General features: G+C 36.0%; 3 protein-coding genes across 5 annotated transcripts; 2 read left to right on the forward strand and 1 right to left on the reverse strand.

The window, feature by feature from the left end:
- Nucleotides 1–80: 80 nt before the first annotated feature.
- On the forward strand, nucleotides 81–2,658 carry LOC129884234 (uncharacterized). The gene is made up of 3 exons (XM_055958564.1): nucleotides 81–139; nucleotides 1,597–1,707; nucleotides 2,373–2,658. The coding sequence occupies exons 1-3, from the start codon at nucleotides 81–83 to the stop codon at nucleotides 2,656–2,658; spliced, it is 456 nt and encodes a 151-aa protein (XP_055814539.1).
- A 1,074-nt stretch (nucleotides 2,659–3,732) lies between these two features.
- On the forward strand, nucleotides 3,733–5,564 carry LOC129887390 (peroxidase 40). The gene is made up of 3 exons (XM_055962470.1): nucleotides 3,733–4,529; nucleotides 4,611–4,802; nucleotides 4,890–5,564. Exons 1-3 carry the CDS (start codon nucleotides 4,266–4,268, stop codon nucleotides 5,472–5,474), a joined length of 1,041 nt encoding a protein of 346 aa, XP_055818445.1. The 5' UTR covers nucleotides 3,733–4,265; the 3' UTR covers nucleotides 5,475–5,564.
- Nucleotides 5,565–20,497: 14,933 nt separating this feature from the next.
- On the reverse strand, nucleotides 20,498–46,328 carry LOC129887391 (flowering time control protein FCA). 3 transcript variants are annotated; one of them, XM_055962472.1, is made up of 18 exons: nucleotides 45,792–46,328; nucleotides 41,711–41,781; nucleotides 41,034–41,112; nucleotides 37,437–37,519; nucleotides 37,308–37,359; nucleotides 37,108–37,175; nucleotides 36,621–36,687; nucleotides 35,440–35,519; nucleotides 35,283–35,350; nucleotides 35,085–35,147; nucleotides 34,814–34,976; nucleotides 32,257–32,340; nucleotides 31,604–32,071; nucleotides 31,112–31,297; nucleotides 30,817–31,023; nucleotides 30,706–30,741; nucleotides 21,347–21,392; nucleotides 20,498–21,014 (listed from the first exon to the last, which is right to left on the reverse strand). In XM_055962472.1, the coding sequence occupies exons 1-18, from the start codon at nucleotides 46,108–46,110 to the stop codon at nucleotides 21,007–21,009; spliced, it is 2,148 nt and encodes a 715-aa protein (XP_055818447.1). In that variant the 5' UTR covers nucleotides 46,111–46,328; the 3' UTR covers nucleotides 20,498–21,006. The 3 variants fall into 3 exon arrangements, with proteins under 3 accessions (XP_055818447.1, XP_055818446.1, XP_055818448.1); XM_055962471.1 differs by having other exon boundaries at nucleotides 31,604–32,161; XM_055962473.1 differs by having other exon boundaries at nucleotides 31,604–32,161; nucleotides 41,711–41,810; nucleotides 45,792–45,874.
- Between the last annotated feature and the right edge of the window lie 25,761 nt (nucleotides 46,329–72,089).

Below are 72,089 nucleotides of genomic sequence, written 5' to 3' on the forward strand. Positions count from 1 at the left end.
AGGAAAGGGACGAGCGAGATAGTCGGGAGGCGAGCGAGATAGTCTAAGTATCCCAGATACATGTGGATCACACTAGATTTATGTATCTGGGATACCAGATACAGGAAGAGAGGAGAGTGGCGAGTGAGATAGGAGGGAGGTGAGCCAGAGAGTCAGATACTTGAATATAGTGTATTTAGAATAAATTATACCTAATTTTAACTCCATGTATCTAAAGTCTAAATTCTGATATATTTTGTAATAATGAAAAGCGATGGAAAAGAAGGTAATTAGATACTAAATTAGTGAGATTTTTTTTGTAAGTTATACAAAGAATAAATGTTTTGGACGATAAAATATCAAATGCCTTTTCACAGCCTATTTGGGTTATAGCCCAGTTGAGAAACCTAATTGGGCTATAGTAGACACCTTTTTTGGGTCCAAAACAATATATCAGGATTTGGTCTAATGTTTCAAGACTCTCGTGTTAGAAATACATCCTTCCCGGAGGTCAGTCTTCACCACCCCTTTGGGCATCGTCGGTGGCGCGTCTGCTGGTTGTGCACTTGGTAAATTGAAGTTCGGCACCAGTGCCTCGCATTGTTGCGCGCTGAATGAAGGTGACGAACGTGGAGTCATAATTGTGATTCCACAGACAACTCATAGAGTCATAGTGCAATTCTTTAAGCTGCTTGCTTCATTCATTTCAATTTGCACGAAATATTTTCTTCTTCCAATCATTAGATAATAAGTATTCCATTCATTAGGCCACTTTGAGTCAGATTATTTTGTCTTTCATCGTGAGTCTTCTTTGATCTTTTTGTAATTTTAACATTTTCACCCAATTTTGCTGCAAATTTCATCTCCAATGTGCCAGTAAAAATATAATTAAGTACAAATCACTATAATTAATACTCAAACAACGATTAAAAGTACTAAAATATGAAGCAAATAATCACTAAATATATGCATTTTAGGCCGAGCATCAACGTGAAGTAACAAATGAAGTTTTAAAGGTCCAGTAACTTTAACTCCACTTTTTTTTGTGTGTCTAGAATTCTAGATCATATTAGAAATGGGTTTAGTTTATCGTCTAACAGTCTGTTCTGTTTATGATTTTGTGTAGTGTGATTATTCTTTTAATTACAATATTTTACAATTCAAATACAAGTTTCAATGGCAAAAATGGAGAGATATTTTCATCAAGTACCAAAAACAGCTTCCACATCTCAAAATTAACCTAATGAGTCTATTATAAAAAATACTTGAGTTATGCTTTTACTAGTAGAATTTCTTTTGTTAACTTCTTTATATTAATTTTTACAATATATAGTTGTTAGTTCTATTACAAAGTATTTTTATGCTTTAGCGAAATATTATGTAGTTTGATTTTAAATTTACGGTGAACCCATTTATCGATTTTCTTTTATTTACTTCTTCAAAGTTTGAAAACCCTTGGAGAAATTCCACCTTCACCACTGCTTGGAATTATTTGTTACATAAAAACTTGAATAAATCAATCAACTCTGTTTCAAGCTGGAGTCTGCTAATTGCTAGATTGAATGGTTTATCAAAATAATGAATTCTGTAAGGTTAAGGATTATTACATTATTGTAGGCAAAATGAAGCTCATACAGGATGCCTTATGGATTGCCAATGCTTGCCTATCTCGTTCTTCTCATCATCATCCTCAAGTTTTCAGGACCTTTCCTGCACTTCCAAATATTGGTAGGTACTATTTATTCAATTCTCTATCAAATTCCATAGTTTGTCATGCCAAGTTGCAATTTTTATAACTAAAAATGTGCAAGTTTAGTTTTCTTGAGTTTATATTGAATTCTATCATTGTTCAGCGATTTTCTATTGAACCAATTTGCTTTTCATGCTTGTGAAGCAAAAAGCTTTTGTCTTCAGCTACCCTGAATTTCTTACATACTTTTGGTTTGCATACTAGTTCTTTTTTTAAATACAAAAAGATAGAAACTTTTAATTGATTTTCAAAATGAAGTATGTGCTTGTAGTCTACAGAGTTATAGGACAAAGAATTTTGTCTGATTGAATATAATGTGAAGGGTGAAGCTTCTCCAATGTGACCTTTTTCCAATCACTGATAATTTGAGGAGTGGAGATAACTAGGTTTTAGATAAACTATTCATACTTTCCAGTTCACTAAGAATATAGTAATTTGCCTTAGCTTGAGGAGGATCCAAAAAGCATAATGATACGAACTTTAAATACTGATGTAATAAGATAACAAGAAATCAACATCAAGATAGACTGGCCACACTGTTCCTTTGTAAATTGTCTGCCTTTCATATTGGGCAATCCAAACTGACATTACGAATGTTATCTTTCGAACACTCTGACTTTGAAAGACGACTTTTTGGTGATAGTACGGGGAACAGGCCAAGTTCAAACTCTTTTTTCAGAAAGCTTGATAGGGATGAAAAGGCTTATGGTAGATCTGGGCCAGGCTCCATGTTTAGTTCTGGGAACAGATCTAGTTTACTGGATGGTCTGGATGAGAGTTTTGATACATTATCAGATGGGATAGATGGTAAGTTGAAGGAAGAAGCCAGATATTTTGAGTTTGATCCTGATGAAGTAGAAAAAGATGATTATGCTTACAGAGCAGATATGACCTTTCGGCCAGGAAACATTTATGGAATCATGGTATGAGAGACGAGGTAGCATTTCTGGCATGCTTTTAGCATCTTGAGTGTCATTTCCATTTGAGGATAGGTCTCATTGTGGTTTTTGTATATCTTGCACCCATTGTCTTTCAACAGCTTCCGTCAAATGTTTTGGCTGTGCTAAAATTGTATGGTCGAAGTGTTTATTTCTTAGTACACCTTGTTTCAAGCTTCATTCTCTGTGGCAAGAGCAAATTATGGATGGCATTAATTTGTTGCCATAACTTAATTTGTCCTCTCTTGCACTATATTCTCTATGGTGCTTCCATGTCCACCTCCAAGATTTTCATGATTATCTGCAGGATCTTGATCTTAGAAAACCAGGAGTTCGCAAGCCCTTTAAAAGGGATGAATTTGAAACTACAACAGAGGAAGCTTTGTGCAAAGCTTATTTCAGGGTTGGTATTCTTGGTTCTTCATCACTTTGACCATGTATGTCTTCAAAATTTATCCATACATGCACCCCAATAGCTGCATGTGGAAACACCCTTGATCACATATATTGCTTATTTGATATACATAACCTCAAGTTTCTCTGTTGGTCAGTTTATTGTTACTAAATATCACATTCCCAAGTACTGGGTTGCTTCTTTCAAACATACAAGTCGTGTCTTCCTCCCAAGTATTGCCTTGTAATTTTGGCCTAACGAAGTCATCTGATTTATACGTTTTAACAAGTTTGCAATACAGAATGTGAGGTTCCTAGCTAACTTCATCATGGAGGATGGAATTCTCATCAAAAGGAGCAAGGTTTGTAATCAAATCTATCGACTAATATAGGTGACGGAATACATGAAATGTACCTTATTCGTTGTTTTTGGTCATGTATAGACTGAAATTAGTGCCGAGGCTCAAAGAAAGAGTACCAGCGAGATCAAAACTTCTAGAGCTTTTGGTCTGATGCCATTCACCACCATGGGAACAAAGCATTTTGTGTTTGGCAGAACAACGGAGGACCTTGATGCAGATTATGAATATGAGATGTACGATCCCAATTTTGTCGATCGGGAACCTCTTTAAGCCTGAAAAGATACTATTTTCTTAGTTGACCATGGTTTGTCCTTGAGAACTGTATGTATTCTCAGCTAGTTATGGTTATGAAAAGATGTTCTGTTAGCTGAGATTTTGTTTCAAATTACATACTGTTTCAAAGAACTGCCTTACATAACACATAGGTTTCATTGTACATCAATGATTTAGCTGTTGGACTCCTTCTTTGGTGTTCATTTTTGTAAACCTATTAGCTCCAAAGTGTAATTTTTTGTAAACCTATTAGCTCGAAAGTGTAACTCCGATAAGTTGCATAAACAAATAAACAATGAATAGCAAATCATTTTGTTCAGTAATCACATGTTGCAAGTGAGATAGGATACTCTAATTTCATCCTTTCTCACAAGATGTAGAGCAGTTGGTATTAGGTAGATTGCTATACACCATGGGACCTGACTCATTAGCCTTGGACTGTGTCTTCTTCTCAACTGCTCTTCCTTTTTTTTTTTCTGTTTGAAGTGAGCAATTTCTCTATTTAAGGCCTCAACTTTCAGTATTAACTTCAAATACACAACTTTCTCATCAAGTTACGGTAGATATTGAATGGCTTCCTTCTACTTAGCTTCTTTCTGCATGATGCTACTGATCAAGTTTTCAGTAACATTTGCAAGTGGAAATGTTGTTTCAAACAAGTTGGAGGAAACATGCATTGATGGTGTAACCATCGCGTTAAGTTTTGGTTTGTACCTAAACAGCTGCCCAGAAGCTGAAGCTATCATCTTTTCATGGGTGGAAAGTGCAGTATCACAAGACCCCAGAATGGCTGCTTCCTTGCTTCGTCTTCATTTCCACGACTGTTTCGTTAATGCAAGTCCCACATTTTTTCTTCTGTCTGTTTTTGTGTGTGAATATTTTCTCTGTTTAATATTTATGCTAAAAGTATTTCAGGGATGTGATGCATCAGTACTACTGGACGATACCCCTAATTTTAGCGGAGAGAAAACAGCTGCACCAAACTTGAACTCATTAAGGGGTTTTGAAGTAATTGATTCCATCAAAGCTGATCTAGAATATGCTTGTCCCCAGACTGTAACTTGTGCTGATATTCTTGCTATTGCTGCTAGAGATTCTGTTGTCCTGGTATATATCTATCCTTTTGCTTTTAAAATGACTTAAGCGTTAAAAATAATGTTTGGAATTTTCCAGTAATGCATGCATGTATTGCAGTCAGGAGGCTTGGGGTGGGAAGTGCAAATGGGAAGAAAGGATAGTTTAACAGCAAGCAAAACAGCAGCAAATAACAATATCCCAGGACCAAACTCAAATGTAGCCACTCTTGTTTCCAACTTTCAAAATCTTGGGCTTTCTCTTCAAGACATGGTCACTCTGTCAGGTGCACATACTATTGGGAAGGCCAGATGTGCTACATTTAGCTCCAGGCTAAATAACAATAATGTGGGTATTAGCAATTCAGACATGAACTTGGATTTCTTGCAGTCACTGCAACAACTGTGCTCAGCTAACAATAACACCACACTAGCAAATCTTGATGACATGACCCCATCAACGTTCGACAATCACTACTACGTTAATCTTCTCTCAGGAAAAGGCTTGCTTGTTTCTGATCAAGTCCTAGCAACTGGAGATGATGACAACACTAGAGAAATTGTGCAGAATTATGTGGACGATCCATCTGCATTTTTTGAGGATTTTAAGAACTCCATGATCAAAATGGGAAGCTTACCACCACCAACTGGAACAAATGGCGAAATCCGTGTTAACTGTAGGGTGGTTAATCAATTTAATTATTAATTAAAGTTGGACGTACCCACAGTGGCCTAATTTGTAACGTCACCATTACTATTGATATCATTCTATATATGCTATGCCTATGCGTGTTAATTTCTTCTTTTTAACACTATATATGTTGATTTAAATTTTGAGATGCGTTAACAAATAGTTGGATGATTATTTATTAGTTCCATGGAACACGTACAACTTATATAGTTCCACGGAACATGTACAATTTATGTCAAAGTTGTAGATCGAGGACCATTGCCTCGACCCAAACTAGAGTCGCGTGACTAAACTATTCCCGTCAATCTAATTACCGAAGTAAGAGTCTGTTTGGATTGTCTTATAAAAGTAACTTTTAAGGCAAAAAGAAAAAAGTAGGGGGACAATCTTTTAACTTTTGACTTCTTTTTGTAAATTTTAACTTATTTTAAATATTTTTTTATTTGACAAACACTTTCAAAAATTAAAAAATAACTTAAAACATGATTTGACTAACTTTTAAGTCAATCCAAACAGACTTTATAGACGTGTATTCTGAAATACGAAAAAAGAAACTGAAATAAAGGATTGTTGGAAATAGCAATTGGGCCAGTTCCATTCACAAGGAGTGCTAATTAATTTGTTTGTTCATTAGTTGTCCTCCTAATAAATCCTAGTCTATAATGTATAAATACATCATTATGGTTGTTGGAAAAAAGATGGTTTTCCCACCATAATATATATGAAGGCTAGGGTTTAGCTATTTAAGAGAGAATATACTCTGGATCACTTAGGATATTTAGGTCCTAGACAAAGAGAAATTATTTATTACGTGAGTATTTTCGACGATCGGTGATATATATTGTAGTTGTGATAGAGCTTTCGCTACAGAGAAACTCATAGGTCTCCTAAACTAGTAGTTATGATTCAATAGTGCATTGGTATCAGAGACGTAGACTCGTGTTTCGATCGTAGACATGTTTTGTATGCAATCCATGAAAAATAGAGTTTTTTGAGTAATCATCAATCTTAATTGCAATATTTCAAATTTGAATCTACCTAGTTTTGCATGAAACCTTAGGAATTTTGTAGATCTCGTTGAGAGCTTTCCAACAAAATATATATCATAAAAATTGGCCTTCTAGTTTTTTGAATAATTGAATTTTCAAGATCTAGGATTTTATTATCACAAATTTAACCCCAAAAATTCAACGATCCGTGTTTCATGCATATTTTTTTGTGGGATTTGAGTTGGATAATCTATCACTCGTATATCTTTTTAAACAAAATCATATAATTAATTGTGATTATCAAAAAAAATGGGGTCAAATTTCAAGGAAAATATGTTAGGCTTTGTTAGAAAAAGAATCAATTTATGATCATATAAATCGTTTTTGAATGATTTTCTCGAAATTGGTGATCCTAAGTCCCAAAATGAGTTTAGGACTTTAATAAGTGCTTTTAATAAATCAATTATGCCAGAAAATATGTTTTCTTTTATTGAAAATTTATCTGACTCTTCGAGACAGAAAGGAATCAAGTTTTTTTTTTATAAAAAAATGCATGATAATTTGAAGATGTTATCTAGAAATAAATTCTAAAATATGTTTGGGACAAAATTCTATTTATATTGGATCAAAATATTTCAAAACTGAAAATATATGAATTGGGTCACTACAAAACTCATTTTTCTATTATTTGTATAGAGTAAACCAATCTTGTTGTTACGACCCAAGTTAGACCCTAGATGTGGTATGACGAATAGGATCCCCATAAACCCTAAACAAGCCTCTTAGCATAACATAGCAAGACTTAAGATAACATGATAGTTAAGAGTAAACTTAAATGCGAAAAATCAGTCTCAAAAGTAGTAATCTCGATAAAAGAGAATCCAAACATAACATCCAAAACAAAAAGAAATCATACTAGTCTAGTCTGACAAGCCTCTAACATAGACGGAACATAAGACAAGCCCTAGCTCATCCAAAACATCTGAAAGTAAAATAAGTCTGAAATAAAAAACGACATAAGTGGTTGCGCCCTCGAATCATGAGGACTCACCAAAGCAAGCAACGTCAAATGGAACATGTACTAACCCCGAGAATGGGAAGGAACGTCGTAACCTATATTATGAAATAATATAAGGAAAAGTGTATGCGTCAGTACTATCGAATGTACTGAGTACAGAGAATATGCAATGCATGACGTAAATCATAATAATGCAATGATCAAATTAAATATAGTAAAAACCTTTAAAAGTATCTTTTGAATCATAAGACATGGTAAATGCAAACTCATAAGAAATTCATCAAGTAAACATAACATAGAGGAGTCATAAAACTTTATGAGAGATATTGTTAACCGACATAAATTATGAGAGTTATATCATGGAGTCTGGTGTCTTCCTCATACTGAAAAGAGGTTGTCCCACTACTTGCCAAGGTAAGGATCAATAAATAAAAAAAAGGACAGTCCGGTGCACTAAACCTCCCGCTATGCATAATAATCATTGCGATTGAACAAAAGCATAATTTAAAGAATTCAATACAAGATCATCAAAATACCTAAGATTTTGGGAGAAATCATAAAGTGAAAGTGGATATTCTTTGGGACTCCATGGATGGAAGAAGATCCATGGATGAAATTCCAACATACCTCATTGAAATCTAGCTTGAAACTTGAGAGGAGACTTGAGTTCTTTGAAACCCTAGCTTGGAGAGTAAGATTGTCTTTGGATAGAAAACCCTGAGACTCTTAGAGAAATTTAGGAAAATGGGAGAGAATGGAGGAAATTTGAAGGGTTTGGGTAGATATAGGTCGTTCAAAGTATCCCAAAATGGCATAGTTTAGGAGTTAAAAGAATGAAAAAATTTTAAAATATCTCTGAATTAAATCTGTCGGAATGACTCTAGGATGGGACCTACGGTCCGTAAGGTCTTCCACGAGTCGTCCAAAATGTCTGTGAAAATTGTGCACCAAAATTGAAGCTACTCGAATTGCTACTCCAACCCTACAACCTTGGTCTATGGGTCATAGAAAAATTTACGGGTCATCTACGCTCTCGTCCTGCACAACTCTAAAAATATTGTCTTTGATCCTCACTCTACAGGCCATCCTACGACCCGTAGAACTTCCTACGGTCCGTAGAACCATTCGTGGAATCATACTTTGGCTACTACAATTGTCATTTCTACAGGGCTTTTCCTATGACCTCCTTCTACGGACTGTAGGACCTTATACGATCCATAAAAGCCACTCGTAGCCTAACCTAATACTTAGCCAATTTTTCCTAACTTAGAACCTTACCTACAAGACCCTCCTACATTCTGTAAGACTTTCTACGGTCCATAGGTCGGCTCACAGAACTTGCACCAGAACACTTTTCTATAGCTTTTTCCTTCATTACGACTTTCCAACTTCAGGGTCTTACAATATATCTCCTCCTTGGGAACATTCGTCCTTGAATGGGTCTCAAACTAGCATGAATAGAATAGGGAAAGAGATCTAACAACCTAACATGAATGCAAAACACATCAAAATGCATAAACGCCAAGGAATAATTAACCCCAAGCTAAAACGTGACTTAAAAATTGATTTTATGAACATGCATGCATATGGAAATATGGAAATAACTGAAATGCATAAATCTGAAAGAGTGAACATGAGGAAACTTAATACCTCAAGCTAAACTGAAGCAGAGGAAAAGAGATGAGGATAATTGAACATCATATCAGCTTCGACCTCCTATATAGCACCCTCAACTAGCTGATTCCTCCGAAGAACTTTAACGAAAGCAACTTCTTTATTTCTCATCTTTCGAACTTGATGATCTAAAATCTCAAGTGGAATATCTTCATACGATATACTCTCTTTCACACCAATGCTTTCCAATGGCACAATAGAAAATAGGATCACCAATATATTTCTTTAATAAGGAGACATGAAACACCGGATGCACTAAAAAAGTAGACTGAGTCTGTGGATGACCATTTCTACACTTATTAGAAACTAAAGGTCAATCTCTCATCTTATAACATATCTTACCACAACCAAAACATGCATCTAGATCGGATAGGTAATCTCCTTGATGGTTCTTCTCACACTTCCTACATGCAGGGACAGTCTAGCCACTAGAAGCTCCTCCTTGAGACTTTGGGTTAGACACTCTATCTTTGTTGAACTTCTAACATGGAACACTAGATGAAGTCGGGATGGACTACTTCTATCGAAACTAAGAATGACCATCATTTCCAGGCCTCGAAAAGAAAAGTCACCAATATCGGTCATTTCCCTCTTAGTATCTCTAGCCCTCTCTTTAAGATTCTCTTCCTCAATTTATTCGGCATGATTCATCAATCTTGAGATATCCATCTTCTTGATCAATATTGTATTTCTACACTCATTGACCACCATATCCATAATACCAAAAACAAACTTGCTTATACGAGCTCTAGAATCGGCTATCATTGTTAGAGCATATTTGGACAATTGAGTGAACTTCAAAGCATATTTTCTTGCACTCATATTACCTTGTTTCAAATTAATGAACTCTTGTACTTTAGCGTCCCTCATATCAAGGGGAAAGAAATGGTCTAGAAAAGCACCCTTGAACTTGTCCCAATCCAGACCTGCATCGATAGCCCTCTCTTGCTTTCATTGGTTGAACCAAACATGAACAACTCCCTTCAATTGATAAGCGGGTAATTCTGCCTTCTTCACCGAAGTCATACCTATGATGTCCATGATCTTTTAGATTTTTTCAACAAACTCTTGTGAATATTCGCCCACCTTAGAACCATGGAATTTCGAAGAATTCATCCGAGTGAAGTCTCGAACCCTTATTGTCGTCATACCAATATTTAGGTTCATGAGAGATACCAACTCTCGGTTGGCTTGTGTCGCTGTGACTTGGTCAAGCACTTGGAAAGAAGTCCTAAACTCGACATGATGACTTGCTCGGATCAATCGAAGCTTAAGGTGCTTGATGTTCCACATCTTGATTCACATTCCTTCTCAATGGAGCTCTTCTTGAAGGCATAATTCTGAAACACATAGAACATGAGTTAGCAGGAAACCTTATAGATTTCAACTTATTGCATGACTTAAGAGTGATGAAAAAGGTGAAGTTTCTTAAAGGTCTCGTAGCCACCTATTCATAGATGTGGTGCGCTTCACACCGATGAACAAGACTCTATTTAACATGGCTTGTCAGACACTCTAGGATACTTGAACCTGATTCTTTGATACCCAGTTTGTCACGACTCAAGCTAAACCATAGATATGATATGACGAATAGGATCCTGAAAGTCCCTAAACTAGCCTCTTAGCATAAGCATAACTTAAGATAACAAGATAAATCAAAGAAAACTGAAAGAAAAAGATGAGTCTCAACAACAATCTCATCATAGCAATCTCAAAGGAGAGAAATTTGAGTATAAGGACTGATAAATTAGAAATCACATAGCCTCTACTATCATATGTGTGGCATAGGACAAGCCCTAGCTCACAAAATAAATTAAAATTGAATGAAGTCTGAAAATAAAAAGTTATAAGGAACTAATAAAGTGGCATGTCCCCGAACCATGAGGATTCACCAAGCAGTAACGTAGGTAGGATCCAATACTAACCGTGAGCCAAATTGAGAGCATCGTGACCTATATTATAAAATAATATAAACAAAAAAAGTATGTGGACAGTACTATGGAATGTACTGAGTATGGAGAATGTGCAATTCTTGATATAAAATATGATAATGCAATGACCAATCTAAACATGACATAATACCTTAAACCATCGTTTGAAAGATAAAACATGGTCAATGTAATATTTGTAAGAAAATTATAAGCTTAACATAATATAAGTGAGATATACCATTAACCGACATAAATTATATGAGTTATAATATGGAGTCCAGTGTCATTCCTCCCACATCGAAAAGAGATTATCCTACTTGCCAAGGTAAGGACCATTAACATGAGATATTTGTAGATCACTAGCTAGGACCAATTAAGGTAAATCCTATGGGGGCACGTAGTTTTGGGACCTAGATAATCATCGCTAGTCGAACTCAGTGCTAGGTAATACTCTCAATAAGAATAGTCATAATCATAGCATAATGTTTGAAAATGGTAATAATCTTGTAAGAACAAATTCATCATAACATACTTGAAAATAATAAAAATAGCTCCTTCAATAAATCATGATTTCATAATATATTCATAAAGACACTTATCTAAGCATCTAAATCGTGATAGGATTTTTCATAGAAAATCATTAAAATATTTCATGATATGAATACTTCACCTTTTGAAGCAACCTTATTTTCATAAAATTCACATTGATATTTTATCTAAAATCATCCTTAAAATATGGTTCATAAATCATGATGCATGCATAATTCTCAAACATAGTCATTATCATAAAATAGGCACAATGCATGGGTTCATGAGAAACTCATCAAAAACATGTAATTAAAATCAAATCATGTATAATAAGATCAATAGAAGTGAAATAAACCATAATTGATTGAACCTAATGCAAGATAATCAAAAACTTAGGATATATAAAGAAATAATAAAGTGGAATTGAAAATACTTTAGGACTCCATGGATGAAATTCCCACATACTTCAATAGAATTCTAGCTTGAAATTTAAAGAGGAGACTTGAATCCTTGAACCCTAGCTTGGTTGAAGAAGAAGATTTGAGAGAGAAATTCTTGAGAGAACTTTTGGGATTTTAAGTGAATGAGAGAGAACGGGAGAAATTGAAGGGTTTGGATAGTTATAGGCCTTAGGAAATAGTCCAAAACGACATAACTTAGGTATTAAAATAATAGAAATTGACAAAAATATCCCTGAAATAAATATGCAAAGTTGAACTATAGATCTCACCTACGTATCATAGGTCCTTCTACGGATCATCGAGTAGGCTCGTGTAAATCAGGTCAAAATTCAAAGTTTCTGAACTTTGGTCACGACCACGCCCTATGGTCCGTAGACTCTTCTACAAGCTGTAGGTATCATTCGTCCTGTACAAGCTTGAAAACAGACTCTCTGAATCTCACCTACGACCTCACCCATGGTTCGTAGGTCCTGTTGGTCCTTAGAAAATGTTCTGAGACTTTGATTTTCTTCCAAGTTCAAGGACCCATCTACGACTATCTTTTATGGACCGTAGGACCTGGTACAGTCCGTAGGCAGGCCTTGTGCACCATCCTCTGAAATTCAAATTTTTCTTAAGTGTCAGGACTACCTACGACTACCCTCCTACGGATCGTAGGACTTTGTATAATCTGTAGATCATCTCATAGGAGCCTGCACCAGTAATTTTTCTGCATTATTTCCATCCAAATGCACTTTTTGACTTTTGGGGCATTACATTCGTGCATCGCAAATTCATCGCATGAAATTTTGATTTTAGAATCTCACATTATGATTGGTGCGGTGCGGAGTCCATCGCATGGATAGCTCCCTCGTGTCGTGGACTACACTTCTATAGTCTTTTTGGCTGCATTTTAGTTTGGGACACTTTGCTTTGTATTTTAATCTATCTTTTGGGTCTTTCCTTGTTGTTTATGGCCAAAATTAACCTAGTCATATCTATTAGTTCACAATAAATATATAACAAACACATGGATAGTCATGAAATTTTATTTAGAATTTAGTTAAATCATAAATAAAATGTGGTGATTGGATGTATATATACACCCCAAGTCAACATGCTTAATCACGACTTATAATATAAATTAGTAGCTACTTCAGACAAGCATAAGATTGGGGCAGCAATTAAAATAGAGTATTTAGATGACCTGTCTATCACCATCATAATCGATGCTTTTCAGTCCACCTTCGAAAGCCTAAAAAGGAAGTTGATCGAAACAGACATTCGTGACCTTTCAAGAATGGAAAGAGGTTGAACAAACTTGCTTTCTTCTTGCATTTTTTTGTCCATTTGTCATACATGACAAGTCTCCTTACAAGCTTCGATATCTTCTTTCATCTATGGCCAGAAATAAACACAGCATAATAGTGCTATCATTCTTTCTACACATGGATGATCAGCCCAAGTAGTATCCTGTGCATCTTTCATCATGTCTTTATATAGTCCACACCTTAAGGTACCACACTACTCTCCTCTTTAAAATAGAGAATATCATCTTCGATCTAATGCCTTCTAAGAGTCCTATCCTTAACTTGAATCATCATTTCACATACAATGAGTCGTTTATAGAACACAATATAATTTTATCTAAGAAATTAGTTTCAAGTACAGAAATAGAATGGATGAAAGAAAATACCTCTTTTTTGCTTAAGGTATCAACAACATGGTTGTGCTTTCCCTGTGTATGTTTCCACACAATCGCATTTTGCCAAGAACTCCTGCTATTGTGCATGTTTTGGATTTAATTTTTTTGTGTCTTGAAAAAAATATTGTATTTGCAACAATATCAATACGCACAACAAAGCATGTACCCAAAAGATACACTCTTCAAATTTGCAAGCAATGCACCTCTCCTACCATTTTCTTCTCATGAGTAGAATATCTATGTTCGCGTCATTCAATTTTTGACGTTCAAAGGCCACCAAATAATCTTCTTGCACCAATATGCCTTAGTATCGTTGTTAGAAGCATCAATATGTACTTTAAATGAAAAATCAAAATCAAGCAACTTCCATATCAATTTTGAGAAAATGGCTTTCCACAAAAATTAAAACATCGTATCACACTTTTCCGACCAAAGCCACAATATTTTTTTTCAATAAATTTATAGATTTTGTCCTTTTCGAATATCCTGCAATAAATTTGTGATATTAGTTATCCTAATCTAGAAATGATCTCAATTTTTTGATATTGTTTGGGGCCTGGCAATCAACAATGGCATGCACCTTTATTGAGTTCATGCGCACTTGGTTTTGACATACCAAATGCCCAAGGAGCTTTATTTTTTTTTAGCAAATTCATACTTTTCCATCTTAATATAGAGTTTGTACTCCTTAAACAAGATAATAATACACTCAAATGTCTAATATATTCATCTCGAGATCGATTTTAAATAAAATATCGTCTAAGTAGACTACAACAAAATTATCAAAATACTCAAACACCACATTATTCATTAAATTACAGAAAGCTATTGGGGCATTTATCAAATCAAATGGCATTAAAAGTTTTTTATATAAGTCATACCTAGTTACACATGTAGTTTTAGGTTCATCATCCTCCACTATCCTAGCCTGCCAATAGTCTAACCTAAGGTCTAACTTAGTAAACTAGCATGTCTTGCTCAACTTGCTCAGATTATCTATAGGAATGAACAACCTTTTTAAAATTAAAATTTGCATTATCCATGATCATCACTCAGTTCAAATGTGAAAAAAGAAAAAAGTGATATTTCTTCAAAAAAATCAATTTCAAGTATCACCTCAAAATCTCCTAGTACCATAACCATAAAATTATGTTTTTCAGTCCAACTTTCAGCGACCATCAACACATTAGAAGTCATTTCATAATTGCTTATGAGTTGGCTTTAACAATTGGCCGTACCATGGACTTTTCTTCAACTTTAGTACATAGTTGGAAACAACTTTGACATCAACAAATGTGTAAGTAGCTCCGTTATCCACCATTTTCGCAACATGCTTTCCATAAACTTTCATTTCAATGTAAATTAGGGAAGCATGAGGATTAGTAGAGTTTGACGACTCACCAACATTCACCAAACATAGTTGATTAAATGACAAACCCAATGAATTTGCAAATGAAGCCATGATTGCTTTCTCTCATTCAGTTTTATTCACGTTACCAACAAGTATAACGTTAATCCTTTCATAATTGGGACAACTATTTGCCAAATGCGATCAACCACAAGTCCAACAATTCTTAGAATTATCATCTTTTTCTTTGTTCTTCTTGTTTCCAGTATTCATCGAAGACTTTTTCTTGTCCACATAATATTTTCGTCCCTCTTTCCTTCATTCCTTTTTGTTTTCTACCTTTTTATTAGTCTTAGAAGAAGTAGAAATTTTAGAATCTGAGGAGTTGAGCGAAAATTCAAATAAGTCGGCAGTAACAATTGTACTAGACAAATCACTAACATTCTACTTTCTCAATTTATTTTGTGCCCAAGCTTGCATTCCAAAAATGAAATTATGCATTTTATCTTCATCTGAAAATATTTTGTATCTCCAACATTAAGGAAGTAAATTTTGTGATATATTTACGAACAAATATATTTTTCACCGGTCTCTTAAAAAGGTCTCTAGAAATCCATGAAGCATTCCTAGGAAGGAATTAGTCCATCATTTCCTTCTTTGATTTAATCCAAGTATCGATCCTCGCACTCTCAATGTCTATATTTATGATTCTCCGCCATATTTTTTCATGCTGTCACAATCCAAAATAAGCCATGAGTGGCACCCACATTTAACTTTTTGGGTGGGCAGACCAACAATTACCAATTTCAACTTATATTAGCTTTTCAACATATGAAATACGACAATAATGCGAAAGGTCAAACCGTATATGATTTATCCATCATTAGTTAATGATGGTCATCCACAACAAATCCCAAAACAACCTCTAGGTTGCACGCTACAGCAACAAAATTTCCAATTGTGAATTGTACCGGGTGTCATCGGCTGACTCAAAATAAAAATTAATATGCATAAAGTAATATTGAAAATCAACTATAGCACTTATCAAGTGGCAAACAACAAGATCAAGATCAAATGACAACACAATAAAATGATTACGTAATCAATCAACAATATCAAGAGTATAAATGAGGACTCAGGCCTCCACACCATGGTCTTTTGGAAAACAGGTTATTTGAGATTGGGTAGTATTCAGTCATTTAATTTATTTTTCTTTAATATTACCGTGTCGGAATGTGACACCCGATCCAATAATATCGTGTCAGCTCGTGACACTCAATCTAAATATATCATGCCAACTCGTGATACCCTATCCAAATATATCGTGCTGGCTCGTGGCACCCGATCCCATTATATAATTAATTTATCATTCTTTATTATCACATTCCACTTCATTAATAATATTTCATCAAGCCTTCTGTATTTAAGGCAACTCTTTTGATAGGGCAAGTTCAAATTTATGGATTTCACGGTTTTGGGATTGCAAATCAATCACAACAACATATCAATCATCTAAACCACAATAATTAAATGCATAGAAAACTTCAATACATTACTCAACGACTATCAATCACTATTAAGAGTCTCTCTATGATATAGAATAAACCATAACGTACCTCAACCGAAGAACTGAAATTAAGCAAGCTAATTCATCAATGCTTTTCCTTTCTTCAATGCATCAGAATATTTCTAATCTATCAAATATACAATGTTCGTAAGAAAACGAGTCCGTGGACACCCATATTTCTATATATCTAGCCTAGACCCAAAAACTCACCAAATTCTATAATCAAATTGATAAATCTCAAGCCTAGGGTTAATTCTTAATTTCTTGAAATAACATAAATCTAATGGTATTCATATAATACAATACACCTAATATTTAATTATCTATACTAATTTATCAAAACTTGAATCGAAAGATGATAATTATAAGAATAAATTAAAACAAAAATAACTGAAAACTAATGGCGCTTGTGAGAACAAATTGCAGAAAGAAAGTCATAACCCTATATTATTATTATTATTATTATTATTATTATTATTATTATTATTATTATTATTATTATTATTATTATTAATAATAATAATATTAATATTAATAGCCTATATGATTTAGCCATCATTAGTCAACGATGGCCATCAACAACAAATCCCAAAACAACCTCTAGGTTGAATGTTACAGCAATAAAATTTCCAATTGTGAATTGTTTCTCTTTTCTCCTTATTCTTCCTAATGATTACTTGATCACTACCTCATCATTAACCCCCCCCCCCCCCAAATATATATTCATGTATCGAAACTAAAGTTGTCAATTTCAATTTTATCTGAAGAAGTTGTGTTCGACGCCGCAGTAACCCTAATAGTCTCTTCGACTATCATCAACCAGAAGCCACTCTCCGGGGAACCCACTTCGGATTCCTTATTCCATTTTCGGATCCTTTTGAGGCGTTGCCTAAGATCAAGCTCTTCTATCTCATTTTCGAGGATGAGATTTATGTTGCTCTTTTGTTCTTGGGGCGAGCCCGGCAACCCCATGCCGAAGAAAGTACCCCTTTCAACAGCCTTTTCGGCTAGGGCATTCGATCAAAAATGAAAACTTTGGATATTTTTCTTAGAAGGAGATGAACTACCTATAGATTTGTATGTAAGTGCACGATAGGAATTAAGAGAAAGCTGGCATCCAATCAAGAAAGAATCACTTCGGACAATTAGACTAAGCTTCCCCCTTGTCTCTCTTCTTTAGCTAGCAACTTCACGATCCAATGAATTCCCTAAAATCGCTTCTGCCCTTGTTTTTTCTTTTCTTTTCTAAATAAAATAATTATGTACTAAAAGTGATAAATTCTACTAACTTATTTTAATAAATATGGGACAAGTGGTATAAGATATTAACTAAATTATCAATTTAGTCGATTAATTAAAAATTATCCGTCAAATAAATAATGATAGTTATCGAATAGTCCAATATTTCATTTAAAATTTACAGGATAAGTCTTTTATGGAATATAAAGCTCTAGTATTCAAAACGAATTAATGGGTGGTTACACTAGCCTTGTACATAGTAGTGATGCTCAACTTTGTCATTTTCAAAAAATTGAGCAACTGAGAAATACTGGTTCCATATCCATAGAGAATTCTCCAGTTCTTTGGCACTTCTAGCACCACCAAAGACTTGGGTTCTGAAATTTTATCTTAGAACGATCATCATGATTCTTTCTAGAAACAGCCACAGCACGACGCAACACCACCAATTCTGAATATAAATTATTATTATTTTGCCTTAGACCATTAATTTTTGTTCCTGTAGCGTCACAAAAATTCACCAAATTTATTAATTAGTTGATCGTCAATATTAACACAAGTCTGGCCCAATTTTATGCGTATGTCATGAATCTGGGTGATTAAGTCCACCAGATTTGGATCTCTTGACAGTTCATCAGTCAGGCCAATCAATGCCTTAATTCATATCACTTGTTCTCGAAGTTCAACATTCATCATCATCTTCGTATAGCAATGGTCTGATACCAGTTGCAATTATAGACAATGTTTTTTCATCACCACTGCTTGGCAGTCAAGTAAATTCTGCAGGATTCAGCCATACACACAAAAACGCATAAAGACTTAGAATATTTCATGCTAACATAAGAACACAAGTGTTTATAGGAAACTAATCCCAACAACATATCCAGTGAAATTCCACAAGTGGGGTCTGGGAAGGATAGAGTATACGTAGACCTTACCACTACCTCATGGAGATAGAAAGGTTGTTTCCGATAACATCCAATACTTAAGACTAATTTTCAACTTCCTTTCAACGCTTGATATATTTTTCAACTTGTGCCAAAACTTAGGATATAGTTCACATATCCTTTCTGTCAATGCCATGCCTTCAACGTACAATCTACCTTGCCCTTGTATAGCCGATATCACTGCTTGCCCATGAGAGACCATGAACCTGTCCTTTGCCCACCTTCGTCTAAGTTTGCCTTGCCAACACTCAGTCGCCTTAGACTTAGTTTCACATCTTGCCTTAGTCATACAACCACATACATTGCTTCCACAAGTCTTTTCAAAGTCGGTTCAGTTAGCTTGAGGGTCTAACACAATCTTATTACTTACCCCTCATCATTTCTGGATTATTTCGAAACTATAATTGAATAATCATGTTCGGCGTATATATTTCATACTATCTCTTTCTTTTTTTTTCTTTTTTCTCATCTTATTACATTTTCCTGCTTTCTCTTCTTTTTTATTCTCTTTCTTCATATTTTGTTTTCATAGTATATCTATCCTTTAAACTTAATAAATTTTATGTAGAATCCCACCTAATGGGGGTGAAGCATGCACGTAATGTTACATAGTTTTTTTGTTCATGTAATATTTTTTAAAATAAAATATGTTAAATACCTTTTTTTAATTTTTGTCTCCCTTTTCATGCCAAATTTAATAATAAAACTTGGCTGGCACTCCATTATTTTGGTTAAATTTTATTTATTAAGTAAAAATGATGGAGTCCCAAATTCTTTACAAAGTTGGCCTCAACAAAAACACACAGTTAAAATAGTGTATTGCTTTTAAAGAAGAAATAAATAATTAGAATCTCATTATCTTAGATAGTTATAAAAAAAAATTAAAAAAAGACACTGTTGAAATTACATTATTCCGACTAAAACAATTTTTATTTGGCTAAAAATAATAGAATTTTAGGGATAGTTTTACAGATTAGGCCCGAGGAAAAAAGAGATGTGCAAACATCTAAAGAAGAACAAGGAGAATATACTTTTTGGCCAAAACCATCCTTAAACTATACTTCTAACTTAGATTACATCCTTAAAATATTATTTTTAGCAGAAAATATCCTCCAAGTGTTTTAAAGTTAAAAACGTTCATCCTTCTACTAGAATTTTTCATGAAACAAACATATAACACAAAAATTAAAAATGTCCCCATAGAAGCTGACTTTTTAAATTCCAGACAGGTCTTTATCACGAGTGTCTATAGGTTGTCAAAATGAGGAAGATAATTATAGTCAAAATTAGTTCAGATGTGTCATGAATTAAATATTTCAGAGTTAGAAATATCCCGAATATTCTACCATGATTTTCGTTGTAATTACTTACTAGTTTGTCTGAGATTAAATGGAGGTTGTTTGTACTTGTGTTGCCCCGAAATCCAGAAAAATTCTTGTCTTATAAAGTTTTTGAGCTCATTTCTTAACAATTTTATATTCAGGATCAGTAGTAGTAAGAGATGGAGTTGCAAAATTACATGATTCGAAACAAAAATAGGATGGAGTTGCCTAATTGCATGAAACAAAAGATCATATGAAGTCCTCAAGTAGCAAAACCGTAGAGAATGAAAATGAACTCAAAGAAATATAGACGTCAAGCAGAACGGAAAATAAGAGTTAAGAATATAGCTCGTTATACATGTAAATATACCAAAGACGGGCCATAGGACAAAGCACGAAACAAAAGGTAATGAATGGTGCCCCAAGCAGATATAATACAAGGCAACGCAACAATGTCATACACAAAAAACTATGATGGATCGAATGACTAATTTTCTTTTGCCAAGATTGCTGGGGAGGGGGTTATTTCTAGACTACAGACATCTTTGAACCCGACTGTGGGGTCTGATGTAAATACAATGCGATACAGTAGGGACCAGTATCAAGGAAATGCTGGAAACCTTAAGGAGGAATACAATGCAATATCTAAGCATTCAGAGCAACCGCATGGACTGGTATTGGAGCATTGACGACTCCTTGGGGAAGTGTACTTAATACTGTAAATTCCTCTACCAAAAGATATTCACAGAGTAATGCTACATCTCCTTTGAAATCAGGCCTGCACAATACAAAATTGTGGCATCTGCTTCCAGCTAAGTGCACCATTTTAGCCGCAAAACTCAAGCTCCTGTGAACATAGATATTCATAATAATAAAGCCGTTAGTATTAAGATTATCAATTGTAGAATAAAGACAGGCACAAGCATGCCGCTCAGCAAAAGATGCAAAGGACTAGCCATTGCATAGCCACATCCATTGTGTAAAGCCCCTCTCAAGTAAACTGTAACTTTAAATAACTTTAAATCTCCAACTCACAGCTGATGCCCATGCCCAACTTCTAGAATGTTATATGCTCGACCATCAACCAGCCAAAACAAAAGGGTTGACAGATTATCATTGATACTTAAGTTATTTCTAGACCAACTTAATAAATTCTGCAATTCAAAGAAAAAAAGAGACCTGCAGGCTTGTTTTTCCACATCCATTCCTGAGCAGCTTGAATACCCTGTGAAGAGTGAGAAGATGAGGGGATATGGCAGTCAAATGCACCACAAGTTCATCACCCATTATACTTACTGATAGTCCTCAATCTATTCATTAGAGAACTACACCGTAATCAGCACATCACAAAATAATTGAGGATCCTTTGATCAATCAACTCATTCCTTACTGTTACTACAGATATGCATTACTCACACTACATAGTTTTACCATAAATGTTGGCGATAAAACAAACACCAGATAAAAATCTAATATCATTACAGATTTTTTCGCAAAGTTTAAGAGCTAGCAGGAAGTTGGACGACAGAGAATGAAAAGCAGGATACTGCAAATGGCCCTTCTGGCTCAATTGGAGCTTACAGGTTTCTTTGACAACTAATAGAGCGAAGGTTGCACCAAACTGCCTTCACACAAAAGAAGAAATCCCCATGAGAAAGAAGATTAGGGGTTGAGGAAACAGACATCGGTGATAGCCAGCCACTATTTTGCTTATTCAACTTAAAGCCAAATTTTAAGTTGACTGTTATTAGACTAAAGAAAAAACAAAAGGAGCACTTGGACCCGGAGAAAACACATACCAATAGAACGGACAATTTTCATCTTTTCCCTTGTCAGCAATTGGTTGTGCTGAGGGGAGAAATATGGACACAGGTATTTTGTCAAGTACTGTGGCAAGGGACTGTAGAAGCCATGCCAGGGAAAATCTCTCATCTTCAGCACAAAGGGTAATGCAGAAAACAGGTATCAGCAGAATACAAGCACACCGATGATTTCATTACTAGACACTAAGTTTAAAATATTTCTATATATTTTTTAAATACTCATGAGGAGTCAAGTTGAAGAGACAAGATGGTAAGAGATATGACTTAGTAGTTGAACCAGAAGAAAAATGCTCTTGGGCAAGTCTATCGGGAATAGGAACTAAACTATTTTCAATCACTAATGACTTCTTTTCCGGGCACTTACACGTCAGGATCCTTTGGAGGAAACTAGTTTTTCTTCAATCACTCGTTAGTGATTGTTTAAAAACTATATTTTTTTCAGAATTAGTACTCTGTTCGAATACTTGTTTAAAAACTATATTTCAGGATTCAAATGGATAATAGAATTTATTTATTGGGTGGTGACAAGTCATTCGAAATTATTAGGAGTAATTCAAAATCAGGAACTTGGTACGAATGGTTGGAGTGCAGAAGGAATTTAATCAGGAAGAGTCATGTTGTGGTTTTGTCATTCAATGTGTTTGACCTCGGAGGGGTGTGGTGATTTTCCCAGAAAATGGAAATTCAAAGGTCATCCGGCAAACTTCTACTGTTCTCATAATTTTAAATAATTTTGGCAGATCCATTAGTCTAGTGGCAGTACAAGGGTAACACAGATCTATGATCATTCTAGCAGAAATCTCATTCAATGCTGGTTGGAGGGATTTTGCAGTTGGGATGAAAAGATTTGCTGACAGTGAAGTGTCGTGTACTAGGCTTCCTACACCAAAGGCAATTAACACCAACTCCTCATGCTTTGATACAGAGAGACTCGGTAAATGGCTAACCAAGGAAACTCAGATCTTGGGCACAAGTTCATCCAGCAATAGGGTGATAATCAAAGGGGGCTCCACTCTGTCCAATGGCGATTTTCTGGATAGGGGTGTGGTTGGGAGTTTTGGCAAAGATTTACACGATGTTCCGACAGCTTCTTAAGTTTGAAGATGGGGGAGTAATAGGTTAAAAGCACCAGGAGTGGGGGTGTATGACATGAGTGGGCTTTCATTTCCTGTTTGAGTTTCCTTCAGGGAAGATGGCAGAACACATCATGCAAGGGGAATGGAGATAGAGACAGTAAACTACAAATTTAAAACTGGTGGTCGCCGAAATCTGCATGTGCTCCGGCGAATTTCTGCACAGAGTGGGCATGGATCCTTTTAAACATCTGGTCACAACAGGTTTCCAGGGAGAAAGGGGATTTTTTATGGAGGTTGGTGGAAGATAGAGGAGACAACCTAGAAGAACCACTTATGGAGGGAGAGGATAAGGGTGCAGGGGCCATAACCAACTCCATTGAAGTAGAAAATGTGGGCTTACTATACAATGTTCCTATCTGGATCGAATCGCCGGTGACGTTGAGGAGATGTAGAGAAGGATCAGTAACTGAAGAACCCCTATTCTTAGATCATATAAAGACAGGAGATGGGACGGGGTATAGCTAATATGACAAGGGGCATGTTCGCTCATCAGGAGCTGTAGCTAATTCAAAAGAATTTGAAATTAGCATCGAGGGACCATGGAAGAGACTTAGCTGGTGGGTCTTCTCTTAAGGCTCAGCTTAGAAGGATGGAATTTAGAGGGACCATGTGGGAAGGACTTAACTGGTGGGTCTTCTCTTAAGGCTCAACTTAGAAGGATGGAATTTAAACTGTCCAGCATCACGGCCCAAGGGAAGGAATTTTCACAACCCAAGAACAGAACAGTTAAAACGGGCCCAGCTTTACTTCCAACTGAGACCTAAAATGATAAAGAGAGTGAATCATAACTTGGACAAACCCGATCCACTTCTAGTGATAAAAGAACTATTACTTTGGCTAACTTTTGTCAATACTCTATTGAAACCTCTCACAATTTTCTTTCACCTGCCAACGAAGGACCATCTCACTTCAATTGGTCTGGATGGTACAATCACAAGAGGGAGAATCCACAATGTTCACTCAAGATTGCTATGAAGTAATATTCCAGATTCCCTATGGTCCAGAGTAGCGGATAATGAATGACGACATGCCTGAGATCTGGCAATGCGAAGATGTAGAGTCCGGTACCAAGACTCCTAAGTGGAAAGGTGTGAAGGACTTTTAAGAATTTGTGTGTGAATTTGGAATGGGGAAACATCATAAATGATTGTTTAGATACAAATAGCAACAAGAGAGGTATTTGGGTATTGTGAAAGAGCAAAATTTGGAATGGAGTAGTAGTTAATAGTGGTGCTTATATGTTCACATGCAGATTCATTTCACAATCACAAAATTTTGTTTGGTTTCTTACAGGGGTGTATGGCCCAAACTGCAGGGTTAAGAGACAAGAATTATGGTGGGAAATTGCAGCACCCAGATGATAATTTTCAGGCCTTAGGTGGTGTGTGGGAACTTCAACACAACAAAATACATAACTGAAAGGAGGAAAAGTAACACACTTACAAGAGCTATGGCAGATTTCTCTGAATCTATCGAAGATATGGAATTGGTGGATCCTCCTCTTTATTTTTATTTTTTATTTTTTATTTTTGGGGGTGGGGGGGCTTTATACTTGGACCAAAAGGGAAGAAGCAAGAAGTTTCATCAAGAATAGAGAGATTTCTCTTCTCTGTTGATTGGGATGTATATTTCAGAAACATCAGGCAGTCAATCTTACCATGTGCCTCGTCAGATCATTCTTCTATCCAGTTGAAATAAAGCAGTTGGGAAAACACAAAGACGTACTTCAAGTTTGAGAGTTGGAGATTCAGGGCTTTCCTAATAAAGCTAAGAACTAAACTGATAGATTGCGACTGAGAGAATACTTGACTATGTACTAACCTGCTAAGTTGTGCGGACTATTTATCTTTGTTGCCGAACCCGTGTTGACACACATTGGTGCGGGATCCAGTCAATCCACATCAGATACTTTGACCAGAGTCCATGGATGAATTTGAGGGGAAATTGAGATTTTGATTTCTCAAAAAATATGATAAAACAGATTTAAGACATGGGAAAAATGGCATACCTTCAATCCTTTTTAGCTTTTACTCTTGGTCAATATTCTCTATTTATAAAGGTTTTCTTTCTTAAGAAAAGAGGGATAATTTCTAAATTAATATTAGAATGTCGATTTTTTATGTCTAAACTCCGGGCTAAAAGGCTCAAAACAGTGGTGGAAAAACTAGTTGACACATGGGAAATGGCTATCATCAAGGGCAGACAGACAATGGATGCAGTGTTGATAGCTAATGAATATGTGGATTCTAGAATCAAAGGGTAACTGCCTGAGATTTATGCAAACTAGGATTAGAGAAGCTTTTGATCATGTTAATTAGAGCTACCTTCTATTTATGAAGAAAAATATGGGCTTTGGCAAGAAATGGGGTTAGATGGATATTCTATCGTATCAACACATACAGGTTTTCCATTTTGATAAATGGATCCCGGAGGGTTATTTTCTACCTTCCCAGGATTTGAAACAAGGTTCCCCTTTCCTATTTATTATTAATATGCAAGGTCTAAATATCACGGTGAAAACTGCAAACCAGAAAGGGTGGATCAGACAAAATAACAAACAAAGAAAGAAAGCAACATGGAGATCATTCATCTTTTTATAAGATTATTCCTCGGTACTTTGTGAAGCTAAGTCTGAGAAACTCTTGCCCTAAGGCTCATCCTCAAAGTTTTTAAAGTTGTCTGGACTCCATATTAACCGGAGAAAACACTAACTGTATCCAGTATCCTACCCTCAAATACCCCACTCGCCTCCTTATTTCTCCTTTCATACACCACAATCTTTCCTCTCCCACTTGTGTTCTTCAATAGGTAACCTCTTCTTCTCCCCCGCTTCTTTTGCATCACATCTTGCCTCATGATCAATGCAACATAACAGATCAATTACTTTATCCTCCATCCCCTCAATAGAACCCCCCAAAAACTTCCCAAAATTAATATATTTTTCTTCCACCCATTTCGAAAGCTTCCAATCCCCTTCCAAGATAGCCAGCGGTTGCGGTTCATCCACTGCCAACATCGCGCAGTGATGGTCCCTTCTTTGCCCGCCGGTACCAATACTCCCAGTCTCCGTAGGTGTATCAACAGAATTCAGCCACTGCTGTCTGAAATTTGTTCCTCAACTAAATGGTAAAACAACATTCCTTCTAGCAACAACATTAGAAGAACAGGTATCACCCAGCCCCAAAACATGTCCCTCAAGTGCTCTTTGAGAAGAAGGAACTGCCCCCGACTCCCAGAAGAAGACACACAAACCCCAGTATCACAAAAAAATCCCAATAGCTTCTCCGTACAGTACTTTCTCACGAACAGAGTCCCCCACCCCACTATCCGACAGTAGCTGACTATTAATTCCACTTGGGATCGCAGCATTCTCATTCTGGTGAGAAGGTACAACAGTTCTGAAATTGATTCCAATGCCTTCCTAGCATCCCCATTCTCTTGAGCAGACTTGGATTTGTCGAAATTCAAAATCTGACGGGCTCTAATCTGCCTCCTCGACAACGTGCGACCATACCCAGCAGTTCGTGAAGATTTCCGGAGCAGAATTCTTCGCAAATAGAGCAAAGGGCTTCCTGTGATCTTTGCAAAGCGTACGCAACACAGAAACAGTGTCCAATTCGTTGAGAAAAGTCACGTTATTTTTCCAGCAAAAACCTGATGTGGTTTTCTCAAAACTGGTCGATTAGGGTTTTTTAAGTTAGTGATCCGGTTCATTCTCTCTTTGCAAGCCGGTTCACTTGACCGAGAATATTATTGTCTTTTCGCCTCATAGAAATCCTTTCTTCTCCTCACCATTTCAGAACCCTCATCATCTACATGATTCCTGTTCGAACCAGATGCTGGAAAGATCTTCTCCAGCGGAACAGCCTGCTTCGCGCAAGGCTCTGGAACTCTTCTCCCCTCCTTTCTCCCCCCTTGCTTCCTCATCTCCTCACTCTCCCACTCATCCAATGACAAGCAACATGGCTGAAATTCAGGGTACAACCATATCCTGAACCCCATATATCTCCATCTTCCTTACCATAGTCTCATCCTCAAAAGGTCGTCAAGACTGCAAATTGCATCCACAAAGCCACCACACAAGTTCCCAACTTCATAGAAAAAGTCAAAACACCATAGATGAAGAGGTAGGCCCACCATGTTCACCACCGCTAAATCTCTAGAAACTTGTGGGCACATCCACTATGTCTACCCATTTTTCCAGCCTCTTTTTTTTTGATGAATATGCCCCATTAAAAAGCATCAAGGAGATGCAAAGTTAAGAGGAGCACAGTTACAAGTGACAGAATGACAAAAAGGAGTATTTAGCTTAGTTCAGCCACATAGAAAGTGTTAATCTAAAACTAGGGTGCTAGCAAAGTCTAGAAAACGTCCAGCAGTAAGAACTGGGATCAACTTTGAAAAAACAAGCTCTCTCCCAGTCGCCTTCTACCTCTGTCAAGGATATGCACAGCTTGTACTTACAAAATGGAACAAGAACTGAGATTCACCCATCTTTGAGCTAGATCGTCGGATACCGCTCCAAACCTCTACGGTGCAGTTCCTAAAGGGTTCCAGAGACCCCACCCGTTTGGAAAAATAAACACACCAGACAAGTTTTTAAAAACTTTCTTCAGATCTGGCCGTGCTCTTCAATGATACAAAACTTGGGTCCCCATCATATTCTAGCACCTTAGATCCTCCAACCACACTCCAATGCTGGCCAATACCTGTTTGAAGCACATATGTTCTTACATCTTCCCAGAAGATGATGTCCAAGAAAAATATGGTTGCACATGCCATTGGTTCTCCAAAGCAGTGTCAACTCCCTACGGAACTGGAGTGGAAAGGTATCAGGAGATTGTGGGATGATCTTTGTCAACTCATCCCTCAAAGTGAGAAATGGAGCTCATATCCTATTCTGGAAAGACAAATGGCTAGGTCCTACTACACTAAAGGATGCCTTTCATAGACTGTTTATAAAAACTACTAATCCAGATTCAACAATTGCTCAGAACTGGGAGGAAAATTCATGGAATCTGCACCTAATAAGGCACCTAAATGACTGGGAAATGGAGGACCTGATAGCATTGTTTGGGAGCTTACAGAACAGTTGAGTTCTTACTCAAAGACGTGACAGGCTTAAATGGGGCAGCAATAAAGTGGGATCATACTCAGTCAAAGAAGGTTATCTACTCTTGAGCTCCAACAACGACCTGATTGACCAATGATCATGAAAGCTAATCTGGAAAACCAATTTACTACCACAAGGCTCTTGTTTCAGTTAGATCACTCTTAATGGTGCTTTTCATTAGAAGGAAATTCCATCTAGCAAATAGATGTCACATGTACCTTTGCAACTCTGAGTCTATCAACCATCTGTTCCTACACTGTCCAATTGTTGCAAATGTGTGGAATATGTTCCTTTCTCGTTTTGGCTTGCAATGGTCTATGCCTTGCACAGTCGGGGAAGCTTTTGTGTGCTAGAGCTCATGGAAAGTTGGGAAGGCCATTAAAAGAATCTGGTCTATTGTTCCTGCTTGTATTTTGTGGTGCTTATGGATGGAAAGGAATCAAAGATGTTTTGATAGTATTTTCAACTGCCGATTCCAAACTCAAAGCCAGATGTCTGATTAGTCTCCTTAGCTGGGCTAATCTTACTCCTGTATGTAACCCAGACTCCCTTTGGGGTTTTATGAGCTCTTTGGTATGATATTTTTTTTTTGTTCTCATCATATGAGCTGATATTCCCTCCTGTGTAACTATGCATCTTCTTGATGTTTTTGTGAATAATAAACCATTTATCATACACAAAAAAGAGTAGACTCACTACAAACTTATATAATGCCTTTGTTTCCTTGTTTGGTGGTTGCTACCAAGACGATTTCTTTATGCCTATCAAAGGACCTCGATATGCTAATCCACGAAAAAGGATACGAGAAATTTGAAAGAACTCATATACGGAACGAGGGCAACCTGGGTTTCTTACTCGTGCAAAGGAACTCTTTCTTGACAACTTGGACAGCTTAGAACGATGTTTGTCCCGCATATCACTAGGAAGATCGGGATATTTACAAAGGGCTTTATAGGTGATAACCTACCGAAGCGAAGAAAAGGCTAGATCAATCAAAGGGGATACTACAAGCCCTCTGCCCCACGCATATAAACAGCTCGCTTGGTTTACCAACAAAGATCGAAAAGAAGATGGTGCCTTGAAAAGGAACTTTATATGGAAAGGAAACAAAGACAGGAGGTGTTTCCATTTGATATAATGGAATACACTGATCACTGTTAAAAAGGAAGGTGGTATGGGTCTAAGGAACTTGAAACAATACAACTTAAGCCTACTTACGAAGTGGCTATGGAGATATGGCCTTGAAGAAAAAGTTCTATGGAGGAGAGTTATCAGTGAGAAGTATGGGAATGGGATGCAATGGATTTCAAATGGGGTCACCACCACTTATGCCACGAGTGTATGGAGAACAATCAGAGGCTTATGGTCCTCTTTCAAAGCAAATACAAGCATCAATGTGGGAAATGGAAGATCATTTTGGATAGATAACTGGCTTGGACAGGGGTCTTGAAAGATCCGGTTCCCTGATATCTTCAGTTTAAGTTAACAACAGGACGCAACAGTAAATCAAATAGGGGCCATCAGGATCGGAAATTGAACTTCAGAAGACTCTACTGGATTGGGAGATACACAGAGTTGATGAGTTTATTTCTACCCTGGAGCATTCAAAGGGTTTGAGGAACAAGAGGACAAACAAATCATCTTTTGATGATTTTATCCATACTGGTCAAATAGCTACATTGTGGCCTTGGAAACATATACGGAAAGTCAAAATTACATACTATGTAGCTCGTTTTGTTGGGCTGATCGCTAAAGAAGCCTGCCTGACTAAAGAAAAATCAAAGAGAAGGGGCATTCGGTTATGCTCAAAATGCTATCTCTAGAAGAATCAAAGAGTAACAGATCTGTTTATTCACTGTGTGATCACTAACCAGCTTTGGCAGCTTTTCTTAAACATGAAAGTCGTCAGATGAACAATTCCTAGACTGACTAGTGAATTATTGGCATATTGGAGAAGCTTGGGCAGAGGTACCAGGAAGAAGAACAAATGGAAAATAATACCTGCTTGCATTTGGTGGACTATTAGGAAGGAAAGAAATGCAAGATGTTTTGAAGATATACTAAAGTTCCATTCAGAAGATCAAGTTGCACTGTGTCTTACTTTTTCATTATGTGTAAAGAAGAGTTTCATAGATGATTCTGAGTCTATTTTAGAAGTTTTAGAATCTTTGCAAAATCCTCGTAAGTAGCAACCAAGGATACACTGACTTTGATGTCACTTTGTTTTGTAAATATGGCAACTAGAACTGCCTTCGTGCTGAAGTTCTATAATACTTGTAACGTTTTTAAAAAAAGGACATGACTTAGCAGTTGATACTGTACATCACAAGATATAAATTCTACATCACCATCCTGACAAATATTTTAGTGGGAAGAGAGCCATATTTTCTACAGTTGAGTCAACAGTGAATGATCTACAAAGATTTAAAAAACATATGATCAGAAAAATAAGGAGCATAATGGTACCTGAATCGGTTGTTGACCTGCCATTCCAACTGGGTACTGGAAAATCAAAAACATATAATAAGAACTCCACTGAAATCCAAGTCCTATAAAGAAAAATGGTTAAATACTAACCAGAGTAGCTTGAGAAGCTTGTTGCAATAGTTGAGGAGGGAGGACCTGGGTTTGGACATATGTTGGAAGCTGACTTCGAGGCTGTTCTTGCATTTCGGGAACTTGTTGGGAAGGAAACCCCGGTGGTTGAGCCAGATTATGAGACTGTTGGACCGACAATTTTTTCTGTTGTTGTTCATATGATATCAGCTCTTCCGGCTTTTCCCACTAAATTTCAAAAACAACGCATAAATACTTTGTAGGTGGCCTAAAAGTGTACAACTCAACCAGCAGGCACTATATAGTAGATGTTTACCCTGCTTTCTCTAGTAGTACTGTTGTAATAGTACTTGAATCCATCAGGAGATGTGTGCTCTGTCCAATTACATTTCACCAGACTTGTAGTCTGGTTCATTCCAGATGTAGCAGGAAGTGCATCTGCTTTTGGTTGGACAGCAGTGGCATTAGGTGCCGCTTGTTGAACAAGCCCAGGCCATGGAGACTGCAGGACAGTATACATTGTCAGCAAATAACCTCAATGTGCACAGTAACATTTACTCTTAATACTCGAATATTCTTGTTATATTTATAGTTATGGCAAGGAAAACTCAAACTGAGCCCCAACTAGAACTAGCTGACACAGAACACATATTGAGCCATAGAACACACAGGTTTAAAGAGAACAATGGCCAGTAAAGACCATCTATCATTCCAATACCATAGGAAATTATTTTCAAAAGGAAAAACTTGAGAATCTCAAAAACCTAATTTACAAGAAATTCCATTGTGAAAATTTTCTCAAGTGTACCTGTTGTTTAGCATCTTGTGTGCCCTGCTGGACTGCTGAGTTTTGGCTAGATGGTTGCATGAGCTGCAATTGTTGCTGAAGCTGAGTAAAGGTTTGCTGTGATGATTGAAAACTCGCCTGCAGAGTTTGGGTCTGTTGAGACAACATCTGTGCTAGTTGGGAAGGTGGCGGATGAAGATGTTGGACCAACTGCTGCTGAAAAGGCTGCTGGTTTGAGTTGGCAGATGCAGCATGTATTTGCATGTCGTTACTTAAGGGTGTATGTCCAATAACAGGTGTCATATTGCGCTGCAACTGGGGCTGAGAAACAGTTGATTTCCCAGTCAAACCAAGCGACTGCTGCGACAGCGTTCCCTGGCGGAAAGGACTTTGACCGGCAGAGTGGGATATTCGTACTTGATTCGTCTGCCCAAACAAAGCATGAGATGTTGGTCCATGTGACGTAGGTATTGAGGCTGGAGGCTGAAGCTGCATGGAAGATGGTAAATGCTGTGGTGACTGAAGTGGCTTTTGTAGTGGAGAAATTTGTGGGCCAACAGTGGGGAATTGTTGAGCAGACTTGCCAACAAAAGACACAACTTAGCACAAAAACAACAAACAGAAACCATTCTTAAGATTGAAATAACATTAAGCAAGTTTCTATAAACACATACCAGTTGCGGTGTAGGAGCAGAAGAAGCCGCAAGTCCACTAAGCAACCCATTTCCAGTGCCACTAACACTCCTGAAGGAGCCACCCTAAAAGTTTGTGCAGGCAGCATTAGAACAATACACGTTTCTATACATGTACAAAGTGTACTTCTATACATATTGAGTAACAATCTTCAGGCTATATCAACAATTACTCAATGGACAATTAGTCAGGGTCGATTTCTTCTGGAAATTGCATTTAAATAAGAAGTTGTAGGCACTCATAAAGTGGTCCAATTAAGTATTGTGCTACAGCCAAAGGTCAAAACCATATAGATGCTCTTCTACTCAAATTATGCCTAGCAACTAGCAATAAAGTTTGTGCCACTTTAGCTCGCAGTTTGCTATTAGAAGATCAGAAAAATCATTCAGATTAGATCATCAAACACAAATTGTAAAGAGCAAAACACAGTAAATTTTAGGTTCTAGAAACACAAAATCCTAGATGAATCAAGAAAAATTTTGAAATGTGAATCCTAAAACCTGATGAGAGGAAATAAGAACACCAGTGTTGTGAAAAAGCGCCGAAGCGCTCGCTTTAAGCGTGAAGCGAAGCGAGGCGAGGCGAGGCACTAGCGCTTCAACACCGTGAAGCGAAGCGATTTCAAAAAAGTGTGCGCTTCATGGGAGAAGCGAGAAGCACGCTTCATCTAGAAGCGAGAAAAAAGGTCGCTTTTTTTGAAAAAGCGGCACTAGGGTTTTTTTAAAAAAAAAAATCTGTAAAACTTATAATTAATTGTTCCAAGTTGCTGCGACTTCTTCTTCAACTTCGACAGTTCAACCAGGTTAGTTTTTCTTCTTCTGTTCTTCTGTTCTTCTCTTTCTATTTCTATTTTTATTTCCATTCAGCAGTTCTGCCGTCTGCGCAACTGCTGCGATGTTCTTCTCTTCATCTCTTCTTCTCTTCTTCTTTTTCTATTTCTGCACAACTGCCGTCTGCGAAGAATTATTTTTTTCAAGTTTTATTCAGCAGTATGGCCATTTTTTTTTGAAGATAAAGCATATGCTCTGTTTTTTTTTCCACATAGTCTGGCTGCTTTATTATTTTTTTTTAATTTTGTTGCAGTTGCTCTTTTAATTTTGCTGCAGCTGCTCTGTTATTGTTTTGACAATTTGACTTGTGTGACTGAATTATTATTCTATTTTTTCTTTGTAGTAAGTTGTATTTTCTTAATGGCACAAAAAAGGAATTCAGCTTGGGCATATGGAATTGCCATGGGAAGTAACACAAAAATTAAATGTGTTTTTTGTGATATGACATATAATGGCGGAATATTTCGTCACAAGAAGCATCTTATTGGTGGTTATAAGATGTTAAAGTGTGTCCAAAGGTCCCGAATAGTGTGAAGGAAGAAATAAAAGAGTATTTTACGAAAAAAAATGAATTTAAAACTCAAATGAATCCTGAAGCATCCATGGTTAATCTTGTTGATGATGATGAAATGGATGATGAAGTTGAAGTGAATATGCCAATGGGGCATATTTTATTATCTATGCATATTTTATATTTTATATTTTATATTTTTATACTAAATAGCGCTTTTTCTGAAAAAAGCATGCGCTTCGCTTCACGCTTCTCGCTTCTGTGAAGCGAGCCCCTGTCGCTTTTTTCCGCTTCTCGCTTCTCAAAACACTGAAGAACACAATCACATAGACATGATATTTTATGCCTCTGCTCTATTAATTAGTATGTTAGCTTCTAAAAAGACATAATATCAGATATAAATTATAAAGAATAATGTTTGAATTTAGGAGTAACATGTGTTTTATAAGAAGTATATGACTAGTCAGTGTTCGAATGTTACAAGGACAGGTAATAAACTTCCCTCATTCACAAAACCAGAAATCACCCAAAGATATTTGACCCAGAATGCAATAAGAAAATATGTTCTGCAGATAAATCCAGGAATATATTACAGGTCTAAGAATTGGTTCTAATTATATGACTATAGCATGTAGCACATGGGTGCGGCATCATTTTTGGAGGATCTAAACAACATAGATCATGAGGTCTCAAATTAAAATATCAACGGAGGCAAAAAAACACTAGGTGATTTCTTCCCAGCTGTATTGGTGGGAGGCAGCAGGTACCTGGTGGAATAATCGAGGTGAGTGAAAGTTGCACCGGACATCACCGTCATTGGAAAAATGAAATAGCATGTATGCGTAATAAGGATACTCAATCCATACCTGATGCATCTCTCTAATTCCAACCTAGCTAGACATATTTTCGCAGGTACAAATATATGTCAAAGAACTGACTTGCTTCCCTCTGCAACAATTGACCACCAATATATGCAATAATTGACCACCAACATAAAGTACATTTACCGAGTAACCCCCGAGCTATATATTATACAGCTTTAGAATTCATTTCATATGAAAGCTTTTGCACCAAAAAGACAAGCACACAATGACATTAACACAGTGCATGATGGCAAATTTTAAATAAATAGTGCAACTTTCCCCTCATAAACAGTTTATCTAACGGCAACAGAGGATTCAACACTGTTTTCCTTACCAAAGCACAAGGCGCTGTGGTATCAGCAGATCTAGGAGGAAATTGATTTCCAAAACCATGCATCCCTTGGTTGGAAATTGGCCTGAGACCTTCTGGACTCATAGGACGCCAGGCATTAGGACCAACTTGTCCTTGCAAAGGCTCGCCAATATTAGGCGGTGGTCTACATACCAGAGAAAACAAAGAGTCTCTGAGTTCTATATTGGGGAAAACCTCAGTTGTAAATGCAAAAATAAAACCTCAGTTGTAAATGCAAAAATAAAACTAATACCTAATCCCAGGTGTTGGGAAGCGAGGTCCAACACCAGGTCCACCAAACGCTGGTCCACCACCTCTGAAAGGAGTGAAAAGAGTGATAAAGCAAACTATAACTACTTAGCAGAACAACAAATGCACTGGTCAAAGCAAAGCCTACTCGAAACATTTTTTCTTTTCTTAAAATAAAGAACATTGGTATCTCATGAAATACCTAGGTTGTTCTCCAGGTTTAGGTCTCTTAGGGTCAGCAAACCGAACAGTTAAAGGTTGATCACACCCCTGGAATTGTAAAGGCAATAACAGAATTGATCAAAGCGTTTAATAATGGTATCAAACAAGGAAGCCAACTATTAAGATCACAACCTTACCCTCATTGTATAATTTCCACTCAGAGAGTTTATCGCTGCCATTGCCATATCTCTATGAGAATATTTGACAAATCCACAACCTTCAAAGTAGTTGAAGTAAAATTAGCGAGGGTGAACATAAACTACCAATAATAAACCCCCAGACTTCATGCTTGAATTATTGTTGCTAATGTTCAGCATCCTTCAGTGCAAGTAATCCAGTACTTAACAAGAACTCATTAAGGGGTCGTTTGGTAGGATGTATAAGAAGAGTGTTGACTATGGTGTATTAGTAATGATGGCATTAGTAATGCTTGCAATAGTTATGCTTGTTATGCTGAAATTATTTCTTATGCGTTGTTCGGTTTGGTGTATTAAAAATAACATGCATTGCAAAATTTCTAAGAAAAAAATATTTGTTTACAAAAATACCCTCCATAAAATATGGTGGAAAGGATGTGAAAAAGGTTTTGAGGGGCAACTGCTTTCATCATGCTAACACATCAACATACCCAGTGGAATCCCACAAGTGGAGCCTGATTCATCATGCTAATACATGCATTAAAACCCTTTGAATTACTAATACCATGGATTTCCATGTATTAGTTCTACATACCTTAATTCCAAATAAAGTGTACTAATGCAAGCATTAGCTATACATAGGTTGAAAAAGTGTACCAAACAAGGTACTAGTAATACACAAGCTAATGAATGCATTATTTTTTCTAATGCACTCTACCAAAAGACCCTTAAGAGAACAAACCAGGACTATGGGAAAGCTAAGATTATAGTTTTCCCTCAGCAAGGAAACATCTACTTTTCCTTTTTACACTATTAAATTAGTGAAAACATAAGGACTGTACTTCCTACTGCTATCTAAGAGAATATTGAAAAATGAAGTTTGAAGATAGGTTAACATAAGAATATGGCTCCAAGGACCATTTAATGTATTGTTCAAGCTAAACAAAATATTGGACATCTAAGAAGGGATGAGCCTATTGGTAAATCTTTATAGATTCAATGCACGAATGGAATAGTTCAACAATAGTTTATAAGTCATAAGTTTGCTTCAACCTGAGACATGGAGTTCAGAGCCTTTAGGCACTTATCAGGGAAAAGAAACTGGGTCTCATCATGCATAGAAAAAGCACAGGACAAGGTGCACATTCATACAGAATAAAAAAGAAATCAATAACACAAACCACGACTCTGCTTCATATCATCACGCATGAGATAGACATCTTCCACACGACCATATGGTAAAAATATCTGAAAAGGATTGAAAAAAAAAATTTAGTTATAGCTACTTTTCAATAAAATATGAAAAGCAAACAACAAAAGCAAATCATTCAGAAAATTGTCGCCGAATAGGTTGACAAGAACAAGCTATGTACTGTATGGTGTCACATTCACGTGACATGATGCAGTTATATGTGCATCACCCAATTGAAAAGTTTTTCAGCGCCTCACTGGCGAGCAATCACTACTATAATCAATCCACAAAGACAGATGTACATGTATGCATGTTATGAAAATTAGTTGGGAATTTAAAGATACAAGGCACAAGCTTTGACTTATTGAGGCCGTCACATGCTATGCGGTTAATTTCTATTTATGCAAAAGATGAAATTCCAATCCGAAAAAAGAACATGGGAAAAGAAAAAATATTTTGGTAATGCATGTACATACTTCTTCAACTTCCTTCTCTGTAGCTTGTTTGTTAAGTGACCCAACAAATAACTTGTATTCGACTGCACCTAATCAATAGGGAAAAACAAAAAATGAGTAACCAACTAACAAGCATAAAGTCCCTTTCAACCAACTCACACGAAGTACTATCTGAAGTAATATGCTGAGGTAACTCAGTGAAAAGAGAGCGTAAAAATTACCAAGACGTTCACGTTCACCATCCGCATACCTGACTTGAATAGGACCAAATCCCTGGTTAAATACACAGATGAATTAAGAACTGAAAAATGAGCCAAACAATCTTCCAGTATCTCAGCAGTAGAATTTACCCCAGGCAAAGTATATTGATTGTGCAATGCTCTTATAGCTCTATCAGCTTCAGCTGAAGTAGCATACTTAATAAAACAACATCCTGCAGAAGTCAAGTTTATATCCTGATTTTATCAGATTCCACAAAGCTTCACCAGCAAGTAAACATCATTCAGCAGCATGACACATTAGCAAGTAAACAGAATGCACTTTAAGGGATAGTAAAGGGGTAATAAGTTACTAATATAACGATGAGAATTTCACGACAACAAATCATATTTTTTTCTGATGCGCAAAAGTAATAGTCTAGTTATAAAGCCCACAAGGCGTCGTGCATGAACACACATATATTATACTCATTCATTCCATCAACAGTGAGGCACACACTGCTTGTTTAAGTTAACCAAACACACTACCCAAACAGGTAGGAGTCTCTAACCGCAGATATGCGATCCAACCAAGGTCATGTACTTCTTTAAACCCCATATAAGACCATTTGAAGCCACATTGGTTTTACAATGTTTGATTATTCAAAGACAAAATTATGATAGTTCCCAGTCTCTTCCTCTCAACCTCTCCTCAGTCACTGATGACTGAACAGAGTTACTGAACTCAGCCTTCTCAGAATGCCATTTCAGACAGTCATGTTGAAGATAAATGGAATTAAATTAAAGAACTGAGGGAATAATATATTCTGCAATGGTAACAAGGTTCAAGCATTCTTTTTCATTCAATTAATCACTCAAAGACTAAACTGTAGAAGAGGAGAAGCACGAACATATTATTCTCCCCAAACATTTGAGAAGTTAATATAACCAAATACATTCTGTAGATAGCGAGCGCTATTGATTAACCACAGCATTGAAGCTTATAATTTTCTTTGTATCTCAGAACATGCACTTCATGATATCATAAAGATAAAAGAAAAAAATAAGAATGCTTAAAGTTGCAACGGAAACAACAAGTGTTATCTCCGAAACATAATTAGTAACTAAGGTGGAGAAACAGAGGAAATCTTGTAACTGAGAACATGATTTGAAAATTAAAAGTTTACATAGCACAGAATTAATATAAATCAAAACACTCTTAAGTGGGTGTTCTTCCACTTAATTAGACAACACAAAAGAAGCTTAACAATAGACCAACTGTCAAGTATGCAGTACATTCAAAGATTGCATAAATCAGGACAAGGTGTGCAACTTATCACCAAAAACATTCAATCAAATATCATTCATAGCCTGACGAAGATCAACTAACAAACACCTATAAAGAAGTGAATGAAGTCCAGAAATGGGGAACTGCATCAAAGCCCAAGAAGCGGACAATGGAAATAACTTAAAAGATGCAAAGCACAAAAGAGAAACCAAAGTGAGAACCCCGTCGCTGAAAATCAATAACCTGATTCACATGTGAAGCAACTTGCAACAGTAGTCAAAGCAGATAGCACAATAACTCCTCAGCACCACTTTAACTGTAATATACCTTTAAAATAAAAACCCGTACTTCCCTGATTTTAGTCTAGTGACAGCATCAAACATCTTTCATATCACTATTACTCTTTTCCTGATATAGTTTCTACAGACAATAGAAAAATTAGTGGTGAAACTGTTCTCATGCCATGCAGTGTTGACCAACCATGTCATTCATGCAACTGCTCTGTCAAATTTCTAACTCTAGCCACCTTTTGTGGCATAATGATGACATATGGTAAAATTAAAATGTAGCAATTCTCAAGGACCAAATCATACACTCACTACCATCTAGCAGGACCTTATTATGACGGTCCCCTGCAGACAAAATAATCTGTTGTTTGATAGAGCTCAATAAGTCATGAGCAAAATAATCTGTTGTTTGATGGGATGCATATGAAGCTCAATGAACACACCTGCTATGCACCCCATGGTTTTTGGTAATGGAAAAGCATCACAGAGAATCGCAACTAATATGCACAATCAACCACACCAGTAGAACGAAGCCAACCATAGATAAACTAATACATCTTATGAGGAAAATTGCTAAAGCAGCCTGCATTTGATGATGAACTTCATCAAGAAGATTGCACATACATATCCATTAATGTACTCAAAGCATATATATACCATGCCACCACACGGCAAAAAGCAGTGTGCACAACCATGTTTGTTCTATATGGGTGTCACAACCCTGTAATGGAACAAAATCTAGAATTTGCACAACGTGGCATACCATGCACATGCATTTTGTTAATGAACAACTACCATTACTTCGGACAATTGTTATTGACCATGAAGCCAAATCTCAAAACCAACCACACCAAGAGGATTACATAAATTAATAATTAAATTAAAACGCCTTCTAGTGAACCATTACAATAAGAACCTCATTAACCCATGAACATCATCGAACAAACATTAAGAAGCATTCTCTGAAGAGTTCACTCGCATCGAGGTAAATAATGCAAATAATTCACAACGCCCCAATCAGCACAAGCAATGAATTGAAGATGGACTATTAATATCCTAAACACATTCATCCTGGTATATGTTTGAAAAATCCTGGGATACATTCAAATACGCGATATTGCACCAGAAAAAGAGAAAATGGCAATGTCATGCCATCCAGGCATCTAATCACCAGACACACTCATTAACCACGCACCGCATGTTGCAAATGATAAGCATACGTATCGAGGGGCTATTAACTAACGGAGGGTGTGGCTTCAAAATCAACCATACCTTTCATCTGACCAGGATATGAATGGAGAAGAATAAATGTCTAAATGCACATAGCATAGAATGATTTCACTAGTATCTCAAATCAGCATCTTGCAGCCATGTCAGCCTCAGCACTCTGATTAAAGAGAGAAATCTATTTATTTGCTCTATTGTTTGTTTTCATACACCAACCACTGTGATAAGATAAGCTTCAGATGATGAAATCTGGGCAAGCTTTAATAAGTCAATCATTCCTCAGAAGTGAAAAGTAGATGATATTGGACTGTTAATTAATACGACAATTTACCAAGAAATAGTTTGCAATTCATCACTCACTTCTAAAGATATATGCGCCAAACATCCAGCTGGACACACCATTTCTATTTGATGATCCAACTTCACATCCATAAAACATTCCAAAATTGGATTACTATAGAGTCAAGCATGCATCAACATGATGAATTTCCACATCTACAACAACTGAAGAAATCATATCACTACTCCAATGGAATAGAAGTTGGGCATATCACTAGGCAATAATCCAAATGACAGTCATTTCAAGTGATGTACATCCAGAGATTCCACAAAGTAACCACAGAAAACAGTTCCGCTCACATAACCTAATACAATAATCATACTCTAATTTCTCCAACTGACGCCTATTCTACAAAACAAGAACCCTTCTTCACTATTGTCAACTGCCACAGAAAGGTTGATTCACAAGTTTTATTCTTGTCTTCTCTTTGGTTGACAGGATGAACGCAAAAGACAGTTGCAATCAATACCAGGCATCCAGACAATTGTGGAAAACTAACTGACATCAAACATGATCTTATACTGCTCCTTCAGCCCTCAAAGGTCCTGAAAAGAGACATGTAGATCCAAAGCAAATCTGCAAAAAAAGAAAAATCTACCACTACATACCTTGTTGTTGCCCAGTTCTCTTATCTTTGATGAAAGCGACCTCGAGTACTCGTCCTTGTTCCTCAAACAGAGGTCGGATCTGACATTAAACAAGAACGATCAGCTAAATGGACTGAGAGATGAGGAAGAACACCAAGCACATTCTGAAATGATACAGGTTGAATAAAAGGAAAAGATCAGATGGCAGCATTCTTGGCAAAGGATATGCATTGATGTGTAGAAGTTAAAAGGAAGCACATCCAGTGAAAATGAACTTCCTAAAGCACACAGGTCATTGCAAGCAAAATCATAGTGGCACCCTTGTCAAAGGCAGGACCATTGCTCAGAAAATGTTCAGCTCAACTACTTTCTGTTAAGAGAAACCAACATCAACTGCAAGTTATCAATCAATCCAAACACCAACATATTATGTGTCCCTTCGCAACGTAGTTTATTCTTCCCTCTTTGACAGGATATCAAGATCAATAGATTGCTGATAAGAGAACTAAGTACATGTCAATTTTAGATATAAAAGGCAAGTCAGAAAATATGGTAAAGAAGAGAAGTGCATGATCCAGAAAACTAGGCATATATAGTAGGAACCAGAACACAAGATACTAGTGTCACCTATTATGAGTACTTATAACAATGAGGGAAAACAAAACAAATGCCAAATATAAAGATTAACAAGGACTTACATCTTCTTCAGTTGCCGTTCTTGGGACAGATCCAACAAAAAGTTTGGCAAAACCACCTTCATCAACTTGTTCTGAATGAATATGGATAACAGTCGATACACTAAAAATCATATTTAAAAAACAAAAACAGAAAAACAAGCAGAGAAAAATTAAGGACCTATCAGGTGTTAATTATATACTAAGAGAACAACGAGTGTCACAGAACTCCCTTAACAGAACACAGGATCTACATTACATTGACCAAGCAATATACCAGTGCCTTTTAGTCAATAAACTTCATAAACATATATATACACACACACACACACACACACACACACACATATATATATAAAGAGAACAGCTGACCAACAATATCACACAAAAGTATGCCTACAAGTACTACTACATTATATACACAGGATTTCCAGTTAAAACATGACGCCAAACATTTTGATCTAGAAAGTACATAAGAGTCATCTGAATTGCATACCGGTTTGAGAACTAAGTCATATAACTTAGAATACTCTTCAGGCTTGAGGTGCACATACAATTCGAGGACAAAGGCGGGGATAAAAAGTTGTTCATGTTAGCCAAGGCAGGGGAGAAGAGGGCTCGTGACCTGGACCAAGCTAAGTGCATCAAGGACGAGGACAACAAAGTACGGGTAGAGGAAACACTCATTAGACGGAGATGGCAGTCATACTTCCATAAACTCTTGAATGGGGAGGGAGACAAAGACATTGTGTTCGGGGATCTGAATCACTCCTAGAGGAGTCGCGAATTTGGGTAATGTAGGTGTTTAGAGGTGGTTGAATTGCGGTTGATTTCTGTGGCTGTAATTTTTTTGGAATGTGTTGTTTAGGTTCTGAGGCGTGACCCCTTTTGAGTTTTCAGGGTTTCATTTGTTTGTCAGGGATCAATTTTGAATTTTGACCCATTTTCAATTTCTTTCTTTCTTTCTCCTTATATTTTCAACTTTTCCATATTCTTTATTTGGACCCTCTGGATCAAACTAACCCTTGTCTGGAAATTTCAAAAAGATTTTGTCTTTGTTTTGTTTTCTTTATTTGGGTTTGTGAATTATTTTTTTTCATTCAGTATCTTTAGCTATAAATTCCTTTTCATATTACGACATTATATTGCTGACAAACTGTTTGTTAAAATGCCTCAGTGAGCAATCCTACTGTAGGCTGTAGTTTGTCTTCCTGATTTCTTTACTGCTCTAATTTTTTTAGTACAACTTAGATTTAGGGGGTTATATTCCGTTTGATTTTTCTAGATCTGTTTTATCTTTTAACTCAATCCTACCCAGTTGCTTGCATTCGATATTTGTGAACTTTATCGATCTGCAGTAAGTTCTCCGATCACCGGAGTTTCGCCGCTTTGTTCTCTGGTTTTTCTTCTCCTGCTTCTTCTTCAACAGGTTGTTGTTTCCCTTTTCTCTTTGTTATTTCGGCGTGAACCATCAGCAACAACGACGAACCATCAGCAATGGCAGCGAACTCCAGTGGTAAACGGTAGGTAACAACGGCAAAAGATCGGCGAAGCAGCGGCGAGTAAGTTGATTGTTAGACGTGAACAGTAACTCCGACGTGAACAGTACTACGACGTGAACAATGTTTCCCGGCGGCAACCAGGTTCATTTCAACTGGAGTTGATACCTCCGGTTTTCATATCTTTCCATATCTATTCTTTGCTCATACAGTTGCGGACTTTAGACCTTTGAATAATCTATTAGTTCATACGCGTTTTCGTGGCTGGAAGCGCCCAGGCAGGGCAGGGCAGGAGTAGCTGACTAGGTTGTTTAATGTTGTTTTTAGGACGCAAAAGCTTTCGAAGAGAGAAGGTGGAGGTCAATGATTCCAGTGTACAAGAACAAGAGAGAAATTAAGAATTGAACCAACTATAGAGGTATCATGTTTGTTGAGTCACACTGAAGATTTGGGAGAGGGTAGTGGAGCCGAGGGTCAGGATTAGTGTGTCTATTTCCGGAAACCAATTAAGATGCATGTCGAGGAGCTCAACTACAAAAGTCATTCATCAAGTAAGGAGACTAGTGGGACCAATATAGGGAGAAGAAGAGGGACTTACATATGGTGTTCATTGATCTTAGAAAAGGCATACGACAAAGTCCCAAGTGAGGCTCCATGGAGATGCTCGGAGGTTAGAGGTGTGCTTGTTGAATAAACTAGGGAAATCAAGGACATGTATAATGGAGCCACGATCAGGGTAAGGACGGTGGGAGGAGACTCGAAGCACTTTCTAGTTGTGATGGGGTTGCACCAGGAGTCAGCTATTAGCCCCATTTTTATTTGCCCTAGTAATGAATAAATTGACACAACATATCCAAGGAGAGATGTCATCATGTACGTTATTTGCGGATGATATACTTCTGATTGACAAGACTCGCAACGGAGTTAACGCTAAGTTAGAGGTTTGGACATACACCCTGGAGTTTAAAGGAGCAGCATCAAGAAAGAATACTTGAAGAGCAAGTTCAGTGACGTAGCACATGAGGTTGACGTGGAAGTGAAGATTGATACACACATCATCCAAAAGAAAGGTAGTTCAAACTATCTTGGGTCCATTATCCAAGGAAATAGGAGATTGACGAGGATGTCACTCACCAGGTGGAGGGTGGATGAAGTGAAGGCTCGCATCCGGAGTCATTTGTGATAAGAAGGTGTTATCAAAACATAGAGGCAAGTTCTATAGAGTGGTGATTAGGCCAACTATACTGTATGGAGCGGAGCATTGGCCAATCAAGAACTCTCTAAGTTCAAAAAGTAAAGGTTACAAAATGAGGATGTTACGATGGATGTGTGGACATAGTAGAAGAGATATGATAGAAATGAGGAAATCCAAGACAAAGCGGGAGTGGCTTCGATAGAGGATAAGATACAGAAAGCAAGACTGATATAATTTGGATATGTGAAGAGGATATGCATGGATCCCCTTGTGCGGAGGTGTGAGAGGCTGGCTATGGACAGTTTTAAGAGAGGCAGAGGTAGACTGAAAAAGTATTGCGAGATGTAATAAGACATGACATGACACAGCTTCAGCTTACCAAGGATATACCATTAGATAAGAGGGTGTGGAGAACCCGAATTAGGATAGAAGGTTAATAGGCAGCAGTGTGTTGTCTTGTTGACCGTTCATACTAATAGTTGTAGTATTGCGTCCTTTTATTTATGTTACTATCTGATGATTCCTTGTTTATGTTATTCGAACTCTTCAAAAATGTCTACGAGTGCGTGTCGAATTCTCCAAAAATAGTGTGTTTTTAGAATCCAATACGAGTACGACATTGAAAGTGAAGAATCAGCACAACTTAGTTCCTTGTAACTCGATTATCATATTGTTTTATTGTAGTTTATGTTCTGTTACTATCTATTTTTTTGTTATTATTTATAGTTTCTTGTACTTCTGTTACTTTCTTTTGGACTACTTTGGACTGTATTTTCTTGAGTGGAGTGTCTATCGAAAACAGTCTCCAATGTAGAAATAAAGTTTGCATACACTCTACCCTCCCAGACCCTACTTTTTAGGACTACATTGGGTTTGTTGATGTTGTATTAATCAGTTCACCATTTAATTACGTTTGTGTTATTTTGAGTCATATATCATTAGGACCAAAATAAAAAGTTACAATAATTGAGAGACCAAAAGTATTATTTTCCCTAAAAAGTAATACTAGCTAGTAGGTACACATCACAACCTCAACCTTAAGGTCCTTAACTATCAATATCCATTTTTTTTGGTTTTTTAGTAAGCCTTAGGGTCCTTGACTACCAACATCATGAACATATCAATAATTTTTCCATTTGGTGATTGCCCAACGAGGTTCAATAAATGGGACTTCCTCTTTTAGAGACTCAAATTAAAATTGCACACAGGCAAAAGAATTGTGGTTGAAAGCCCAAAAAGAGAAGAAAAATTAATTGCGCGTTCAAATGTATCCTTCCATTAAATCTACACAAAATCCTCTGATATCCATTCCACTCTACCAAGTCAATTTTGTTCCAATTCTAAATAATTGACGTTCAAATTACAGTAATAAAGAAGGAAAACAAAAATGAGGGTAAATTTTGAGGTATACCTGGAGACGGGTAACCCCGTTTTTGCCCCGAAAGAGGATGAGCCGGTGGCGGCATCTGGTAACTCGAATGTAACCTTCCAGAATCAACCCCACCACCACCAGTAGCAAGAGAAGTATCAGTAGGGTGCCGAGGAGGGCTATTGAAGGCCCGGTGGTGGCGGGGGCCATGGTATGCATCAGGACTTCGACGACGATGATGTTGAGGGTTCCCGGAACCATCAGAGAAAGTTCTAGGAGATGGAGGACCCCTTGAATGCTTGTATTGAAATGGGTCTGAGTTGTTGCTATTTCCGTATCTCTCTCCTTTGTGTCTATCCATCGAAATTGGCTTCACGAATACAGATATTCTTAAAACCTAAAGAAATTTAGGATTGAAGAAAAAGGGGTTCGAGTATTAGGAACTCATAAACCCTAGAGTTCTTTGTGCTCAATTTACTGAAGATGATATGTACTTTGTGTAAAGTCGATGACGGAACTGATATCTGTGATTCGATTATCGCAGACCAAACTGACGTCGTTCCGCTTGACGAGGATAGAGGATACTATGTTTTCCAAAAAATTGGTATATATAATTAATACTTGAAAAATTATAATATTAGTAATTACTAATTAGTAATATAAGGGATCATTTGGATTCAAATTATGCTGCATAAATTATATTGAGATTAGTTGTGTTGAAATTAATTATCTTTGAATTATTTTTTATTGACTAATTAATTTGTTATATTAAAAATAATATTCATTTCATACTTTCTAAAATTAAGTTGTTTGTTTATAAAAATACCCTTTTATTATAAAATAATAATAATATATAAATAGCAAAAAAAAAAGAAAGTATAATAAAAGAAGAGAAAGGGAGAGAGAAATAATATGATAGAGAGAGAAAATTATAGTAGAAATGTTATCTGTGTTCTTTCGTATTGTAGATGCGATACCTTTTTATAGGCAAAAGTTGTTGAAAAAACGATCGATCTACAGTAACAAAACGCATAAGCTAAAGTGAAATTACTATTGATCTGTAGTAACTGTGGGTCCTATGGACATTCACTTGTTTACAACACTCCCACTTGAATATTCATGTACAAAAGAGAAATATGTGCATAATTATTTGTAATATGCATTGGTTGCTCCCTCATTACTTTCATGATGAAGACTATAATTCTATCATCTCTGCATGAGGTACTTGCAAGTTATTTTTTTGATTGGAGTCCATCAAAAGATAATGCGTCTCGTTAAAAATCTTACTAGAAAAAAACCCTGTGAAAAAAAGTCCTAATGAAAGGGAAAAAAATAAACATATCTAGTAATACGCATTGATAGCTGTCTCATTAAAAACTTTACCAGGAAAACTCAATAGGACAAAACCTCGACTAAGGAAAAAAGAGTGTAGCGAGTATTATACTCCCCCTGATTAAAACATCACTTAATTCTTGTGAAGGATGCCCCTCAATCTTGTTTTTAGTTTTTCAAATGTTGATATTGATTGTAATTTTGTGACCAAATCATATTCATAAATATTGCATTTTTGAGCATATCCTGATATATCATTTTCTTGTCTATTAGATGTGTTGAGTCTTTGAGTTCAGCCAAATACATTCTTGACAATCATTTAGTTTACGACCCTGTCGATGTAGGCAAATTACTCATTAGGCTTGTTTGTAGTAATAGTCAAGTGACGGACTTTCTTGATAATAATTTACTGTCTCGTAGAATAACATGATTGACAGTATGAAAGAAGATAAATTTCTTGAGATCAAACTTCATATTAATCAAATAATTTTCTGCAGTTTCATAACCAATAAACCTTGACACGATTGGTTGGAATAGATAAATTTATAAATCACTATTTGATTCACTCTATCGATAAGAGTGATGATATATTTTGCATGCACATAAATAAAACTATAATATTATGAATGGTAATAGCAGGATACATAAGTGCACCAATTGTACTATGACATGGTACTTTTTAACCATTTTAATGAGATCGTAATTAATCTCACAACTATTGGAGTACTCAATAGAATCACTTTAGAAGCTTCATTGCATCTACTATAGGAGAACACATCTCCATGCAATAATGTCAGGACTTTAGCGTAAAATCTTTATGCCCCAAGGCGCAAGCCGTATTTTTGATTTTCATTTAATTTTTTTTTCATAATCATCCATTTGTACCCCACTGACATTATATCTTGGTATATGGACTATAGGTCCAGAACATTACTTTTCCAAGTGAAATATAATATATTTGAATTGCGTATTTTCTTTGGTCAATCATTAATATATCGATACTATTTGATAGATTTGAATTCAAAATCCTCGATATCATTTATAATTTTGAGTGCTATATTATATCAAAGATACCATCGACGGTCATTTGATATCGATTCCAACACGACATAACTTATTTAGTTTTTTTCATTTTTCATTATTTTCATGTACCTGAACCTTTACCAAGGTTTTATAAAGTGTTATGTCATGATGCTCCTTTTAAAGCACTTGCCTCATTATTATGATCATCTGATCATTTGCTCCTCTTCTTCTTCAAGAAGTTTTATCTTTTGAACCGATTGTAAACATGTAATTTTTGACCGAATCCAAAATTTTACATCATTTAGTATTTAAATATTTTTTTATATCTAAATTTAATATTTTAATTTTATCTTATTTTTAGTAAATTTATTTTATAGATATGAAAACTACAAAAAAATAGAGTCATATTTTAGAGGTAAGTTTTGTTTTTAGTTTATTCAAAAAGTATGAAAATTTACAATATATATATATATATATGTTTGTATGTTTTCTTTAAATTTAGATTTAACAAATAAGCTAGTATTCTAAATATTTTTTTTCTTAATTACATTTTAATTCTAGTTATTTAACTTTTCTAATTTTTATTAGTTCAAAATTGTTAGCTGATATTTTTATCATTATATATAATTTACATGTATATTTAATTTATTTATTTTTCTTCTTTTTCAAAAACAAAGAAAACAAAACTACCCATAAACCCATTACCCATACCCCCTTCACCATAACCTATTCCCCACTAACCCATTAATCTTCTACATTCCTGCACACACGTGCTACCTACCAAAAGAAACAACACCACAACATATATACCTCACCTTCACACATTATGAGGGACCACTCACAGTAAAAGAAAAAGAAACACCCGTAGAACTAAAAAAAAAAACCAAGACAACACACACAGAAACAAAAAAGCAGAAGCAAAGAAAAAAAGTGAGGCGAAGATCAGAAAAAAAATCGAGAGAAAAAGAAAAAAAGTGAGGAGATAAAGCAAGAGAGAACACACGTAAAAACGTACCGCAAGTCAAGTTGTGTCCTAGTTCGAGTTTTCGATACCGGCTCCTTATTATTATTGTCGCTTAATTCGTCGCACAGGTTTTTGTTCGGTTCCTTTTAGTTATTTTTTTTATTATATATTGTGAATCAAAGCATGTTATGATGTTCAATTTCTCATGTTCGTTAACTTGTTTAACAAAAATATGTGAAGTTTTTCTTTGCTTTACGTCTTAATCCGTAAGTCCAATTCTTGTATGTTTGGTTAAACTCGTAGTCCAGATTTGATATTATTTATTTGTTGGGTAATTTTTAGATTTATTCTCATTTGTGAGAAGAATGCCAACAGTGAAGGTTCGAAATGTGTATTACTTAGTATTGTGATTTATCATGTAAATTCCCTAGTTGAAAATATCTAAAGCTTAGCAATCCTATTCACCGAATTTTGTAAAAACTAAAACACGTGTTTGGTTTAAGCCTCTTTGTTTTAATTTCTTATAGTGTATTGTTGTTCTTGTCAGTTTTTTTTAGTTGCTTGATCATGTTAATATTTAATTTTTGGCTTAAACCTTTCAAAATTTGCGTTAAACAAATGGCCTTATGTTTACTATATTTAATTTTATTTGTTTACTAAAAGGAAAAGAGAGTTAGATGTTTTTGGGAAATTTAAATAACTGCTCACGTGACATCATCATCATGAGTCGTATTTGAATTATTTTTATCTCTAATTTTATGAAATTTTAATGATATGTAGTTAGCAGGAAATGAACGATCCACGTATTATATTTAATACAAGTAATTTGATGGAGTAGCACTAAAAATGTATATGGCTTTAATTAAATCATTAAATTTGTTAGACGTTAGAGCTTTATTGGTTAATTCATCCATTTTCATATATATCTCATTGATTTAGATAGTAAATGCATGTTAGCAGTAGTAAAAATATTTTTTCCTAAAAAGGAAACATGAAGTGATGTTGGAAAAGTTGCTTTTATCACATGTGAGATTAGCTTGAAAAAGGTGGAAAAAATTAGAAAATAGGATTACACATATTATTTTTTTCTCTTTTCTTTCAAGTGTCAAATACAAATTCAAATTATACATAAATTTTCATGGCTCAATTTTTATAAAAAAAAAAAATCGAAGAAAAGTGAATAAATTTTATACTCAAACGTGTCCTAAAATATTTTGCGATAAACATTTTAATAGGAGCAATGAATATACTGAGACAAAGTAAGCATTAACTTTGAGACCTTTATTTTGTTGCTCAATGCAATGAATAAATAACTTACTTTTAGTTACTCTCTCATATTAATATTAATGTATCCATATTCTAGTATGTTGGTTCTAATATGTTTACTTTCTTTGGTTTTTTTCCCACATGTAAATGGTAATACTTGAGATGTTAACGTATTACTTTGGTTAACGTAAGATTCGTGATAATAAAAAGAATTATAAAATTGAACGAAAGAGTAAAGAAAAATGTTAGTAATCATAAATTCACAAGAAACGAATCAACGCCTTTAACATTAGATGATTATAGCCCCTTCATAAAAAATAAGTAATTTAATTTCGTCAAAGAATGTGCTTGCACATCTTTTTGAGATACCTAAAAAGATTCAAGGATGCGGTGACACACTTTGACTAAATGATTGTAATAATTAGTCTTTTTTTTAAAAAAAAAAATAATAATTAAAATTTATAGACAAAGAATATTAGGTAGGATGTATTCGGGAGAAGAAAGTAGTTATGCTTCTAAATTTTGGTATGTCAAAACCGAGAATGCAGTTATGCATCTGGATTGAGACCAACAAAATTCAACAATATAATGTGAGAAAGTCCATAACCTATAAAAAATATATCCAAAATAATTTAAGTTTAAGTTAATAAAAGCGACCATGCTAGAACCACCGACTCGAGGGATGCCTCATACCTTCCCCTCGATCAACAAAATTTCTTACCCGATCTTCTGTTTTTGCAGACCAAAATAAAAAGTCATTTCCTACTCAGGGATTAAATAAGGTGACTTGAAACACCATAACTCAATTCCAAGTGGCGACTCTGAAATGAAAAATAAATAAATAAAATAATTTCTAATCAATACCGTCACTTAAATTGAAAAAACCCGATCTAGAAAAAAGGGGTGTGACATCTCTGGCGACTCTGCTGAGGACTAGCCAGAATTCGAACTTTGTTATATTGACTTTTTACTTGCTTTTATTATTTTTTTGGATATCTTTGTGTATGATGATCTAATATGCTACTTGCTGCTCATTTATCATTTTGATATTGTTGAATTGCTTTAAATTGTCTCCTCTCGCGCATCCTATCTGAGTCTCTGAAAAATAGGATTGCAAGGAATGCAGTTATGCATTCTACTTTCTCTCAAGATAAAGTCGGAGTGTCATGGTACTCGGTGAAGGATTATTAGTCTCACATATTAGGCGGGGTTGGACCAGCAAACGAAGTCGGAATAGCTTTTCTACCGACAAGTTGCCCCTCCCTGGCTCGAGTGTCCACTCGGGTAAGCCAATTTAGACACCTATCTCCTTCAGATTTATACCTAGTAAAACTGAAATAAAGACATGGTTATCCCTCATAGGCTCTGCTTATTTGGATCCTTTGCATTTGTTTGAGTGGGACTTGACACAAGGGTCGATTCTCTTTTGTTTGATAACTTAGATCATTTTATGTGCTATCTAAAAATGCATTTATTTGAAAGGTCTTTGCATGTTGACCAATTTTAGGGTGATCAACAGAATAAGAAAAAGAGTTATCAAATTTACTTAAAAACATAGTAAGAAAACTCAAAAATATTTTTCTTATGTTAGTTTCTTATACATTTCTTTACAATGATTTTTTTTTAAAAAAGAAACTTTTAAAACAAAAGTCACCAAAAATTTATCTTATTAGTTCTTTTATATAGTTCGTAAAAAGAACATCCAAAAGATTTTTCTTTTATACTATTTTTACAAAAATAAATAACCAAAAAGTTTAGTTACTTTTTTCAACAAGGTTCTAATATTTGAAAGTTCTCATACCTGTCCAATTTGAATGAAATACACCTGATTCTCACCTTGGTGAAATACGTAGATATCCCTCCAAGGATTCGGTGATATAAGTTGAAAAAATTCAAAAAAAAAAAATTTAATCCTCATTCAAATTTTTTTAAAAATTGATAAGTTTGTTCACTCTTGTTCAAAAAAAAAGTTTTTATCTTTCTTCAAAAATAAAAAATAAACAGATATTGTCTTACTTCATGTTTCAAACTTTACGAACTACGCACCTGATTCTCACCTCGATAAGATACGTAGGCAATCCTCCTCAGGTTTGGTGATCCCTATTTAAAATTTTAGTTTTGATCCTTATTCAAAAAATTTGTAAGTTATTCATTATTCCAAAAATTCAAAAAAACAGAGAGTTTTTGTAAGACCCCGTAAGTCAAAAAGTTGGAACCAAGGAAAAAAGTCTCAAAAATTTGAACCCATCCATAGAACGAGTACCTCTACGGCTCGAAGAGATTCCAACGGCTCATAAAGTTGTGTCGTAGAGTGACCCTTCGAACAAAAGTTGAAGTTTCCTCAGGAGAGGTTCTACGACCTTCCAGGATGAGTCATCCCGAAGAAGACGGGTCGTAGAAACCCCTCGTCAACCAGAGTTTAGGGGATTTATTCAAAGTTTTCCTAAGGCCAGGATGACGACTTGATAGGATGGCTCGTAGAAGCAATGACGGACCGTAAGAATCACCCATCTTAAAACTTCAGAGATTGATGCATTTGAAGGTTTTCAGACCTGCAGAACGAGCCTTGAGAACGGAACGTTACTGAGATGATGGGTCGTAAACAATAGTCGTTCATAAACTTCAGAGACTGGTGTATTTGCAAATTTTTAGACCTGCAGAACGAGCCTTGAGAACGGACCATTCCTGAGATGACGGGTCATAAACAAGGGTCGTTCAAAAACTTCAGAGACTATGTTTTAGGCTCTTTTCTTAGGCCTACAGGACGGGTCATTTGAACGACTCGTCGTTACGATGACGACCCATAGGGCCAATTTTCCAGATTTAATGAAGGGCAATTGTGTCTTTTCTAAAGTTCGGTTCAATGAACCTAGATACTTTTATGGCCAAGTTCAAAGTCTGTAGACACTCTTCTCTTCAAGACGCCCTCATATTCAATTCATTCTCTCAAAACTCCCAAGGCAAAAACTCACAAGATCCCTCAAGGTTTCTCTCCAAATTCAAGCTAGGGTTTTCAATTTCTTCAAGATTCTTCTTCAATTCCTAGTGAATTTAAGTAAGGTATGTGGGTTTTCATCCATGAGTCCTTCCACCCATGAAGCTCAAATGTTTTTTCAAACTAGCTTTTCAATTTTAAATGATGAAATCTTATGGGCTTTTACATGATGATCCCAAATGCATAGTTCATGATATATTTGAACTAAGGTTATTATATGAAGGTTTGAAAGGGAGTTTAAAGTGCATATGGTGGGTTTTTTAGAAGATGTTTGATTTTATACATTTATATCACTCTTATGCATACAAGTATTCTTTAAATGTATTTGAAGGTCTTTATGACGCGAATCCACCTAGTTTCTTATGATGAAGTAAGGTTAAAATGAAGTTTGACTCCAATGAATATTATGAAGTAAATGCTTATGAATGAGAGTCTTTATGAAATGATTGATTGATAAAGGGCTTCTTAGCCAAAGTAAGATCTCAATGTGAAAGGACAATTCTTGCATTGAATCAAATGAAAGGTCTTAATGAATTATTCCACCGATCGATATTTAAATATTAAAGTTATATAATGCTTATGCTATATTGATGTTTAAATGTTATTCCATGGGACATGACCTAGCACCGAATGTAGCATGTAGATGGGGGCTCGACCGAAGGGGTCCTTAAGTAAAGTCTTATGTTGCATTAACTATGTGCCACCTAGGGGCCTTTGTCGGCTATTTTAGGCTAGTGTATCCACGTTTAGCCATTAAAGTTAAAGTTAAAGAATGTTTTAAGGTTATTGGAGTTCTACCTGGCAAGTAATCTTCCCGTGCCAACATAGTGGGATATGTTGGATTCCATGTAATAACTCACATGGTCTTAAATGTCGGTTATGGTCGCTTCCCCAAAAATGAATGTTTAAAGGATTCACATGATGATTCCTCATGCATGCATTCACTTATGCATATTGCCTATATATGCCTCTCTATTATGTTCTTCATTACAGCCGCCCTACCTTTCAAGGTGGGGGTTAGGTCTGCGTACACTCTACCCTCCCAGACCCCACATTATGGGATTATACTGGGTTTGTTGTTGTTGTTGTATTATGTTCTTCATTGCATATGATAGTCACATATTTAGTACATTCAAAGTACTAACACATACTTTTGCCTACATGATATCACCATGTAGGGACCGGCGTCACTCCACACTTTCCTTCCCATGGCTAAGTTAAGCGTTGAAGGCTACCACTTTGGTGAGTTCCCATGATCCGGGAACGACACTCCTATCTTATTTAGATTATGTTATGTTTGAACTTTTAAATTAAGTTTGGTATTTTGACTTAATTTTGAGGGTGAGCTAAGAACATGTCTTAGCCCCACCAAGTCTTAATGTAGAAGGTATTGTTGGACATAGTAAAAGATGTTATGTCGTTTTTGAGTCTTATTAACATGAAGTCCCTTAGCCCCTATATCCCTTACGTTTCCGCTTGATTGGTTTATCCTTACCAATGAAAGACTTAATGAATGCTAAGAGGCTTGGGTGAGGTACCTCTGCGTGTCTCATTCCCCGTGTCACGTCTAGGTCCTAGGCTTGGATCGTGATAGTTTTGTCTTTCATTTTTCAAAATTTTTAAAAAAAGGAAAAAAAATTATTTTGTAGCCAACACTCTTTTAAAGAACACTTGAAACAAAAAATTTGAATTGCAATTTTTTTTTCCCTTAAGTTCAAACTCAAAAAATTGTAATTAAAAAAATCTTACTTATCCTTAAGAAAGAAAAAAGAAGATTATTTTTATAGTCTTTCATAATTACTTTTCTTTCAAAGTTCAAAAAGAAAAAAAAAGAGTTGTGTTGGTTACTTTATTTTGAAACTAACGAACTACCACACCTAATTCTCACCTCAATGAGATACGTAGACATGCCTCCTTGGGTTTGGTGGTCTATATTCAAGAAATTCCAAAAAAAAGTTTTTATTTCCTATTAAACATGTGCATACAAAAAAGTTTTATTCCTTGTTCATAAAAATAAAAGAAAATGTTTATTTCTTATAACAAAAAAAAATACGAAGTTTGCTTATGATCTTTTTGAACTACGCACACCTGATTGTCACCTTGATGAGATACGTAGGCATTCCTCATCAATTCGGTGATCTTTATTCGTAATTTCAAAAAGAAAAAAGTTATCTTTATTCAAGAAATTAAAAAAAGAGAAAAAAGTTTTTATCCTCATTTAAAAATTCAGAAAAAAAGTTTTCTTACTTCACATATCAAGCATTGTGAACTATACAACCTAATTTTCATCACCTCGGTGAGGTACTTAGGCAACCCTCTATGCGTTCGGTATTCCAAGAAAATTTTATTTTTTATCAAAAAAAAGAACTCTTGACTCGGTTGGTGCCAACATAATTAGGAGTGTACATGAAAAAAAAAAGTAAACTATTTGACATGATAGAGTTATTTTGGTACCTCTTGGTTATACTTATGTAACACTTGAGAAATTTGCTTGCTTAACGTTGAGGCTAAAAAAAATTCGACCTCATTGTTTCATGTGCATTGTGTGGTGAACTTTAGAAATAAAATTCAATGGCATGACTTTGTTGATCTAGAACTTGGCCCGAATGTTTGTTGAGGCGAAGTTTTGAGCAACATTTAATTTGGAAAAGGATTGTAGGCTTTCTTCAATCCAATTGTGCCTTATAAGCCTACCAAATGAAACGTGATCCCAAGTGTTTCCCTTTTTGATCCTAAACCATTTTTATTTTGATAACCACATCTTAGCCTATATCCTTTTGAGTGCAAAAATGCACTATATCTCCTTTTCCCCATCTTCATTAGCGCATTGACAAAGATTTGAGTTGGATGACAAAGTGGAAAGATGAATAATTTGAAAAAAGTAAAAAAAAAAATTAGAAAAACAAAACTCTAACAAAAGGAGGCAAACTCAAAAAAGGGTGAAAATCAAAGAAAAAGAAGAAGCAAACAAAAATCAAGTGTGGAACGAAAAAACAAATTGAGAGCATAATGCATTGTTTAGGGACAAAATAGTCACTTTAGCCAAAAGGAATATCCTACCCATTCCAAGCTTACATTTTAAGCTGATAACAAGTTCTACTTGATCCCATTTTTTGTGTTCTCACATTATTGGATACTGACATGAGGTCCAAGCATATGGTATCTCAATATCATACATTAAACATCTTTCTGAGTATGAGTGACTTTCAAAACGTCCTACGATCAAATTATTCAATTTTGTGTGAATCAAGACTTTATTTCGGTAAGGGCACTTAAAACATGAGGATATGAATAATTTTAACCCCTTATTTGGTGCAAGATGAACAAATCTAGTCAATACTTAAGTATATTTGAGGAACCATTTGAAACTATTAGGATTACTTCCAAATTGACTTCAGATTTGCCTGAAAGTAGTTGAAGATGATTCATATGCACAATACTAATTGTTGGTACTAACTAAAGTCAAGACAAAAAAAATTTCAAAAATTTAAAAAGTGGAAGTAAAAAAAATATATTTGATCTATATGAACTACTTTTGATCTGATTCTTTCTATGTTAAGATACGTAGACAGTATACAATAGGATTTGATCTCATCAAATAAAATTTTTTATATCCCTGAAAGATCAAAACAGGGCTCATTTCTGAAAATTTCAAAAAAAATTGATAAATCAAAAAGTTTTCAAAGTTTCCCAATTTCTCAAAAAAAAATGGGGATGTTTTATTTTTTTATATATAAAAAAAGTACTCTCATGTCCAGCACAGAGAACAAACACCCTAGTTGCATTTGGCCTTGGGGAACAAACACCCTAGTGGTATTTCAGGGAAGAAAGACCCTTTTATCTTTCATTTCTAGGGAACAAACACCCTGCTGCATTTTGACCTTAGGGAACAAATACCCTAGTGATATTTTAGGGAACAAACACCCTATCATCTTTCATTTATAGGGAACAAACACCCTAGCTGCATTTTGACCTCAAGGAACAAACACCCTAGTTGCATTTTGACGTTAAGGAACAAACACCCTAGTGGTATTTTAGGGAACAAACTTCCTATTATCTTTCATTTCTATGGGACAAACACCCTAGTGGTATTTCAAGAAACAAACACCCTCTTATCTTTCATTTTTAGGGAACAAACACCCTAATTGCATTTTGACCTTAGGGAACAAACACCCTAGTGGCATTTCAGGGAACAAACACCCTATCATATTTCTTTTCTAAGGGAACAAACATCCTAATTGCATTTTTGACCTTAGGGAACGAACACCCTAATGGAATTTTAAGGAACAAACACCCTATCATCTTTAATTTCTAGTGAACAAAGTTCCTAGTTGCATATATGTCTTGCATTTTTTTAGCAAGACCCTCCTACATAATGAAATTTAGTTTAGCAGGATCCTCATACATAATAGGATTTAGTTTAGAAGGACCCTCCTGGACAATGAGACTAGCAAAATTCAATTTAAGTGGATCTTCACGATCAATGGAGCTACTTTATACAATTCGAAAGCCATCTGAAGGATGCATTGCAACGAAGCTCAAGTCATTTAGAGTTCCGACTCAAAGCTAAGCACTATTTCACAAAAATTTCTTACTATAAACTAGGGCAAAAAATTTTGTGATATTGCTTTTGTTTGTTTTAATTTCAGGAATCCGCTTGCAGAATAAGGTCAATCCACATTTCAAGCTCAGGATCTTATTTGGCAAGCAATCAACTTTCAAGCTCATTTTCAATTCAAATAGCAGGAGCTCGCCTTAAGAACAAGGTCAATTACCAATCTCAAGTAGCAGAAGCACTTTGAGAACAAGTTCACCTTCAAACTCACTTGAGATGAAAATGAATATCTCACAACTTGAGTGGCATGAAGACCCAAGTCAGGATTCAAGAGAAGCTACATAGATAGAATCTTGTACTTGTATTTTCTTTTATTGTTTTCTTTCATCTTTCATGTAAAAATAGGAGCCACGAACTGGAGCCTCGATGGGACATCACATGACTTCCAACCCACCATTTCATCTTCTTGAACTACACGTGACCTGATTCCTTTATAACACGGGATATGTAGGCTGTCCAAAACTAGAAATCAGTCACATCTTTTTCCTTTCAAATAAGAGTTCGATCAAAATCTATCACTTTGTCTACTTCTTTGTCTACAAACTCTTCGTATTTTCAGTCAAAGAGGACAAACCGTAGACACGTAAATTTTGAACAAACCCAAGATTTTACATCATTTAGTAATTTAAATATTTTTTTTATATCTAAATTTAATATTTTAATTTTATCTTATTTTTAGTAAGTATATTTTTAGTAAGTATATTTTAGGGGTAAGTTTTGTTTTTAGTTTATTCAAAAACTATCAAAATTTACAAAATATATATATATATATATATATATATATTTTCTTTTAATTTAGATTTAACAAATAAGCTAGTATTCTAAACATTTTCTTTCTTAATTACATTTTAGTTCCAGTTATTTAACTTTTCTAATTTTCTTAGTTCAAAATAGTTAGCTAGTATTTTTATCATTATATATATTTTATATTCATATTTAATTTATTTATTTTTCTTCTTTTTCAAAAACAAAGAAAACAAAACTACCCATAAACCCATTACCCTTACCCCGTTCACGATAACCTATTCCCCACTAACCCATTAATCTTCTACATTCCTGCACACACGTGCTACCTACCATAAGAAACAACAACACAACATATATACCTCATCTTCACACATATTATGAGGGACCACTCATAGTAAAAGAAAAAGGAAGACACGCAGAACTAAAAAAATACCAAGACAACACATGCAGAAACAAAAAAATAGAAGCAAAGAAAAAAAAGTGAGGAGAAGATCAAAAAAAAAATCGAGAGAAAAAGTAAGAAGTGAGGAGATAAAGCAAGAGATAACACACGTAAAACCGTACCGCAAGTCAAGTTGGGTCCTAGTTCGAGTTTTCAGTAACGGCGTCCTTGTTATTATTGTCGCTTAGTTCGTCGCACAGGTTCTTGTTCGGTTCCTTTTAGTTATTTTTTTATATATATTGTGAATCAAAGCATGTTATGGTGTTCAATTTCTCCTGTTCGTTAACTCGTCTAACAAAAATATGTGAAGTTTTTCTTTGCTTTACGTCTTAATCCGTAAGTCCAATTCTTGTATGTTTGGTTAAACTCGTAGTCCAGATTTGATACTGTTTATTTGTTGGGTAATTTTTAGATTTATTCTCATTTCTGAGAAGAATGCCAACAATGAAGGTTCTAAATATGTATGTAGACGATAAAATTCGCGTCGAGAAAATAATAATCAAGAACGAAAAATATCGCAACAATCGTAGTATTTGATGTTTGAATATGAGTGTTACAATCTCTATGTATCCTCTGATTCATCTTTTCGAATATAAATTCAAGGGCTCTTGAACTTGATCATGAATTTGGTCGAACTTGATGGATTTGATCTTGACTTGTTACTTCAATTCAAGGGCTTTTGAGCTTGATCTTGAACCTTGTGGTCTTGATCTTTATTTGTTGATTTGATGATCTTGAACTTCACTTGTTTTTGAACTTGAAGATCTTGATCTTGAATTTTTGAACTTGTAGTTTGTAGAGAAATCTGCGGCGTTTGATCCATGAGCTCTCTCTAGCTTCTTATTAGAATTCTGTTTTTTTTTTATAAATTATGAAGACCCCTATTTATAGTTGTGAAATAAAGGAGTTATGATAAGAATAAATTTTCCTCCGGCTAATCAGATTTAAGTGACATGACAAATGGGCTTTAGTGAAGTGGGCTTGTCATCTTGACACATGGCATGATCCTATTGACTTATTTATTTTACTTGGCATGACACCTCACTTGACACGAGGCGCTAAAACTCTAGGATGATATGATATTGGGCTAAGCAAAGTGGGATCACCATTTGTAGCCCAAATCAATGGACTAGCTCAATAAAATTGGATTTTAATTAAATCCATATTTATTGGATTTAAATAATTGATCCAATTATATTAATCCATAATATTTATTTGGATTAATATATCTTGAATATTATATAATCTAAATTATTTATAAATTTATATTTAATAAATTTTAAATGATTACAAATGCCCCCTACTTCAAGTCTTGTTGAAGTATTTTATCTTTTGAAGATTAGGCTTGAAGTATTAACTGCACGGTAGTTATATGTCATGTATTTTAAAGTGCACCATAAATATATTAATTAATGCACTACACCAAAATAATTGGAGCAATCATAATTGAAGCAGATAATTAGCATAATTGGAGGCAACCGTAACTTACTCCTTGAGTTATATCACGTGGCCAACTCCCACTTTCCATTGGTTTTGACCAATTGGAATAGGGAAAACAACCTATGTGTTTGTTTCCAAGTAAAACAAAGAAAGGGTGGTTTCTGTTCAATTTTAATTCTTGCCGCCTCTGTATTAGTTGAAAAATAATTACAGTTATCCTTGGACAAGAATTTCTTCATGCTATTTAGCATCTACAAATAGATGCTCCTCTTTTTGTTTCATTGTCAATACCAGCTGTTTGGAGCATTCTCTCCTTTTTCCGCTGACCCCTTGGAGCGCTAGCACTTAAGGTACGTGGTTATATATATTTGTTTTTTTTCTTTTTTTTTCATTCTTTTGTTCATACACCAATGGAAGAAACATTTGTGTTTTGTGGAGGCTATACAATGGAGATTTTATCATAACACAATAATTTGGTCTTGAGGTGTGAAGGGATGTGTTTAACGTCCCCGCTTTGAGATCACAAATTTGATGCTTTATGAGATCCCGAGTACTTGACCATAAGGTGTGAAGGGATGGATATGCATCCCCATTTTGGGGAAGGTAATTTTATGGTATTCTTATGGTGAAAAGGAATGGATACACATTTCCGCCCTAAGAAAGGTAATTTAAAGGTATTCTTACGGCGCAAAGGAATGTATACACATTTCTGCCCGAAGAAAGGTAATTTTATGATATTATGAAGGCACAAAGGGATGGATACTCATTTCCGCCCTAAGAAAGGTAATTTTATGGTATTCTGAAGGCGCAAAGGGATGGATACACATCCCCGCCCTAAGAAAGGTAATTTTATGATATCTTGAAGGTGTAAAGGGATGGGTACACACCCCCGCCTTAAGAATAACAAAGGGCTCACTTGACATGATTTTTTTTGTATACCTAAGTTTTGTCACTAATGGTCTCTTTTATTCCTTGCAGTTTGAAGAGATGACGATTTTCTGACAATACATCTCTCCCTCTACCAAAACTTAGGCATCTTGTAGTTGTAACTGAGGAAGGGTAGATCACACTAGGTTCTTGACTCACACTCCACTAGTCGGTCGATATGCGAGTTCGTAGCCTTTTTTGAAAAAACCATTTTGTATGGCGAGTTGGACTTCGATGCAAACCCATAGTTCTAATAAGCTGCTCAGGTTGTGGTCCCTTCAAGAACCAGATCATCATCATGCTAATATTGCAACTTCTCTTCCAAATTTAGGTCATCGCATAATCCAAGGTGAGATACGCTGGGGAGATACAATGATAGTTGAGGGAGAGTATCATCTTATTCCAGGGTACTGGGAGTGGACCAAAGATATACTTGGTAAAAACTAAGAAGTCTTGGGTATGGCACAAATTTATGATGCCGTTTATGCATCTCTTTTCACTTATGATCATAATTTAGATATTTTACAAGCATTCTGTAAAGCTTGGTGTCCCAAAACAAACATAATTCTTACCTCTGCTAGGGAATTATCTATTTCTCTCTGGGATTTACATACTTTCGGAGGCTTGCCAATTTTGGGTTCTCTTTATGAAGAAATGGTGCTTGAGGCTAGAGAACTTACGGGATTAGATGAAAAGAAGGTAAAATACATTCCTCGGACTTGTGAATATCTGTTTGCAGCCTTTCATCATCTTTGGGGTACTAATCAAGAAGTATCTTTTAGTAAGTGGATAAAATTTTGGAGCAAAAAACCCTTAAGGTATGGACCTGCTCCGCCGAGGTAGCAGAAGAAGTCTGCTCATCATGAATTGACACATAATCCTAGTGGGATTTTACCTGAAACAGCAAGATGGTCACGTGCCGAAGAAGGGGTATTTGCTGAGCTTGAGGTGAAATCTGACAAAACAGATGACACATATCTAGCAACTTTCTTATCTTGTTGGTTGTGCACTTTTGTTCTCCCCAATAGGGAAGGTGACTTCATTCATCCGGAGACTTTCAAGATGGCGAGTGGGAGGAAGGTCAATCTTGCTATTTTGGTATTAGCCAATATCTATAATGGTTTGAACAAGATCTCGACTTTATCACAACCTAGTCAAATTAAAGTCTTCTTTTCCATCCACTATGTTTATGGTTGGCTTGTTCATTATGTTACAACCCGTATTTTTGTACATTTGGACATTTGGGATAATTGTAACAAGTGAAGGATAATGGTACGTTTTGGTCTTGTTTGATACATAAGTTGGTTATGGAATTTTGGAGATGGAATTATTGAAAAAAAAAAGAATAAGGAAAAAAAAAAATATATATATATATAAGTTGGAAGTTCACAAAATGTAGTTTATGAAAACATATGGGCCAAGGGATTGGGCTTTGAAAGAAATCAAATAATAAGAGAGGCCCAACACAAGGAAAGGGCCCAAGTCTTGGAACTTAGCCCATTAATTAAGTGGCTTATATATATATATATATGTTGATGACTTTTAAGTCATATTTATCCATTAAGTTTTCTTTATCAACAAGAGGATTCAAGAGAGTTCTAGAGAGAAAGGAAGAGAAGAAACTTGAAGCTAGAGAAAGAATAGGTTCGGCCAAGGAAAAAAAAAAGGTAAGTCTCCGATTTTGCTTCGTGAATTAATTATCTAGGGTGTACCAAGGTGTTATGAAGGTATTGGTAATGAAATTTTATGGTTTGGAGCAGCCCAAAACGTCACCGAACAGCCCCAAAGTTTTAGCCGCGCTAGGAGAGCTTCCGAGGCAAGTTTTGGAGAGTTTCGGTAAAGGTAAGGTCTCTCCTTTAAAATTGGAGTTTATGATGTTGTTATGAGGTGTATTACGTGTCCTAAATATGGCTGGAAGCAGAGAAAATGTATAAGGGGGCATGATGTTGGAAACTACTAAATTAAAGTCGTAGTGGCTAAATCGAAGTCGCGTAGTGTTGTCGTTGTGGTGCTGCGGGTGCAGCTGGTTGGATTGTATGTTGCAGGCATTTAAAGTGTTTTAAAAAGGGTGTTGTTGCTGCTGGTTGCAGCCACACGACCCCCCGTTTGGTATGGTTAAAGATTTTACGAAATAAAGGTTAAAAACTCTATTTTGGTATCGTAGTTTTATGCTAGTTGTTTGGAGCTTGTGTTGTGTAAAGTTGAGGTGATTGGATTGTATATATACTGCTGGTTGTTGTTTTTGATATGATTGTTGAAATGGTGGCCGAGTTGAGATCTCGGGGATAGTGTATTTATAGGGGAGATGCTGCCGAAATTTCGGCAGATTAGAAGTTAATTTGTTTGAAGGATTAAGATGAGCATATGGTGATGAATATAATGACTATGTCAACTCTCTTGAATGTAGACTAACAAGTTGGAAGAATAAGAAAAGCTAGTAAGGCGCGGTACAGGTATGTAAAGCTAATCGTTCCTTCTTTTGGCATGTCTTTGGTATAAGTATGTAAGGCTTACCCTTCTTTTTCAAGGCATGATTCCGATGTTATGGTTTCATAAGTGCTTCCATATATTCTTTGTTTTCAAAAGCTAGGTGTCAATGGTCCCAAGGAAATGACTATTTTTTTCCTATAACCCGTCAATGTTTTCCAAAATGTCTATGATTTTCCAAAACAACGGTTTACAATATTACAAGCTTTTATGGCAATGACGATGGATATGTTTTACAACGACATTGATGATGTCGAGGATGAGAATATGTCTATGATGGATATGATAAGAACGGCTTCATGTATGTAATGTTTACTCTTCTTTCTCTTGGCATGTTTTGACACAAGTATCTACACTTTCTTTTGGCATGATTTTTATGAAACAAGTATATGTCCTTTTGTACAATTTCAAGGAAGTCCTATTCATAGAGCCACTAGGATGACCAATTTTTTTTTGAGTTTCCAAAGGATATTTTCTCGTGCCTAGATACACGTATATGATTTCAATATTTTTATTTTGATATAATTCATGAAATTTTTTAAAAGGTACTTGACATGACTCTTATCTTGATTTTGAATCATAGCTCATTCCGATTTTTCTACGAGTCTTGAAAATTGGTCCTATGTGGATATGTATACGATTTGACGTCTTATGAGATTGTGACCTTATTCTACGTTCTCTTAATATTATCTTTCGTTGATAGTCTCATCCTATAATAATTGTTCCTTCAAGGTGAGACAAAGCGACCGTGATTAATTCATAATATAATCGGAGGTTACCGACCTTCCGTCACTCCGATAGATACATGACTTTCGTTGAGCTCTCCTGCATGCTGTCTATATGTATATGTATATGTATATGTGGGATATGGGGAGGTGTATATGTGGCGCTATAGACGCATTCCCACCTGATCAGTTGGAGTAATTTTCATCCTGGACGCGGGATGCCCGGACGCGGGAAATATGTGGGCACGCCGACGTTGTTCGGTGATATGACTTCTATTTTCTATGCATATGAAAAAGATATGTTTTATATGATAAGACAAGCATGCATGGCATCTGGCCTAAAAGGGCACTCATATGTACAGGTTACTCTCTTATCTCACTAAATATCTATGATTCTACGATATGATTGTTCATACCTTATGTTCTTTATTATGCTGATTTTCATGCCTTACATACTCAGTACATTACTCGTACTGACCCCCTTTTCTTTGGGGGCTGCGTTTCATGCCACGCAGGTACACACAGACAAGTAGAAGTTACTATAGAAGATGTTCCAGCGGGGTTAGCAACTCCACTTGTTCCTGGAGTGCTGCCGAGTCAGAGTATATGTGCTATGATGTTTCATTCGAAGTTAGAGACTTTGCAGACAGAGTTGTGGGTATAGAGTGTCATCTTTGTAAGCGGCGTCACCAGCCGATATGTTATTATGTAGTATGTCATGAGTTTATGAGATGATGGATTTTGGATAGCAAGATTCGGAAAGCGTAGCTATGTTTTTCATTTCTTTTTGATGCAAAATTCTAAAGAGATTGAGAATGTAATATGAATTAGCGGGTTCGCTCGGCTCCGAGCACGGGGTTGGGTGCCCATCACACCCTGTTGAGATCGGGGTGTGACAAAGTGGTATTAGAGCAGGTCGGTCAAAGGGTTGTCTGCAAAGTCGTGTCTAGTAGAGTCTTGTTTATGGGTGTGAAGCCGGCCACATTTATAAACAGGAGTCTATAGGACATTCAGGATATTATCTTCTTTTATTATCTTAGATCGTGCGATAGAGCTGTCTATCAGGATAATCTCTTCCTAACGGACTGCGAGATATACGGTCAGACCTCTACGGGAAGCTTGTTTCTGACCTTTTTTCTTGCAGGTGGGTATAGGCTGTGGTGGGAGATGAAGAGACCAGCTCTAGACAGTATAGGGGGTGCGAAGAAGGTCCCTAGGGTACACATGGGACCTCAGGCTCCAGGACCAAGCAGGCAGAGCCCCAGTTATTCGATTGAGATGGATCCCTCTGAAGACCCTGATTATGTTATAGAGACCGATCCTTCAGAAGGCTCAACGACAGGTTCCCAAGAGCATCTGATGACCAGGAAAGTGGTTCTAGAAGCCACGCCAGCTGCTCTTATGACCAAACACTATGTCAGGCCAGCTCCTACGGTAAGTGTTACGATATATTCGAGCCCTCTATCTTGGTCGTCAGTGAACCAAGAATTTCCTGGCTATCAATATATTTTGGATTCAAGCGAAGACGACGACGAGGGACAGACAAGCAAATGGCATCCAGATAGTGATGGGGAACATACTTCACCTCCTAGGTCACCGGGTCGAGATAGAGACTGATCGATCATAGGTATAGGGGAGTGATAAGTATAGTTTTTGCTGGCTATATGGGGCAAGTTGTCATTTTTGTTTCGGCCTAATGTAGGAAGCCTTGTGCGGCTGGGATATGATATGTTATAAATGTATGTATATATTAGCCCTGTGAGGCATTGCGAATGTGATATGATATGATATGGATATATATATATTGGACTTGCATGGCATTGTTAGTATTTCCTGAGTGCAGGTTTGAGATAGTAAGGAATATAGAGGAAACTCTGTCGGAATTTTCTAGAAAGAAAAAGGGAATAGATAGCTCCGAACGGAAGGAGTAGTATGAAAGGCGAGAAGATAAGACCATTATTAAAATAGAATTGTCATGAGATTGAGAAGAATTGGAAGTTAACCTCAGGTACCCGACAAGGATAAAAGCTTATGAGATATAAAGGAGTATTGTGGATATGTGATTCCGACGTGAAAAGTATAAAGACCCCTCAAGGATGAGGGACGTAGCTCTGCAAAATCATTGACGCGTTGCGAGCCTATTTAGTGGAACACGTGGTATCCACTAGAATGAAGATAGTGTTATAACAGAGCTAGAAACACGGGTCACTGGAGTACAAGTACTTTCGAATGGAGAAGTTAAAATGAGTATGAGCGCTAACTAATCACTAGTGGGGAAGAAAGGAATTTTCCCTATAGTCTCTGTAAGATTTTGAAGAAGGTTTTATTTAACATTCGAGGACGAATGTTCTAAAGGGGGGGGAGAATGTTACAACCCGTATTTTTGTACATTTGGACATTTGGGATAATTGTAACAAGTGAAGGATAATGGTACGTTTTGGTCTTATTTGATACATAAGTTGGTTATGGAATTTTGGAGATGGAAATATTGAAAAAAAAAGAATAAGGAAAAAATATATATATATATATATATAAGTTGGAAGTTCACAAAATGTAGTTTATGAAAACATATGGGCCAAGGGATTGGGCTTTGAAAGAAATCAAATAATAAGAGAGGCCCAACACAAGGAAAGGACCCAAGTCTTGGAACTTAGCCCATTAATTAAGTGGCTTATATATATATATATGTTGATGACTTTTAAGTCATATTTATCCATTAAGTTTTCTTTATCAACAAGAGGATTCAAGAGAGTTCTAGAGAGAAAGGAAGAGAAGAAACTTGAAGCTAGAGAAAGAATAGGTTCGGCCAAGGGAAAAAAAAAGGTAAGTCTCCGATTTTGCTTCGTGAATTAATTATCTAGGGTGTACCAAGGTGTTATGAAGGTATTGGTAATGAAATTTTATGGTTTGGAGCAGCCCAAAACGTCACCGAACAGCCCCAAAGTTTTAGCCGCGCTAGGAGAGCTTCCGAGGCAAGTTTTGGAGAGTTTCGGTAAAGGTAAGGTCTCTCCTTTAAAATTGGAGTTTATGATGTTGTTATGAGGTGTATTACGTTTCCTAAATATGGATGGAAGCAGAGAAAATGTATAAGGGGGCATGATGTTGGAAACTACTAAATTAAAGTCGTAGTGGCTAAATCGAAGTCGCGTAGTGTTGTCGTTGTGGTGCTGCGGGTGCAGCTGGTTGGATTGTATGTTGCAGGCATTTAAAGTGTTTTAAAAAGGGTGTTGTTGCTGCTGGTTGCAGCCACACGACCCCCCGTTTGGTATGGTTAAAGATTTTACGAAATAAAGGTTAAAAACTCTATTTTGGTATCGTAGTTTTATGCTAGTTGTTTGGAGCTTGTGTTGTGTAAAGTTGAGGTGATTGGATTGTATATATACTGCTGGTTGTTGTTGTTGATATGATTGTTGAAATGGTGGCCGAGTTGAGATCTCGGGGATGGTGTATTTATAGGGGAGATGCTGCCGAAATTTCGGCAGATTAGAAGTTAATTTGTTTGAAGGATTAAGATGAGTATATGGTGATGAATATAATGACTATGTCAACTCTCTTGAATGTAGACTAACAAGTTGGAAGAATAAGAAAATCTAGTAAGGCGCGGTACAGGTATGTAAAGCTAATCGTTCCTTCTTTTGGCATGTCTTTGGTATAAGTATGTAAGGCTTACCCTTCTTTTTCAAGGCATGATTCCGATGTTATGGTTTCATAAGTGCTTCCATATATTCTTTGTTTTCAAAAGCTAGGTGTCAATGGTCCCAAGGAAATGACTATTTTTTTCCTATAACCCGTCAATGTTTTCTAAAATGTCTATGATTTTCCAAAACAACGGTTTACAATATTACAAGCTTTTATGGCAATGACGATGGATATGTTTTACAACGACATTGATGATGTCGAGGATGAGAATATGTCTATGATGGATATGATAAGAACGGCTTCATGTATGTAATGTTTACTCTTCTTTCTCTTGGCATGTTTTGACACAAGTATCTACACTTTCTTTTGGCATGATTTTTATGAAACAAGTATATGTCCTTTTGTACAATTTCAAGGAAGTCCTATTCATAGAGCCACTAGGATGACCAATTTTTTTTTGAGTTTCCAAAGGATATTTTCTCGTGCCTAGATACACGTATATGATTTCAATATTTTTATTTTGATATAATTCATGAAAATATTTAAAAGGTACTTGACATGACTCTTATCTTGATTTTGAATCATAGCTCATTCCGATTTTTCTACGAGTCTTGAAAATTGGTCCTATGTGGATATGTATACGATTTGACGTCTTATGAGATTGTGACCTTATTCTACGTTCTCTTAATATTATCTTTCGTTGATAGTCTCATCCTATAATAATTGTTCCTTCAAGGTGAGACAAAGCGACCGTGATTAATTCATAATATAATCGGAGGTTACCGACCTTCCGTCACTCCGATAGATACATGACTTTCGTTGAGCTCTCCTGCATGCTGTCTATATGTATATGTATATGTATATGTGGGATATGGGGAGGTGTATATGTGGCGCTATAGACGCATTCCCACCTGATCAGTTGGAGTAATTTTCATCCTGGACGCGGGATGCCCGGACGCGGGAAATATGTGGGCACGCCGACGTTGTTCGGTGATATGACTTCTATTTTCTATGCATATGAAAAAGATATGTTTTATATGATAAGACAAGCATGCATGGCATCTGGCCTAAAAGGGCACTCATATGTACAGGTTACTCTCTTATCTCACTAAATGTCTATGATTCTACGATATGATTGTTCATACCTTATGTTCTTTATTATGCTGATTTTCATGCCTTACATACTCAGTACATTACTCGTACTGACCCCCTTTTCTTTGGGGGCTGCGTTTCATGCCACGCAGGTACACACAGACAAGTAGAAGTTACTATAGAAGATGTTCCAGCGGGGTTAGCAACTCCACTTGTTCCTGGAGTGCTGCCGAGTCAGAGTATATGTGCTATGATGTTTCATTCGAAGTTAGAGACTTTGCAGACAGAGTTGTGGGTATAGAGTGTCATCTTTGTAAGCGGCGTCACCAGCCGATATGTTATTATGTAGTATGTCATGAGTTTATGAGATGATGGATTTTGGATAGCAAGATTCGGAAAGCGTAGCTATGTTTTTCATTTCTTTTTGATGCAAAATTCTAAAGAGATTGAGAATGTAATATGAATTAGCGGGTTCGCTCGGCTCCGAGCACGGGGTTGGGTGCCCATCACACCCTGTTGAGATCGGGGTGTGACACATTATTTCAAGACTCATTACGCATTTGCCACTGGGCCCTTTGTTACCACAATGGTAGTATATTCTAGAAAGGGTGGCGCGAAGTATTTTGATAGAAATGATGCAAGAAAATGCATTCATGGTGGATAGGGCATGGCTTGGACATCCACCATGCTGGATAAAATGTACCCTTACTTTTATGTAGATAATGATCACGCACCAACGTTAGAGTCAAGCTATTTCATGAGTATCCACTTCAATTATCTTGTTCTTAGATGTAAAAATTCATTTATCATTGAGCCATATAGCTCACATCGCTTTAGTCGTCAATTTGGATTCTACCAAAATATTTCAGGCATCATTAGGAATGACATTTGCAGTGCCTCTTTGGAAAAGATACTCATGTTTTGGAGGATTTGTACTATGAGTTATTCTTCATCACGAGCAACTTTTCCTTCAATCACGCCTAATACGGGAAAGTCCTTTGGATCTGACTATGAGACTTAGTAAAAGAAAACTCATGGGAGTTTCCTTAATAATCATTTGCAGACTTTAGTGAATGTTGCTGGGCTAACTCCTGTCGTACATCTAGAGGGTTCTGACGAAGTACATATGAACAAAGTCCTTAATGCTGGTTTGCCTATTTCTTTGAATGCCACATTGCCCCAACAACATAGAACAGAAATATCTCAATCGTCTTCAAGGGTGTTGAAAGAGAGGACACTTGCTCAGGTTGCTCATATCTCAAAAAGGGTGATTCAAGATGAGAGTAAAAATAGCAGCAGAGATCGTTGTTTGAAGAGAATAAGAGCAAGCCTAAGCAATTTGAAGGATGTTAATATACCTGTGGGGCTGTGGTTTAACTACATAATGATACGAATAACCCTTCAAGGACCATAACAGTCCCTATTGAAGAGGTATATTAAGAACTTCACTTTACCGATTATATCCTAACACTTTTTTTACTTGATTATTTATCTCTTTCCTTTTCTAATGCAGGAGAATAACATTGCGGCATTGCAACGAGGAAAGGCACAAGATAATGGTAAATCTATATATGCTCCGAATTTGATGAAACCACCTTTCATGGCTAAAATGGGTGAAGGGCTACTTTCTATTTCTCGTGATGAGGTCAAAACAACTTTGAAGTCTGATGTATGCAAGCATCCATCAGTTGCTGTATCTATATTTAATGGAAAGAAGATCATCTTAGATGCTCAAAAGAATTTTGTCTCCACTCTTTGGGCCATCATTCGAGGCAAACTTTCTAAAAGTGATGTAGATTCTGTTTCTTCTCTTAAAGATGAAGTCCAAGTAATTATCAAGGAGATGGACTGCAAGGACATGGATATCTCACATTTGAGAAGGTTATTGAACTCCTCTTTGAGTTTGCCACTTCGTATGACCCAACACGATTAACCCTTCATGATACGGATGTGGAAACTGTGAAAAATGAGTTGTTTTTAACAGCGGGAGAATGCCTTTCAAATGCTATGCTTGAAGAGCATGGAAAAGTTAAAGTGGTGTCCTCCCTTCGTCAATCACTAGGTAATATGAAAAAGGAGATAAAGAATTATGTAGAAAGACATATGATTTAGAAGTCCTTGTAGCAGTTGCTTAGGATGCAGTCGAAGGAGCCAAGCTAACCACCTCACTGGAAGTCAAGGAATTCAAGTATGCTTTGATACAGACTTGTCAAATGATTTGGGACAAAATAAGGAGCGTCTAGAAGCTATGCGTCGAGAATCGATCAATTACAAATTATGCCTAGATTAGATTTTTTTTTCTTTATCTTCTTTTTTCTTTATTTACTTTAAAGTTTGTTTGATATGTTTAGACGATTTTATGGTAACAAAGTTCCTATTCTTTTTTTGTTTTGCCCTACACCATGCATTTTATAGCTCTTTCATTTGCACTCTTCAATTCTGAATTTGCTTTTTTATTTTCTAATAATCCAAACGCCATCCACATTTTGCATGCCAATAATAATAAGAATAATGGACTTTCTTCTTTTCTTTAAGTTTGTGCATTCAATTTTGACTTGTAAATATTATGGACTTTATTGCTTCAACCTATAGAATTAATAGATATTTAAGGACTTTAACTCATAAACCTGATTGATTTGAGGACTA

The sequence above is a fragment of the Solanum dulcamara genome, chromosome 4 (assembly GCF_947179165.1).
Source record: "Solanum dulcamara chromosome 4, daSolDulc1.2, whole genome shotgun sequence".
Classification (NCBI taxonomy): domain Eukaryota; kingdom Viridiplantae; phylum Streptophyta; class Magnoliopsida; order Solanales; family Solanaceae; genus Solanum; species Solanum dulcamara.

What these genes read in the sequence shown, in the direction of transcription:
- LOC129887391 (XM_055962471.1), bottom strand. Translation starts at nt 46,110, where the DNA reads ATGGATAGACACAAAGGAGAGAGATACGGAAATAGCAACAACTCAGAC. An exon ending in CCACAGCGCCTTGTGCTTTG is followed by an intron (nt 32,341 to 34,813) that starts GTAAGGAAAACA and finishes ACAAACTTTTAG; the next exon opens with GGTGGCTCCTTCAGGAGTGT. An exon ending in AAGCTTCTCAAGCTACTCTG is followed by an intron (nt 30,742 to 30,816) that starts GTTAGTATTTAA and finishes TTGATTTTCCAG; the next exon opens with TACCCAGTTGGAATGGCAGG.
- LOC129884234 (XM_055958564.1), top strand. Translation starts at nt 81, where the DNA reads ATGTATCTGGGATACCAGATACAGGAAGAGAGGAGAGTGGCGAGTGAG. An exon ending in GCGAGTGAGATAGGAGGGAG is followed by an intron (nt 140 to 1,596) that starts GTGAGCCAGAGA and finishes ACATTATTGTAG; the next exon opens with GCAAAATGAAGCTCATACAG. An exon ending in TCCTGCACTTCCAAATATTG is followed by an intron (nt 1,708 to 2,372) that starts GTAGGTACTATT and finishes TTTTGGTGATAG; the next exon opens with TACGGGGAACAGGCCAAGTT.
- LOC129887390 (XM_055962470.1), top strand. Translation starts at nt 4,266, where the DNA reads ATGGCTTCCTTCTACTTAGCTTCTTTCTGCATGATGCTACTGATCAAG. An exon ending in TCCACGACTGTTTCGTTAAT is followed by an intron (nt 4,530 to 4,610) that starts GCAAGTCCCACA and finishes AAAGTATTTCAG; the next exon opens with GGATGTGATGCATCAGTACT. An exon ending in CTAGAGATTCTGTTGTCCTG is followed by an intron (nt 4,803 to 4,889) that starts GTATATATCTAT and finishes CATGTATTGCAG; the next exon opens with TCAGGAGGCTTGGGGTGGGA.